Source organism: Panthera tigris, chromosome D2, assembly GCF_018350195.1.
Source record: "Panthera tigris isolate Pti1 chromosome D2, P.tigris_Pti1_mat1.1, whole genome shotgun sequence".
In the NCBI taxonomy this organism is placed as follows: domain Eukaryota; kingdom Metazoa; phylum Chordata; class Mammalia; order Carnivora; family Felidae; genus Panthera; species Panthera tigris.
In genome coordinates this window covers 70,819,985-70,880,932 of record NC_056670.1, presented here as the reverse complement: position 1 = coordinate 70,880,932, position 60,948 = coordinate 70,819,985, and the positions used below count along the sequence as shown (strand labels likewise).

The 60,948-nt window shown below is 41.0% G+C and overlaps 1 protein-coding gene and 1 long non-coding RNA gene across 7 annotated transcripts; one reads left to right on the top strand and one right to left on the bottom strand.

Annotated features, from left to right (window-relative positions):
* Positions 1–4,606: 4,606 nt before the first annotated feature.
* Positions 4,607–41,614, bottom strand: FHIP2A (FHF complex subunit HOOK interacting protein 2A). 4 transcript variants are annotated; one of them, XM_042960149.1, is made up of 17 exons: positions 41,275–41,613; positions 34,598–34,676; positions 29,669–29,838; positions 27,872–27,976; positions 27,307–27,429; positions 21,405–21,704; positions 20,993–21,189; positions 19,595–19,709; positions 19,019–19,095; positions 18,740–18,932; positions 18,093–18,262; positions 17,559–17,702; positions 16,599–16,689; positions 13,399–13,542; positions 8,777–8,917; positions 8,039–8,163; positions 4,607–7,941 (listed from the first exon to the last, which is right to left on the bottom strand). In XM_042960149.1, the coding sequence occupies exons 1-17, from the start codon at positions 41,317–41,319 to the stop codon at positions 7,836–7,838; spliced, it is 2,325 nt and encodes a 774-aa protein (XP_042816083.1). In that variant the 5' UTR covers positions 41,320–41,613; the 3' UTR covers positions 4,607–7,835. The 4 variants fall into 4 exon arrangements, with proteins under 4 accessions (XP_042816083.1, XP_042816084.1, XP_042816085.1 ...); XM_042960150.1 differs by having other exon boundaries at positions 8,039–8,142; XM_042960151.1 differs by lacking the exon at positions 27,872–27,976 and having other exon boundaries at positions 41,275–41,614.
* A 137-nt stretch (positions 41,615–41,751) lies between these two features.
* LOC102956955 lies at positions 41,752–46,541 on the top strand. 3 transcript variants are annotated; one of them, XR_006209080.1, is made up of 5 exons: positions 41,752–42,279; positions 43,213–43,298; positions 44,178–44,317; positions 45,513–45,747; positions 46,171–46,541. It is a non-coding gene; the product is annotated as an uncharacterized LOC102956955 (long non-coding RNA). The 3 variants fall into 3 exon arrangements; XR_006209081.1 differs by lacking the exon at positions 44,178–44,317 and having other exon boundaries at positions 41,752–41,967; XR_006209079.1 differs by lacking the exon at positions 44,178–44,317.
* Positions 46,542–60,948: the final 14,407 nt, after the last annotated feature.

Here is a 60,948-nt window from a genome sequence, read left to right as displayed (position 1 = left end):
GAATAGTGAGGATCTCTGTTCTAAGGAGTTAATGGCTTTAACCGAATGCGTGATCACATAGTTCACTGGAAGAAAGACCAAAATACAATGTTCTTGTATCAGAAAGCATAGCAGTGGCACACTGTATGAGGACAAAGAATGGCCTCACAATGGTGTTGATAGTGAAATGCTCAGCCCAGAATTATCTGCGTCAAATTAATTACATTTCCTTCATCTTTTTCTTTCTATTGAAATAAAAAATGATAATAAATGAGCAACACTACTTGGCAAGATATATATCAGCTTTTTCTTCGAAATACTCAACTCAATGAATATCAATTATGTTATACGCTATGCATGAAAAGACTCCAACCATTAAGAACTGCAAAATTATTTTTATTTCAATGTCAAGTTCCCAAGAAAAACATCCCGAAATTGCTACGCACATTTGCATTTACAGCTCTTATTATTTTTAGGATGTGGTTTTGAACCCAAGTTCCAATGAGTCATGTGCTTTTGTGAACAGTATTCTCAGGGAAAGATATACTTATAGCTGCACCACATTGGATCATTTTAGGGAAAATGCAAGTCTTTATAAAATGGAAGCTCTTTGTTGTCAAGGAGCCCAAAGGTACCTGGACTATTGGGTTAATATTTATATCCTAAAAGTAGATGTTCTCTCCTCCACTGCCATTTCTGTGGGAGCCCACTACCGATTCAACTGAAATAAAAGATGATCTATTGTCTGATAGTTTCTAAAACAGAACGGAAATAAAGATTGTAGGGCACTCAAATAATTGAAGCAGGCAACAGAGATTTCAGAGCCATAAAATGCTCTGTGACTTGCTACCTTGTTGATAGGAGGAACGGGGAAAAATAGATTTAAGAAGGAAAGCGTATTTTAAACATGGAAGAATAATGTTTAAGGAATGGCTAATTTGTTTCCCTCTAGAAATCTTCAGTACATGGTTCTCTGGGGAAGTCTAATCAATTAAAACCCAACATGCTATTCCATTTGTGAGGGGCATGAGAAATACATTTCTCGTGTTATTACATAAATGAATCTCATCTTCAGGGCTTTGAAATACAACTTCATCCAGACCGTAGTGAATTTGTATGCCGTCTCATCTGTCTGCATTACAGTGAAATTGATTTTATGATTCCTTACTCATAAATTACGGCCTAAGGCAGTCACAGACTTGGAAATGCCTTTGCTTTGTCTTTCCTAGTCTCACAGGCTGGGCGTGTCACTTGCTTTTTTTCGGAACTACACCTAACTCTTCCAGCTTGCAATTCAGGTTAGAGTTCTCAACCTTAAAAATGTGTTTCGAGAAACAGTGGTCTGCTATACCCAGAATGTGTTCTTGCCTTGTTTGGATCCTCTAACCTAAATGTTATCCCTGAAGGCTTTGGCACCTTATTGGAATTAAACGTTTTCTTTTTCTTTTTTTTTTTATTTTTTTTTTCAACGTTTTTTATTTATTTTTGGGACAGAGAGAGACAGAGCATGAACGGGGGAGGGTCAGAGAGAGAGGGAGACACAGAATCGGAAACAGGCTCCAGGCTCCGAGCCATCAGCCCAGAACCTGACGCGGGGCTCGAACTCACCGACCGCGAGATCGTGACCTGGCTGAAGTCGGACGCTTAACCGACTGCGCCACCCAGGCGCCCCGGAATTAAACGTTTTCTTAAGAATTCATGGAATGACCACCCTGCCATGCGAATGCACGCACCTAACAACATGGGTACCATTATGAAACTAGCAGCTACAGATGTCAAAGGATGTCTTCCTTCTTTCCTTGCCTTCATCTCCTCAGCTGAGAGCAAAGTACCCCATGGTGGTGCTTGAGTTTCTGGCAGTCCCCCTGGATCCTACTTTCATGTCAGGATCTTCTTAGTCATCAAGAGTCAAGAGAATTATTACCTAATGCCCCCTCCCCTACCTTTTTTAAAAGAGAATTTCTGTGGGTTCCTTGATATACTGACTAGCCTAGCGAGAGTGAAGAATAAGATCATACTATAAAACTATGAAGCGTGCTGTATTTCCTTCAGTTCCTCAGATTCACCCTTGGGAGATTAGGCTACCTCATGAAGACTGACATGGGAACGGCAACAGGTCAGGGCTCTTCATGTTGCTCCCTGGCAGGTACGACCCCTGGGTTGTCCTGCCTTGCAGCCTGACCTCGGGCTTGAATGTCAGGATTGGAAGGGAGTATTGAACTGAGAACCAGTGAGGGTTTACACATTCTGTCTCTTCACACATATCCAGCATGTGGCTTCTGAATTCACCTCTCCTGTGTCCATCAACCCCAACTGCTTCTCAGTGGGATATGTAGCCACCTTGTGCCCAGTAAAGAATGGGGATCAAGGGAGCAGTGTGTTCAAGCAAGAAGAGTGTGGTTTTTTTACTCAACCAAATCTTATGCCTCATGTTCGGGTCATTTTTTTAAGCCTACTTAAATCTTTTGGTTTTAATATTTCAATGGACTTTTTGCCTTCTCCGTCTAGAATAGTTCTGGAAAGAGATCATTTAAATCAGAACAGTTTATTACTGGTCATCACCTGAGAAATTATGGGCCCAAAAGCACAATTGTGTGGGCTGGTGCTGTATACCAATCTCAAAATAAGAAAGGTAAGGCGAAACAGCTAATGGCAGTAAACATCACAGGAAACAGACCCATGTTCCGTTTCTTGCTGACTTGACTTTATGGTCATGAGTTCTCAGAATATCCAGCACATCTCTAGGTCCAAGTAAGAATATGATTCGGTCAAGACTTTAGTTTTAGATTTTCCCTTTAGATGATCTGCAACACTACAGTCGACCCTTGAACAACACAGGCTTGAACAGCACAATGTTCACTTACATGCGGATTTTTTTTTTTTTTATATAGTGCAGTACTGAAAACGTACTCTCTCTTCTTTATGATTTTCTCAGTAATTTTCTTTTCTCTAGCCTACTTTATTGAGACAATACAGTATATCACACACATAACATACAAAATACATGTTATTGACAATTTTCGTTATTGGTAAGGCTTCCAGTCAACAATAGGCTATTAGTAGTTAAGTTTTGGGGGGTCAAACATTATATACAAAGTTTTGACTTTGTGTGTTGGGCGGGGGCGGGGCTGGTGGTTGGAGATCAGCATCCCTAACACTCTGGTGTTGTTCAAGAGTTAACACTACATCTTTCTCCCTGTGCTCTCACAACAGTTGGGTACTATTTCTCTGACGACCTTCACCGATGTGTGTTGGAATTTATTTGTTGAAGCACAATGAGCCCTCATCTGTGACTGTGACTTCCAAGGGCAGAAATTGCTTCTTCTTGTTTTCCTGGCACCTTACAATGTGGCTCATGACACGTTCTCAACAAATATGTATCGAATAAACCAATTTATCGTTTTGGTCTTGATGACATCACATTTCTGATACCTGTTTAGAAATGCTGTTATAAAAAACCTCTAATGCACACAACAGTCAAACCGTACGAGGAGTGAGTGTATGTGAAACAGACTTAGGTGAGTGTCCCTGATATGGATAGTGGGGTATAGATCAAGTAAAATCAAAAGCCAGCTTCCTAAGAGCGAGGGCCATGAGAAACAATGTCCCCGCAACTAAAAGTTCTTCCATTTCTTCCATCCATGGCTCCTTGGGCATCAAACTTTCATGCATTGGCTGCTTCTACCTGCTCACTTTTTTCCTGATAAAGAGTTTGAGTCACTCCTATAAAATTTCAACTTGAACAATTTTACATGAATTCTTTAAAGTTCCTTGAGATAAGTTTTCCAGATGAAACACTGCAAATTTCTTAATGAATGGCAGTCTGAACCAGGTTTTTGGTCTAGGGATTGGATTGTGCATTCCTCAAATGCGGTTTTCCTTTAAAGCAGCTCAAAGCAAGGAGGGTAGTTTCAAGTCTTCGATGCCTAAACTTACCTTACTACATCCACTCAACCTGCTATCCTCTCTGTGTCCTTCTAAAACTGTTTTCAGTAACATTGGCTACAAAGAATCCTGGGTAGGTGGGATTAATAATCCCATTTTTCTCTCGCTGGCTGTGCCGTGTAGTACACGTTTCTTTCAGTTTCCAACTGCAGCAATTTGGCAAAAATTCAAACGGATGGAACAAGCCTAGAGTCTAATGGTCTCAGATGTCAGGGAAAAAGTTTTTATATGTGTTACAAATATATTAAGATTACTTATAATGAATTGTTTCTCTAAGACTTGTATAAACATCCCTTCCTTTGCAGACGTGATTACCAAGGAGCTGGGTGGAGGATATACACTTGGGGGGGATTTTTCAAGCTATACATTCCCCCTCCTCAAACATTCTGATTCTATCCCTTCTTGTTCTCTCCTAGGAATCAATGCTATAGTGACCCATTAACTGGTGTGTGTGTGTGTGTGTGTGTGTGTGTGTGCGCGCGCGCGTGTAAGAGAGCTCTACGCCCAGTGTGGGGCTTGAACTCATCACCTTGAGACCGAGAGTCACATCCTCCACTGATTTAGCCAGCCAGGCGCCCCAACATGTGTCATATCCTTTTGTGTGTTACGAGTGATTGTTTCAGACTTATCAGTGAATAAAATGTTTTCAATTAGAATTCTATAAAAATATAAGACACTTTGCTTAAATTACATTATTTATTTTTAGATTATCCCTCTTAGTCCTGCATGCATCATCAGCACAAAAAGTTGAACTTGATCACAACCTCTTTTTGAAGAGATAGTAGGTACACGATCACCATCTGAAGACTTTTTCTTCATAGGTGGCCCAAGAATTCCAGGCCATGGTAACACTGTCAGTAACCTACACAATGTTTGATAGAAAAATTTACCAAATATCCTTTGTTTAATGTAAACAAGGCAGGAGGCCAAACAGAGCATTGCAGTAACACTATTTTTACAGGGCCCAGAAATATGATTATCTATCATGTTTTAACACATCGAATGTCTCAATGACATGCATATTTTGATTAATTGTAAAACCCAAAATATAACTACCATATAACTTGTTGTTTTTTCACTTCACTGCAACTTGTCAATGCCTGTGAACTTCATAATTAAATGGTAGTTATATATTAATGCAATGATTTATGGAAATATGTCACCCTGAATTACAAAGTAATTCCATAATTTGTGCCCTGTAAAATGAAGTGTAACAATCTTTACACTAGCAACAGTGTAAGCAAGCTAAGGATTTTGGTCCTTTTATATATATATATATATATATACATATATATATATACACACACACATATATATATATGTACACATGTACACACACATAATGTACAATTAAACCAAAGAGCTATGAACCCTCTCACAGCTTCCATATTGCACAGACAGATACATTATGAAAACGTTACAGTTACAGAGTTATAATGGGAGTACTACGTGATAACTGCCTAAGGACAAATCTGAGTTCTATCAAGTAAAGAACGTGGCTCATTACTAAAAGTGAAATCAAAGACTCTCCTGTTAGAAGGTTAAAAGAAAACGTGCACACCCATTCCTATTGATATGAAGCAAGACTAATGTTCGGCTTGGAACCTGCTACGGCGATCGGCTGTGAAGGCGGTACTTTCCGCCCAGCACAGTGCATTTGAGTCACTGGTTTGCAAGCACTGAGTAACAGAGATATTTGGCTTCCACAAGACAGTACGAAAAAGACTAGGAACGTAGCACATTGTTTCACTGACAAATCCAGCTCCCTGGGAGAACTGGCTGGCTCGAGGTCTGTCTGAACTAAATACCAAGAAGAAAGAAGGAAAAGAAACGTAGGAGAGAGACAACTTACACCTTAAGCTTTAGCTGACTACAGATCAAAATCATTACAATAACTTAGGAAAACAATTATGTTTTAAGAAGCAACACACACACACACACACACGAGTTAAAGCTTTTCTGAGCTTGGTGTCATATATTCGCTATAAGGTCCCATTGTGAAATCAAGAATAAAGTAGTATTTGGCTTTAGAGGTAATAGCCTCGCTATTACATCCACTGAACACTATGAAAACATCAAGAAATATCTAGTATCTCTTCATGCCTTATTTTCAATAAACCTACATCAAAGTAGACTACAACTATGTCTAAAAACAGAGATGCTGCAGTGTTCCTTCGCGTGGGCTGATCAATAAACACAGGGAACTGAACGCTTTCCCATCATTAAAAAATCATTTGAAGAAAATCATGCACAAAGTGACTATCTCCCACTTTTGCTCTTCCTTGTTTTGCTTAATAAATGTGCTTAGACTGAGCTAACAAAGATCTGCATTAAATTAGAAATGTCGTCTTCTCGGTTTAACAGGGGTAAGCATTCTAGAGCCAAGAATATTCGTAATCTTTTGATATTCTGCTCTTAATAAATAGCCAAAACTAACTAGAAAATAAATCAGAAACACAAATACAACAAAATTAGCAGTAGGGGTAAAACATGCTTGGATGCACATGCCACGTGATATTATGTATGCAAACGTGCTCCATGAAACAACTTGTTACAAGGAGCAGGGACAGCTCCTTCCAGGCTGGGAAGCCTGACAGTCCACTCCCTCAAAGTATCAGTAAATAGAAAGATAAAGAGCAAAGTGCTGCTGCTTAACATTTCAGGAAGAGGAGGAGGAGAGCAAGAAGAGGAAATTAAAAGCCGTATTTGAGTGATAAGCATCACTTAAAAGAACAGAAAGCGGATTAGCAAACACCATTTTGTAAATCAAGTATAAGCATGCTGTGCACAGCGCAGCCTTCCTGAACTGGTCCTTCATATATACCCAATTTACCCAAATTCTTTCACATGTAAACAGGACACGCTGGTTTTCTTTTGAAATCTCTTTAGAATCATTTAAAGCGAGAGACTGAACAAAATGAAAAAATAAATGTAAACACTGAGGAGGCCACTGGCATTTTGATTGCTGCCTAAGAGTTATCAGTCAGTTCCCACCTATGTAGTTCAATAAGAAATCAAATTACAAAGCAATTTTATAAAGCAACTTTCAGAGAGGGATAGATAGAAGGAAAAAAAAAAGTTCTCAGCCCAATGTATGTTAATTAGCCTAAAAAATACTATTTTAGCAAACATTACCAATGGTGAGCACAAATTCAACATTGTTGCAAACATGACACAGTTTAAATACACTGGGACCCATACGTGAAAATCAATCGCTAACATGGCTATGTGCACAAAAGAGTAAAAGAACGTTTCTTTAAAAAATATATATATTATATTAATCAAGAATTTCTTCATCATATTAAATTGTTATTCTTAGAAAAGCTGAGGAAAGTTAATGGTGCTCTACACATTTTTATCTCCTAATATTAACTCAACTCACTCGATGGTTCCTGAATTGTATTTTTTCTCATCTACAGTTTTTTTATTTTTCATATTTTGTTTGATAAGAATTCTGACCTTAAAAAGTTATAAAATTAGTTTTGTTTTGTTTTGTTGCTACTTATTAATCCAAAAGAATAGAAGCATTTGAGTCCCAGAGTCAAAATGCCTTGCTACCTAAAAGGATATTAAAATAACAGAAATATCTTCAAAGTCGTGACATCAGAAATTTTGCAGCTTTTCACACAGGCATTAGAGATGCTTATTTCCTGAAGTTCCTTTGATTGTATCCTGGATTCAAGGATGTGCCATCTTATATAGAGAACCATCACGGTAACGCCAATGAAAACAACATTATACAACATTTTACTAAGAATGTCCACTCCATGTGTTCTTAAAGGTTCTGTCCAACTTATAGCAGTGCTTCATTTAAAAAGGCTTTTTTATCCTCTCGGCTGGGTGCAGCTGAGTCTTTTTTTGATGAAACGTGTACTGCAGTTCTGCTCCCTCTGTTCTTTGGAGGATGCTATTTACGGGGTGGAGGAAGCGTGGTATTTCACAAATGCGATGGCCGCCAGCTCCTTACAGAACTCCTCTAGCACGATCACACCCTCCAGCAATGTGATGTGGTCAATACTGGGGAAAGGAAAGCAAGCAAGCAATCAAATCGTACCGGCAGATGATGAAGTTTTGGTGAAATTTTTAGATAAAAACATGTAAAACACTGGCTTACATAGGGCCTTCAGGTTCCAAACCAAGCAATCGCTTTCTGACTAACAGAAGCTTGGGAGTAAAGTCTTGAATACGCTGGATTCTAACCATGAGGTCTCCAACAACCTGCATCAGAGACAAAATGAACTGGGTTCTTGGGGTCAACTACCTAGGGTTTTTCAGGATTAAAAAACTGCCTATTACTCGATTTCCTATTACTAAATAAAAAACGTCACCTCTCACTATTCACATAACCGTCTTTGGCAAAGGAGTCCTATCTGTTCCCTAAAATATAAAAGTTACATATGGGGCCCCTGGGTGGCTCAGTCGGTTGAGCATCCGACTCTTGATTTTGGCTCAGGTCATGGTCTCTCAGTTCGTGAGACTGAGCCCTACGTCGTCGGGCTCTGCACTGAGAGCACAGAGTCCGCTAGGGATTCTCCCATTCTCTCTCTCTCTGCCCCTCCCTGGCTCATGCTCTCTCTCTCTCTCTCAAAATAAACAAACTTTAAAAGAAAAATTTAAAAATTTTAAAAAAGTTACATGTATTATTGAAAAGAATAAACTCTCTTTTTTCCTCCACACACCATCGTACAACGACTTCTAGACGGCAGATGTAAAATCTTTTCCATCATGTGACACTAATGACATACAATGATAAGTAATGTTAATGGACATGTTGACCACGTCTATTAATCATCCAGATGTTAACTGGACAGGTTTGCCAATCCTAGAGAATATAACAAAACTAAGAACTCACCCTGACGATTACGGAGAAGAGGGATCTACAGCCAGAAGCAAGGTTTACATAAGGATCCAAAAGGTACTCGTGTATGTGTGGATGAGGGAAGAGAGAAAGTCTAGATAACACGGAAGTGACTTGTAAATTTACATCATACGGCTGTGGAGAGGTAAAAAAAAAACAAAGACATTTGACATTGTTTATACATGTATATATACCTGAGCACTTCATTCACCATTTCAATTGGTCTTTTCAAGAAAGGAAAATATCCCATCTTATTCCTCCCTCCAATGAAAACAGTCATTAAGATCTTTTAAAATACGGTAGGCTCATTTTAGAAGTGATACTCTTCATCTTTTAGATTACTCAACTACCACCAATGATCAAGAGCCTGTACACAACAAAATAAAGTCCTATGCATCACCAGCCCAGAACCTTCTGGGCAGAAGGGAAGTATTTGGGGACAGAAATGACCACCAGAAGCCTCACAGCGAATGAGAAGGTTCAAAACGGTGATTACAGACAAGGATCATCTCCTTTATCACAAGAGCATTAACTCTCCCCAAATAATTATACATCTGTGTACAGTTCCTCATCCATTTTTTATACGTAGCATCACAATTTTACTTGAATTCGATTTAAAAAAATTTTTAATCTGTTTCCTCCTCATGGAAAATGGCTTGGAGGTGCTTTACAAAGTGCATCAAAATCAAAGAAAAGGGCACACTGTACAAAAATGGTTGCTGTTACCGTCTCTAGAACTTTCAACAGAAGTCTTGCTCCTTCCAGTTTCCTTCTAGGCAGCCAAAGGAAACTGAGTGGCTGAGACAAAACTGGCTTCCGTGGGAGGGCTGGGGGCGAGCGAGGGACACACGCCGAGCCCGGGGAAAGGAAAAGGGATTCAGGACGAGTGAATGTTAACCGTGGACTCTGCCTGTTTCGCTCCCATTCACTGAGCGGACGCTAAAGCGCCTGACACAAGGAACACCAACTAAGAAGGGAACATCTGGCATTCGGAGGACAACGAATGTGAGGGCACAGTGCCAGAAGACAGCAAAGGTGCCTTCGCGTGAAAAAAGACCTCAAGTCCTGTGTTGTGAGTCCAACTGTACCATTTTTGTTTTTAAACACGAGATCCACGAACATGGATTTTCTGAAAGGGCAGAAAACTATCCCTAAGTCTCTCTTATTCACAACTGGGCCTCGAGCAAGATAAATGAAGGGAGATACAATTCCTACGGAAGGGGAGTTTGGAAAGCATATTCTCCGACTTGGTAATATCTGCAACAGAACAGCCTCCAGGACTCAATTCATAAGGAACAATGAACTCCCATTAAATTGTGTTTGAGGCACAAAAGAAACATTTTTGCAAATCCTTAGAAGAATGCATTTGTAAAGCATGTGAACAAAATCCCTTAAAAGACAACTTAAGTACAGTTTGGGATGTGACTTGTTTCAGGTAGTTCAGGTTTTTAGGTCACAAATTCTTCCATTTATAGGAGCTTAAATAAAGAAGTCAAAATTTGGCTTTCGGCAAGGATAGAAATTGCCACTTAAACTTTGTATTTTCTTCATAAGGTGTTACTTTGGTTTTTAGCTTTGTTTGAACAAGAACCTATGTCCTACGTTAAGACATTTAAGGCTGAGATTATATTTTAACGTGAAAATGAAAACAAATCTCAGCTACATAGAAACTTACCTCTGAAATGGTCTCTACTTCACAATGGTAGTAACTTTAAAACAAGTTGGCCTTTTTTCTTTAATACAAATATCCCTTTTTTGGGTTAGTAGAAGTGTTTATACCTATTTTGGACCTCTTTTCTACTTTGTACAGCATTCACCTGAAATGAAAGCTGGCCAGATTTTTCTGACAGGTCAAATGGGCTTGGTGCATCTTTGCGCTCACGTTACATACAAAGCTGGAATTTTAGGACAATACACTTTGGACTTAAAAGCATACTGATGACAAAAAAAGAAAAAAGAAAGAAAGGCGGCATACTGAGGTTACCAGCAAACTCAGTCTCCACCCTTCTACTAAAAGGATAAACCGGGGCGCCTAGGTGGGTCAGTCGGTTAAGCATCCAATTCCTGATATTGGCTGAGGTCGGGAGATCAAGCCCCAAGTCGGGCCGTACGTGGGGCTCTGCGTGGAGTGTGGAGTCTGCTTGGGATTGTCTCTCTCCCTCTCTCTCTGCCCCACCTCTGCTCACACTCTCTCCTTCAAAATAAATAAATAAACTTTTAAAAATTAAAATTAAATAATTTTAAATTAAATAAAATTAAAAAAATAAAAGGCTAAATTTACCGACAACCAAAACAATACTGTTTAGTCAAGTTTAAAGTTTTCTTATTTAAATTTTTACTTCTCTTTATTTTTAAAGTTTACTTATTTATTTTGAGAGAGCGAGCATGAAGGAGCGGGCATGAGTGGGGCAGTGGCACAGAGAGAGGGAGAGAGAATTGCAAGCAGGTTCTGCCCTGAGCCTGAGCTTGGGTCCAATCTTTAGAACCGTGAGATCATGATCTGAGCTGAAATCAAGAGTCGGACACTCAGCCGACTGAGCCACCCAGGCAGCCTCTATCTCAATAATTTAATAGCCTCTGAAACTTCTAAAAACTCGTGTATTTAACAAGGCTTTGTATTTTTTAAAGGATTAAATTGTTTTTTTCATTCAGTTTTTACAAGCAAATCTAAGTAGGAGGTGATGGCAAATAATACCAGCTTCCCCTTAGAAGAAGGAAATGTGACACGTGGCTCAGTTACCCAAGACGAAACCCTTCCCTGTCAGGGCAGAGAGAAGCTGAGCCTCCCTACATTCGGGTGTTCTTTACGTTCCGCTCATGGACCTCGGCATTTTGCTATCTTTATAAAATCATCACAAACGGTACTAAATGTGTTATAGAGTACTTTATAAAAATTAACATTGTGACAACACAATAGTACCAACAATACTTGAGTGTAATTGAACATGCAGAAACTAGCTACTTTACGAATTAGCTGCAGTCAATGTTTAATCCCAGACTGGTAAGCCCCGCCCTAGCAGAAATGTACACTAAGAAAATTACAAGCAAACATCACCCTCAGCGAAAACACATTCAAAAAAGAAAGAAAATGAAACGAAACCAAGCGCGCTTGGCACGCCGGGGCTCATGATTATCTCTGAGATCTGACTGCATCATGTTCTTACCAAAAAAGGCTTGGAAAAACCACGCGTTTAAAGACAAAAGGCTTGAGGCCGTGCCCCGCAGCGTAGGAGCTTAAGTCACACGAACTGAAACTAGGGATTCCTCCCTGACAAAATTCCAGCAGAAGTCTGTCCTGCCTATCATTCAGGGTTACGGAAGAATGGTGGAGACAGGGTGGATGAACCGATTCTGCACCGTGACGTGCGACCCGCTGAAATAAGAAAAACTCTGCAGCATTTCAGGATATTTTGTCTCCGAATTCCCTTTTATATCGGCACTCTGCAAACTAAAGGGAAAAATACCCAAGATCCAGAGAAAGCCTAGCAAACCAGCTCAAACACCACAACGAACTGATAAACCCTGCTTGCTACCCAGGAGGCTTACGCAGCCATCATGCAAACAGCACACCCACCAGATCTGGACTGAACAACCGACCCACCAAACCCGAGAAATACAGCACTTGCTATCAAGAGGTTAAAAGAAAAAAGGACTTACTCTATCTCTTTACTGATTACTACCAGAAACAGTCCTGTCTGAAGCGGAACCCAGTGAAATACTTCTTAAATTATAATTTCTTTATTTGGCTTTCTGGTTATTGAGGACAGCCTGCCTATGGAGTAAATTTCTTTTATTAACTCCCTCTGCTCACATAAATATTTAACTAAAATGCTGAAAAAGAACAACTACTTTAATATACAATTTTAAATTAGTTCCAAATTGGTGAAGTCAATTTCTGTGTTAAGGCAAGTACCATGCCAGGTGGTTTCATTTCAAGCGTACATCCCAGAGTGTAAGGCATTTCAAAGCTGCATCCTCACTTTGTTCATTTTTCAAGGAGGGAGGGACGGAGGGAGGGAGGGAGGGAGGGGTTCCATAATCCCAAATTCATTTCTCCTGGCTGTCAGTGAGACACACAGAGCAACAGACCAGAGGATGGTAGTTTTTTTATCTACCTTGGAATAAGTAAATTTACCTTTTTTATTTCACCTCCCCCTTCTGAAAATGAGTCTTATTCCTAAGTCCTTTGTCTGAGGAAGCGGATTCATCTAATATTGTTCCGTAATGTTAATGAGACCAGAGTGCTGGAGATTCAATTTGAAATGACATTTAAGGTCTTCTGAATTGAAGGTTGACTCAATCTGTATCTGTACTAACTATACTAAAAGGCTTTCTAAGTTCATCGTAAAAGGAAAGCACTCTAATCACCTCCAAAATGTGTTAAGGATATTAAGACAACAGCCTATAATGAGAAGGGAAATATAGAATTTGACAACAGCCGTCAGGCCAAATGAAGGCTTTGAACATAACAAATGCATCAGAAACGCACTGGTTGTTGCCAGCTGAGCTTCACGAAAACAGAACTACTTTATTAAAGATCTAAACTAAGACTAGAGATGAATCCACGGTGAATAGTAACAAAACAATATGACAATTAATATTTTAAAGCTTATTACCTGATCGAGAATTCTTCCCATTCTGTCAAATAAAACTTTCAAAAAATGACCTTCAAAGAAAGTAGCTTCTAAATTGCACTTTTCCAATGCTTTTGGAGACCCAGGCCACTCCCATCTTAAGCAGATAGCACAGTAGTCCCGGAACTAGGGAAAAGCATTTGCATCATTAAAGAACAAACCGAAACAAATGGAGATTAAATAGAAAGTATTTCCTCACAGAGGCATGTAAATATCCACCTGCGTGCCCAGCGTTCCCTGTGAGGCGCCCATGGGAGAGGGAGGGAGAGATGACTTGGGTAACAACACCCTCACTAGAAGCACAGGTAAGACTCTAACACCTGTACCAACATATGCTGATGAATAAATAGCATGTGTTTTCCTTTAGAGGAACGTAACTCTTTACTTATTTTTAATCACAGATTTAGAGAATATTTAAAAAGCAAAGTAAGTCCTAGCCACATTTTCAAATTGATTTGGAAACGTTGCATGCAAACGGATGAACAGATGTACGTTGTCGGAGAAGGCAGGCTTGGCTTTCCCATGGCGCACCTACAGGGGGCGCGCTGTCACAGGACACATCAGTGCTGCGTGGAGCGTGCTCCGCAAATGGTTTGCTACCCTCGCAGTGAAAAGGAGCTCAAAACCCAGAGTAAGCGTTTAGACACCTTTATTGGGGGCGCCTGGGTGGCTCAGTCGGTTATGCATCTGACTTCTGCTAAGGTCATTATCTCCCAGCTCGTGGGTTAGAGCCCGGCGTCGGGCGGACAGCTCAGAGCCTGGAACCTGCTTCCGATTCTGTCTCCCTCTCTCTCTGCCCCTCCCCCCCTCACGTTCTGTGTCTGTCTGTCTCTCTCTCAAAAATAAATAAACATGAAGAAAAATTAAAAAAAAAAACAAAAACCTTTATTGCATTTAACTGAGTAACTGTTATGTCTGTTGAACATAAAATAATCAGGGCTGGTAGTTTATGTTTTTTCTTTTCACCTTTTTACCAAAGTGCTGGTAAATAGGCTGGAAATAATAAGGAACTGGCCCTTCACTCCTCAGTTTACCACTGGGATAAACAACATGGATTTTCATAAGCATAAGATCTCACATAATAAAAAAAAATTTGAAAAGTCTTCCCCAATATACAATTTACTTAAGTTTAAACAAAAGACATTTAGAGCATAGTTTTCTTCCCCATTCTTTCACTTTTCAGATTCTCCTTATTCAATAAAGCGACATTACTTTGACGTCTCTAGTTTGGAAATTACCTGAATTTGAAACAAAACATGTCCTCACCATGAAGCACTAACTTTGATCTTTAAAAGAAAAACATATTTAAAACCACCAAAAAGCCAGCTTCTTCAGTATATTGTGAGTTTTAACTGATTTGGCTTTCAACAGACCATTTTCTATCCTTAACCACTCACCAATATTTAATTAAGCATTTTTCCATTAACATATCTGAAATTCTGACCTAGACAGCAATAGTTTAAAAATTGTTTATCTCTCATCTGTTTTCTAGCACTTCTGAAATAATCCTAATAAGTGCATTTGTAGAAAATGGAAATGAAACTTCACAGAAAGAATAAAAGCAGTTTAAACTTCCAGGGGAGACTACTGAGGTTGGGACCACTATTGTATTGCCTTTACTTTCTCGTTCATGAAAGTGCTAGCTTGATGTGAAATACTGGGGTTCAGGAGCAAACAGTCAAGAAGAATTCTTGAGACATCTTTGGTACAAAGAGGTGGTTCTATTAACGCATGGGGACAGGACCTGTGGGCAGAAAGACTGCACTGGGGTTATGAGGAGTGACTGATTCTATACTTTCAAGTTGGGAGGGGGTCAGGGACAGCGTTAAGTCTCTAAGGAATTTGGAAGCAAGGTTTCCAGGACCTTGAGGGGGGCTAGCTGTTGTTAGGAAAAGGTCATTTACTACTGTCTAAGAGTAAAAGTTTAGTCATGAGACCCTTCAGATATATATTAGCGGGCCATATGTTTGGAGGATGATTGCTAACATATATTCTTGGGGGGCAGAGATAAAGGAAGTTTCTACAAGGATTTTTATAGAAGACTTACAGGATCCTAGAGGTTGGGATGATGTTAAGCTGAGACCGCCTTTTGCCCCTAGCAAAGGGTCAACATCGAGGCAGCTGGGTTCCTAGAGGAAGGTCACTCTGCCTGTCTCAAGGACTTGCCGATGGGCTAGTAAGGGAGTTTACTTTTTTTTCTGTGTTTCTTTTGCCTTTGTTCTCCACATCACTAGCTACAGAATTACTCTAGTTACTCAAGCAGTAATGTGGACTTGCATTCAGGCTTAAAGTACTGTGAATTAACTATAGGTGCATGCAAATTAATTATACATAACAGCACACTTCAATCTCAAGGATTTAAATGAAAATTAAATGTGTATTGTTCTGACTTGAGACTTTTCAAAACCGGGAATTCTGTGAAACGCCAGAGAGGGAAGAAGACTGACAGAAGGCTGTTTAGTTCACTTCTTCACAGATGACCTCTGAGAGAGTCCTTCCAGACAGGCAGAGAAATCCCGCACAGGGGCAGGGCATGAGGGGGCGGGCACTTGTAAATAAATAACGGTGTGGGTGAGAACAGAGGTGGAGAGGGGGTCAGGGCAGTGCCTGTGGATTGAGAGCAAGGGTGGGTGGTAGAAACATTTAGAAGTTATGTTTTGGATCAGCAGGGAAGAGTATTGGGGGGAGATACAATTTGAAGTATAGAAAGAAAAGAAAAGGAAGGAGGGGTGATAGATAGAGGGGAAGGGGAAAGTCGGGGGGAGAGGAAGACACAGGAGAAGGGGAAAGTTGGGGGAGGGAGACATAGGGGAAGGGGAGAGGGGGGAGAGAAAGAGAAGGGTGGGGACGGTGGGGGGGGGAGAAAGAGAAGGGTGGGGACGGGGGGGGAGAGAAAGAGAAGGGTGGGGACAGAGAGGGAGGGAGACACAGGAAAGGGAGAAATGGGGAAAAGGCAGAGGGATGGGGGGGGAGGGAAGCAAACATAAAGAAAGAAATCTTGGGACAGAGACACAGTGAGTAAAAGGCATAGTAAGGTCACCTGCCGGAAGTTAATGTCGCAGAGGGAGTTCAGGTCTTGCAGAGAAAGGGAAACCTCTGGAGAAATGACTGTGGGTAACAGGACAAGGTGTGTATGTACACTCTTACTAGATTTCATGTCCAAAAATAACTACCTCACTTACCTGCCTATGAGCATCTCGGAGGTAGGTGTCATATCCAGTGCCCTCGACATGGTAGGATGATTTTGCTTCATCGGGTACCAGACAGAGAAAACTTCAACGAAAAAAGCCACAAGCAGTTAACATAAATACTCTGACAATTCAGTATCTTTATGTCTTAAACTATCGAGTGATATCTTCAGTTTAGCCAAACACTGATGCAAATGGAAACCCGAAAAACAAAATGACATAGGCATAAGTACTTAATCTTGAATCGGTTTTACTGATTACGCTTTCATTATCTCAAAGGTTTTATTTAAAAATCACTCATTTCACTTAAAGTAGAAGGAAGCCTAAGACGACAACTTCTTTCTACATTACAGCACAATGAGAGACCGCCGTTATCTGCTCATCTCAGGAAACCGGCTTCGAAGTAATTGAACCGAAGATTTTTATGCACCCTAATTTTACATCTTGAGCCACAGGCAATCTCTCTAAAGTCACCTGCCAGAACCAGGCATAGCAGTGACAGCACTGCAAAGGCAGAAAGAGAACATCGCCACAGAAAGCGCACTTAAAAAAAAAAGTAAAAACCACAGTTACCAAAAAGGTAGAGTCCTAGGCTTAGTGTAGGTCAGTTCACGTGTACTAAGTACAATCTGTCAAACCGGAAATTCCCCCTGTTGTTCCAACTGGGAATTACTTACAATGATTGTTATTAAAACAAAGTAGGGTACTCTGAAGGTTTACCTAACCACTATTGTTTTTGTTTCTATATTCAGACAGCTCTTCTCTTCTGCTATTGACTGTTGCCCCTAGGCTGTCACTTGCTACATAAACATGACAAAAAGCTGATATAATCTTTAGATAAAAGAAGGGAAAATTGAATTCACAATATATCACTAGAACAACCTAAGAACAGAGCTATCATAGGTTATAAAACCAAGCAAAAGAAATGTAAGTCACATTTACATGGCAACTCACCTATTTACAATTTTATGGACTTCGGTTTTCCCATCATTTTTGGGGTGGTCTGGAGTAGCAGGAGGTGAAGAACTAAGCCACTCTTGATTTGAAAGAGTGTTATCTGGTGAAATGTCAGTAAATAACGGGTCTTCTTCGAGATCTCTATGTTTAATTTAATGATGTATTAAAAAAAAAAAAAGACGAAATTTTACTACATTTTCTAAACCAGAAGATGGTCTACCATTCTCTTTTCTAATGTCTTAGAAAACATTACATAACTTTACCAGTAAGACGATTACATTTTATAGGGATATTAGTATCTTACATGCACATCAAACTCAAGAACGCGTTGATTTTGTTAGGTTTAATGAATACCACTTGTGACTTAAAGGGATGGTGCTATCATGGCATCTAAACTTTATTTTTGAAAATCTTATAAACGGTAAGAGGTTTTTTTTTGTTTTTTTATGAATAAGGGAGAGAAGTAGGAGGAGAGAGAAAATTGGGATTCAATATAAGATGCTGAACTTGCAGAGTTAGATGGGAACTTACACGGCTCCTGCTATCAATCCGTTTTCCACCACATCTTTATCTTCTGGACACACAGGCTTATATTCAGTATAATTTCTTTCTTCTAGGTTTCTTAGGACCAAGTTGTAAAGAATGTGCTCATTGGGTTTTTGTAAGAGATGTTCGAACATTCTTAATGTCATTATGCTTATCTGAAACCAAAAATGATAATAAAGGCTGAGAAATATGTCTAAATACATTATTCTTCTTGCCATCCTGTGAGTCATGCTTTCAATTTTTATTTACTGGTGTATTTTTAAATCATTTTTTGAAGTTTATGTATTTATTTTGAGAGAGAGCGAGAGCACACGAGCCAGGGAAGGGCAGAGGGAAAGAGAGAGAGAGAGAGAGAGAGAGACAGAGAGAGAGAGAGAGAGAGAGAGAGAGAGAGAGAGAATCTAAAGCAGGCTCTGCACTGTTAGCACAGAGCCTGATGCAGAGCTCGAACTCACAAACCGTGAGATCGTGACCTGAGCCAAAACCAAGATTAACCCACTGAGCCACCCAGGCGCCCCGCATGCTTTCAATTTTTAAAGCCACGTGAAGAGGCTGCACTCAAAGCATCACAAGTACATTAAAGTCATATTTCCAAGAATGGAAGTCCAATTCTAAATCATTACATAGCATACCTCATCAGATATGTGATCACAATGTTCTATTAACCTATGTCTTAAAGGGTGTCTGCTAATTTCGGCCAGAGTTTCTGGTTCCCTCTGTTCTCCAAGGATGAAAAACACCATTTCTTGAAGCAGAACGTCAGAGGTTACTTGCCGAACAATGCGGTGGAGCAGGGCAGTTGATGTCAGAATACCCATCTCAGAACTGGGCATAACAAACAGGTAATTAGTGGGCAAAAATAACATGAACATAGCAACGTTTTCTTTTTTTAATGGAAAAGGGCCACTCACGTTTGCATCAACTGAGGTTCCATAACGCCAATAAAAAATCTTTCATGAACAGCTTTGGCAAGAGCAACAGCAGCAGTCTAGAATATAGGAGGAGCATCATTATCTTCCTTTGTTTTCATGGGAAAGAGAGATTAATCTGTAACATCGACAAGCCAGTCTGCACCCTCCATCTGAATTAATGTGGAAAAACAAACTTGCCTATTGACCGTCTTGTTGATGGCACATAAACCTGGCTTAGATGTTAGCTACTTGGTCCTTTACATTTCATCTAAATTTCCAAGAACAAGACAGATAGGACAAAAATATTATCCCAATCACATCACAGTATTAGCATCTCCCCAAGGAGTTGAAATGGTGGGAGGTTGATGTCACCTTATGAAGCTTTCCACTGTAATACTTAAAGACATATAAGGTCAGAGCTTGAGCTGTGATTTATTCCAGAGTGGCAACACACACGCACACACACACGCACACACGCACGCACATGTTTTTTTGTTTGTATTTATTTTACTGTGCTATCCTAAAATAGACATTTACATTTAAAAATTATCAATAAATAACAAAAAAAATTCACACCTTTTGTGCTTCCTTTATGAGTTGATCACAATAATCAAACCAGGAAAGAAATGAAATTAAGGCTCGTTTTCCTGGAAATGCTGAAGCATCTTCTTTATGACTGTATGAGTCCAAGCTGTAGGGAGACATGGGAGAGAAATGCTTAGTCCAAAGTTATCTGAAAGCATTCATCCAGTTCAGTACATATGGAAAGATAAAGGTATGTGAATGAACTTACACAGTAAGATATATTTACACAGGCGACGCCGGATGACTAAAGAAAGCCAAGGGGAAAAGAAAACCTTTTAAATCAAAAGTTGTAAATAATTTCACTCATTAAGTGGAAAGAGAGAGACTAACAAGAACGCAGCTGTGGAGGAAAAAAACACACAGACGGCTCCTCATGCTTCCGCCATAAATACGACCCAGTGGCAGGAATGAAGCGTCTGAGGTTCTCAGCCGCTGGGATGGAAGAAAAGGAAGGTAAAGGAAGGTGTGCAAAAAGAAACAAGCAGCCTGCTTCTCTTCCTGCCTTGCAACACAGTAGTAAAGTAAACCCATGGGTCTGCCCTACGGATGTTGGCAGAATATCAGGGGGAAAAGACAAGTAGGGGGGGTCTGGAGAGCTCAGTTTGTTGAGCGTCCCAATTCTTGATTTCGGCTTAGGTCATGGCCCCAGGGTCACAGGATGGAGGCCCACGTGGGGGTCAGCTGAGTACGGAGCCTGCTTGGGATTCTCTTGCCCTCTCCCTCTGCCCCTACCTTGCTCACACTTGCTCTCTCTCTCTCAAATAAATATTTTAAAAAGTGAAAAAAAAAAAAAAAAAAAGACAGGTAAAAACCAAGGAAGAGTTAAAAATACACAGAAAAATTATAACAGGTTATTATACTAAAATATTAGGCTGCTTATAGATGATGGGATTAGGGGCAATTTTCCTCATGCTGCTTTATAAACTTATAAATGTTCTGTGATGATCACATCTAACAATGAGAATCAGGGGGGGCCCCAAAAGACGGGTAAAGGGGGTAAAAAAATAAGGGAGGAGGGGAGAGTCCATATACACAGGCCACCAAACATGAGACTCCCCTAGAGGCTGCAGAAAGTATTTATAAAAGGATGTTCTGTCTTTCGGAGGGAAAAAAAAAATCAGATACAGTTATTGGTTTTAATGTAATTAAGGTCTTAATTGATCAGTATAATGGAAAAATAACTACGCAGCAGCTGTACTGTTCCCATACCAACTCGTTCCTGATTGGTAACAAATTTAAAATGGGTCTCCGAACATAATCCCATTTAATGATCGCAAGTAATGTCCCTCTTTCCAAAACTAAACGTTTATGTCACTGCCAACAGAAGTGAACTTGAAAGTGTAGGTGGAAGAAGCCACGTCTAGGGGAAAACACAATAACGGTGCTCACCCCCAGTTAATTGCCTCCACGGTCTCGATATCTAGCGGATCCACTGACTGAGGTAGGGCCTTGTACAGCGAGGCGAGTCTGTCGGTCAGCAGTTCGCACAAGCAAGTGCTCTGTGTGAGGCACCTGGCGGCCGCAGGCTCCGGCAGACTTACTAACAACATCAAGCCCTCGCAGGCTTTCACAGCTATTCGGCCATCCTGATGGGAAGAACACACACCCCTTCAATTTTTGAATTAGACGTATGTGAGGCAAGTTGCCTGGAAAAAATTCAACTTAAATAGATTTAATGTTTTACACGAAAATAAGGATCTCTATATATGTATATATATATATATTTTTTCTATTTCAAACGCATGTAACTGTGATCAGGATGTGGGGTGGGGGGTGGTGGGGAAGAGTAAAGGAGACTCACGGGACTTCTAGTAAGATTTAACAGGGAATTCACTAAGTTGTAATCCTGGTTGGGACGGATGACGGTGGCCTCCGGTAGTGAGGTGACGGTGAGATTATCCAGGCTCGTGGACAGGTCATCTAGCTGGTGAGGAGGCTCATCATCTAACTCTGTGTGCTCCAGCCCCGTGGCACCAGACAGTTCCTCTGGCTGACACGACTGTCCCGTGTCTGTTGACAAGGAATCCTGACCTTGACCTTTCGATGTGTCTTCTGAAATTACATCTGGTGTTCCTTTGGAAGCCAGTGATTTCAACTTATTCTGAAAAAGAATACATGTTCTGTAAGATTCCTTTCAAAACACTTATAAAACAGAAGTCACATTTTTATTGGTTTTTCTGTAATTAACATCCTATAATTCTACAGAATTACAATTCTATAATTAACATAAAGTCTAGCCAACGTAGCAACAGATAGAAGAAGTGTTAGAACAAATGAAAATACTCAGACTTCAACAAACTGTGTTTTAAATGTTTTATTTTACTTACTTATTTTAGATTTTTTTTAATGTTTATTTATTTATGAGAGAGAGAGACAGAGGGCGAGCTGGGCGGGGGCAGAGAGAAAGGGAGACACAGAATCTGAAGCAGGCTCCAGGCTCCGAGCTGTCAGCACAGAGCCGGACGTGAGGCTCGAACCCACCAGCTGTGAGATCATGACCTGAGCCGAAGTTGGACGCCCAACTGACTGCACCACCCAAACACCCCTAAATATTTTTAAATTGCAGAGGCATCTAGAACACTTGTCACACTAACTGCAGAATGTACCATGACCACAGCAATGAACAGTACTAGTGGTAACTATTTGACTACTGCTACAAACAACTCATGTTAGTGGGGGGAGAAAGAAGATTCAGGAGTTTTCAACTGCAATTAAATGTTTCCTCCTCACTGGGTTACTGAAAATACATAGCCTCCACATTGATTCTTTTAGGACTGGTTTTCTAAGATGATTTTTCTGTGTTTTCCTTTGCTTCCTATGTTTACTTTAGAAAAAGGACTCAATATTCTCAGGACTTTTTTTTTTTTAACATTTATTTGTTTTGAGAGAGAGAGAGAGAGAGAGAGAGAGAGAGAGAGACAGAGAGAATCTCAAGCAGGCTCTGTGCTGTCAGCATGGAGCCCGACACCAGAACTCGATCCCATGGGCTGTGAGATCCTGACCTGAGCTGAAGTCAAGAGTCAGGCGCTTAACTGACTGAGCCACCCAGGTGCCCCTCTTCAGAACCTTTTTCTTAGTGTTCTTGATGGAAACAGATTTACTGGACATGTCGGCCCCACCCCCCCGACACACACACCCAGACACAAAGAGAATCTCAACCGAAGCTAACCATTCGTTTCAAGGCAAAGAGTATTTTGTTTTCCATTTGAACACAAGAACAAAAATCAAATCACACACACAGGTTAGACGTCATCATAAACCAGCTTCTCCACAGGCCCGATCACCATATTTCACCTAGCACAGAGGTGCATTAAATGCTGAATGAATTCAAAGTTCTATTTCCAACGTTAGATGATAGCTATGATAAATCACCTTTATTACAGTTAAAAATATAGTTTGGACCAATCTTCTTGAGAAATCGAGCCCGCAGCACACGTTAAGAGAAAACGCTTCTGTAGAACGACAGAACCGTCCCGTTTCCTAGAAAACTGCGTATCACAATCTTTATGAATGTAAAACATTCGATTCCATCTAAAATTCTACTAATATTGTTGGAAGTGGTATCTCAGATAAGAATGGCAAAGGGCAGGATACTCTTAGGACTGCATTCAATCCTTAAACTAGCGTTTCTCAAAGTAGGACTCAAGACTGTCAGGGTCACGGTCTTCCGTGGGGCTACAGAAAATCGCAGACGCCTGCGTCAGACCCAGACCTGCCGAATGGGAATATTCGGAGGAGGAACCAACGAAGCTGCATTTTTATTTGTTTGCTCACATTCCTGAGTATGGTTGACAACGTTCGATTCCTGTCAGTGTCCAACAGCGTGGTGGAATCAGCGTCTCTTAAAAGTTCCGTAGGCGATGAGGAAATGCTGCCTTCTCTTGCACTTTGGTTCTTCCCGAAACTTTCTGCTCTAGGGATCTTAATGACAGCCAAAGCACATTTATACACACAACCGTCAGATCTCTTGAACACAGACTTCTCTCCCAAATCGCAGGTTTGCGAGACCAGATACCTGCCAATTCTCTCCAACAGGACACCAGGAGGACTCGGAACCTCCAGAACCGCAACCACCATCTTTCCCCTCAACATAAGCTCCCCCAGGGCTCCGTTCTTTCTGTCAGCGACAGCCTTGCTGGTTCAGGAGTTCACACATTCGTCGTCCTTTCTCTTCTTCCTGCACGAGACCCCACCGAATCTACCTCTGGCGTCTCCTCAACATATTCACTTCATTCCAACCCACTGCTTCCCGCTTACAGTCCATGTCGCTTTTCATTGGGGTTACTCCCCCAGCTGCCGAGTTAGTTCCTCTGCTTTTCCTTCTCCACTCAAAGGAATCCACTGTACAAGATGCTGCCGCCAATTGAACTTCAGGCACAGATACCACCGTGTAATAACATCCCTGCTCCAAAATCTTCAATGGCTCCCCAGTGACTGCAGGCATGTTCACATTCCTCGTCCTGCCATTCAAAGCCTTCGACCAACTCCTTGTCTGTCTCTTCAGGCCCTTCGCTTATCACAATATCCTAAGTGTACTGTTTCTTGACCACACCACACACTTCTGTACCTTCCTTCCCTTACTTATGTTCATCTATTCTTCTCTAAACATCTCTCAAGGCTCACATCAAAGGTAGTTTCTTCTACGAAGTCTTTCCTGACCACCGAGAGCAGATGTAATCCTTTCAGCCTATCGAGGCTTAAGGTACTTTTACTTTGTACCCTTAAGATACTCACTTTACCTCAGATTATAGTCTGAGTATGAGCCTTACCCTTGTCACCAGACTATACGCTCCTTTAGGACAAAGACGGTTTCTAATTCATTTACCATATGCATTTAAATCATAGGAGATGTAAACTGTGGCTGATATAAATGAAAAGAGAGATTAGACTTTAGGGGACACATGCATGAGAATTGCAAAGTACTTTTGTTATCCTCTACACTTACGAGTAATATAGCTGCATTGTTCTGAACATTCATTCATTCAATAGTGTTATTTAAGCAGTTATTATACATTATACCGGATATTAGAGAAGCTGTGGGAACCCAAAGATTAATGAGACAGGGTCCTCGTCCTCAAGGAACTTATTGGCCAGCAGGAGAAAAGAAAATGCACTTAAATAACTCTAATGCCAGGGAGACTGTAAAAATTACATTAAAAGCTTATGAACAGTCTTGAGAAAATGAAGATACCTACCACCTCAGGCTGTGGAGAGGTATGTGCTGTAAGACTGGCATATTACAGCAGACATGTCACTGATTCCGGGGGTTCTTTGGAGAGAGGTCTAAATATAAACATTTCTCAGGGCACCTGGGGGGCTCAGTCGGTTACGTGTCCGACTTGGCTCAGGTCATGATCTCACGGTCCGTGAGTTCGAGCCCCGCGTCGGGCTCTGTGCTGACAGCTCAGAGCCTGGAGCCTGCTTCAGATTCTGTGTCTCCCTCTCTCTGCCCCTCCCCTGCTCATACTCTGTCTCTCTCTGTCTCAAAAATAAATAAAAACATTAAAAAAATTTTTTATAAAAAAATATAAACATTTCTCTGAGGACAGGTAAACAAAGGGTATCTCGCCATCACCTTACATACGCCCACAAATTTTCCCTCCTTCTGATCTATGGCTGTGTACTTCTGAGTAAGTTGCAGAGATTCTGATAAAAAATCCTTTTAAAGCTTAAGCTCGGGCAAAAATCCATGCATTTAAGTAACTAGGGTATCTAAGAAAACTTAAGTAAAAGTGTACTTTGAGAAGAAACATCTGACTTGGCCAGACTGAGATACTTGATATATTTATATCGAAAACTAAAAGACTGTAATATCATTCTAATGAATAAGTCCTTGAAATCTGAACTCATAAATGTATTCCAGCCGTTTTGAAGCAAACTTTCAAAATATGAGGCGCATCACGAGAAACTGGCATTCACAATCCTCATCTTCAACCAGAAACTTAAATGCATGCAATGGTGCAGCTCGGCTGCCTGTCCGTCGTCATCAGGAGCGCAGAAGCGGATCTCGGGTGGCTTAACTCCGTAAAGTGAGATAGAAAACAAACCCACCCACTAGACTGGCTCAAGCTTTTAAAGACAAAACCAAACCCTGACAACACTCACTCTGACAAGGCTGTGGAAAACGGGAACTACTCTCATACGTTGTTGACGGGACGCAAAACGATAAGCCCAGGTAGTAAAACGGTGCGGCAGTTTCTTACGAAAATCAGAATACACTTGCCACACGATCCCGCAAGCCTACTCTCGGGTAGTGACCCAAGTGTGTGAAAACCTAAATCCACGCACCAAAAAAACTGGGTGTGAATGTTCAGAGGGGCTTTATTCATAACTGCCCCACACGGGAAACAACCCCAAGTCCCTCAACTGGTTAAATGCATGAACAACGGTGACGCATCCATACGATGGAATACTACTCAACAATATCAAGGACCAAACTCATCCACGAACCTCCAATGCATTCTGCCAAGGAGAAACAGCCAGACCCCAAAGGCTGATTACATTTCTGTGACTTTCTGTACAAGAGGAAACCTGGGACGGAGACACATCAGTGATTGCCGGGGACAGGGGTGGAGACAGGATGGCTACAAGGGACGTGCGAAGGGCGGCGCGACTGTTGTGTAGCTCGACTGTGGTGGTGGCCACGTGACTGTGTGTCAAACTCAGAGAACCGTAGACCCAAAGAGGGGAAACTGCACTATATGTAACTTATACCTAATCTAGGGCGAAAAAAAGAAAAGAAAAAAGAGAAAAAGATTTTTTAAAAAACTAAAAAATCGAAACTGTTTTTTCTACCATATTCCTAATAATTTCACTGCTGAAAACAAAACAAAAAGTTAATGAAAGAAGAAAGTACACAAAAATTGTCTGATTTAGGGGCACCTTAACTCGGTCGGTTAAGCATCTGACTCTTAACTTCAGCTCCCGTCATGCTATTACAGTTTGTGGGTTCAAGCCCCGCACTGGGCTCCGTGCTGACAGTGTGGAGCCTGCTTGGAATTCTCTCTCTCTCTCTCTCTCTCTCTCTCTCTCTCTCTCTCTCTCTCTCTCTCTTTCTCTCTCTTGCTCTCACTCTGCCCCACCCCTGCTCATGTGCACACGCGTGCTCGTTCTCTTTCTCTCTCTCAAAATAAATAAACTTAAAAAAAAATCGTCTAATTTAAAACTAGAAGTAAAACCCAAAATATTAGTTGATGTCATAAGTAAAGTATGATTCAATGACTATGGCTAAGAAAAGACAGTACAGAACATGAAAGCAATCCCAACTGTGATCCCAGGCTGGAGAGGTTAACTCGTGACTTTGCACATCTGTCCAAATCTGCACACACCATCCCTGCCCCAGTCCGGGTCACCCATGCTCCACACTAGAGCATGCTTGGCTGAAAACATGATAGCTTATAAACTTCTGTGACTTCTCTCTCCCTGACTTTCCCCTTCAAGCTGCATTCCTGCTAAGCCTTGATTCTATGTGTCGAGACCCCGTGCTGCCCTATATATCTGGCTCAACTATTTTCTCTGAAAATTGTTTTCCTCAGAAGATTCAAGTTAAAACAGTGATCTTAAGTGAAAAATAATTCTAGGAGGTAAAACAAGCCATATGACACCCACAAATGTAATTCCTTCTAATATTCCTTACAGAATTCAATTCTCAAAATAATTTTAATATAAGCATGCTTTGAAGGTTGACAAGAAGCGTACCGTACCTCCAGAAAAAAATTAACCAAGTAGGGATTTTGTTTCAGCTTTGCACACACGATACAGAGAAACTGGATTTCTTCATTTTCCGTTGGTGTTGCAAGGACTTCGCCGCACAGTCGAATTAATTTCTGTCAAAAAATTTAAAACAAATTTTGAAACTTAGGTTACTTTTTACAAGTATGTAAACAGTCGTCTGTTTGCCTTAAGTGTATTTAAATTTTTCAAATAATGCAAATACCTTGCATTTTTCAGATAGAACACTATTTAAAATCACCTACAACAAAACAGATCTACTAATTTTTCAATTGCCCTAAAAAAGTAGTAAGGTGCACAAGAAACTCTCCTTGAGGTGTCACAGAGGTAAGTTAAAGGAAAAACTGACATATAAATTTTTAAGAGAAAAACATCAAGAGCATATATAATACCATGTCAGGTAGACAAAAAGCTCAAGGATTTGCTCATTTACACGTTATTTTGAGAATAACTTCGTGATTTTTCCTCTCAGAAAAATTGTATTAAATAATGTATACGCTCAAAGAAATCCAATCAAATTTAAGGGGGACAAAATACCTGCACTGGCCTGTGTACATTAATGTGTGGAAGTAGTGGCTGCTGGATTCTTCCCAGAAGTTTAGTGTAGAACACCAACACCTGCTGTCTCATTCCGGGAGGACACTGGGTATGCGAAAAAAGAAACACGAACAAGAAGAAAACAGGCAATACAGACACACTCAAAAGCCTTTAAATTAAAGAAGAGGAGAAATGCATACGTGAATATATTTCACCCTCAAAAGCCAAGGCAATCGGCCAACTAATGAGTTCGTCAGAATCAAATTCTCAACCGAATATTAATGACTGGTATTCTGGAAATAAAATTACATCTGGGACTACAATATAGCTTATGGAACCACAGGCTAATGTAATTACAAGCAGCCTGATAGTAACACGTTGTTGAGATCAGAGCTGGTTCAGGCAACATCAACCTGTTTATGTTCTAAATACTACAGAAACATGAAACTACTATGGTTAAATCCACGGCTAAAGCAAAAGCAGAATCTTGTTACTTACACTAATGATGGGTGATCAATAACCCTCCATCGCAGAGATGCAGGAGTAAACGTATATGTATATACGTTTCCAACACGTATATGTAAATAAAAGGAACCCTCTGGTATAAAATGCTGTGATTCATTCTAACAGTGCTGCTTTACATTAGTTGCAAAATTATTTACATTATGATGATTATAAACAATGAAGAAGTGTTTATGACATGCCAGCTGTTTTTGATCTTTGCTGAAAAGGAGGTAAATGATTACTTACTTTGTGGGTTAAGAGAGCACGAACTAACAAGGTTCTATGTTCTATGATTGACCTGCTTATGCTGCCTCGCAATGAAAACAGTCACAAAATGAATATAGTTCCACAGCATCACCACAGACACGTTATCTGGAAACAGTATAAACTATAATCTTAAGCACAATATTTTTTTAGATAGCAAATACCTTGCATTATTCAGATAATACATTAATAATGTTTTAATCACCAATATAAAAATTAATTTGCCAGTGGTACAATTATTAACATTCACTCAAAAATCAATTAATCTATATTCAACTTAGTGTTGCAAAGCCCCTCTCTCCACATGACAGGAGAAAGGGAGGAAGGAAATGAATTGCAGGGCACTGGAAGCAGATGTCCAGTCTCTAAAATACAAATTACATGAATTTAACTTAAAATGAATTGCGAGTATTACAGACTCGGTTAAAAGCAAACTGTCCCTAACACCACTGTTCGTGACCCTGTCTGGTGTTTCAAGATGTCTATTAATTTTTTCGTCAGTTGGATTTTCACACATATTACAGAAATTCACAGAACAAAACCCACAGGCTTTGAAACGTGCCTTCATACACAATTTGAAAGCTTCTTGGTAAAGAATATTATTTATACCATAACATCAGTTTTGCAAAGATTTCTCAAGATTCACGAGGCCTAAAAAGTTAACCTGGCTCCACTCATCAGTAGAGGTAATGCTGGAACAATCAGTGACATTCTCTTTCAGGACTGTGAAAAAGAATTCCTATTTTCGTAACACAACGTTCACTGGGTTCCTTCTCATGTCCTATGGCTCTGAGTATGTGCACTTGACTCTATTTTCACAAATGTTTACACTGTAATTCTAAGCAGTAATTCTAAGCACTGTAATTCGTACAGCCTGCATGCTTTCTGTTTTTCACAATCCTGACTTGAATCCAGCCATGCTTAATAGGTACCTCTATAATTAAATTTCGTACTTGGCAGCTTCTCTGTCTCTAAGACATTAATGCATGTATTACATGCCCAAGAACACGATGTGGATTAGGAACTTACGTCAGCTTTCCCTAAGGTATATAACGTTTCCAAGATCTTGTGATGAAGCAAATATTCCATGCATGGCCCGGTCACTCCGAATTCTCGTTCACGTTCTTCTTGCAGCAAAATACCTAACATCTGGTCCAGATGAGAAGGGATATTTGTATCTGTCACTGGGGCTTTATCATCTAAATAAAAAAAAAAAAAATTCATCAAACATTCAAACATTTTAAAACTGCATATTTGTACCCAAATACTCTTGATATTTCCCCTATTCTAATTCAAACTGAGAAAAATCTCAACTACACACTTAAGTTTATATCCATGGTATAATTATCTTTGCCGGGATTCAGATGATTCTTTTTGCCATATTCTTATAAAAAAACTGAATCAATATTCTGAAATATATTCTATTAGCTAATGTCCATGCACGAGAATTCAAAATAAGAGCCATTTATATGGAAATGGGAACTTGACCAAGAAAAATACATGTAAATCAAAATTTTGTATGCACTTGCAATTAAAGTTGTTTTTTTTTTTTTTCAATCAGCCAGTTCAGAAGATCTGAATTTTAAGTCTATATAGAAACAGGTTGGCCTTTAAACATTGAGCCGAATCAGGCAGGATGTGTAGAAAGGGCAGGTTCTGTTTTGGACTGCTACTGAATCACACCGTAACACTGGCAAGTCAGACATTTATAGCCCCTAATTAATCTCCATTTGTGAACGCATGAGGAGCTCAAAGAAAAATTCTGGACATCTCTCATTAACAGACAACTATTCACAAAGCTAAAGCTTCTCCTCAGGAGAGTTCTTATAAATCCTATTGATTTTTTAAGATAAAATTTCATCGATACTTTTCAGAGTTCACAGTTCAACTTGAAAATCACATGGTTTTATCAACCTGTCCTTATTGTTAAAATTACTCTTAATAAAGGGGTTAAATTACTCTTAATGAAATGTGAAGTTTTCTAGAATATTTAAATGCAAAATATACTTGGAGGGGGGCATGGGTGGCTCAGTTAGTTAAGCGTCCAACTCTTGATTTCAGCTCAGGTCATCTCACAGTTTGTGAGATCGGGTTCTGTGGAGCCTGCTTGGGATTCTCTCTGCCCCTCCTCTGCTTGCATGCACTCTCTCTCTCTCTCTCTCTCTCTCTCAAAAATAAAATGTGAAAAAAAAATATTTAAACAAAACAAACAAAAAAAGCATGGGGCCTGGAATTAGACAACTTGCATTCAAATCTTGGCTCAGTCACTTGTAGTTGGATGACCTTGGCAAACTATTCAAGCCTCAGTCACCAACACCTGTAAAATGGGGCTAATCAACACCAGTAAGTGTTTTTGAATGATTTCAATGAAATGACGTGTATAAAGTTCCATGCCTTTGCACATAGTAAGAATTCAAGAAATGTTAACTTACGATGTCTCATTTTGTATTCTTCTAAAATGAGTAGTCTGGCACTAATAGAAGAGAAGTAATTTTATTTGAAATCTATTTTTTTAAATGATTTTTCTCCTTTAATTGCTGACTGATATAAACATTCCAGGGAAGAATGAATGTTCAAGCATGGTCTGTTTACAGTCATTAACGGAGAAAAATGACCAGAAAGACTGTTCAAATTGAGAAGCAAATAAATTGTAAATTTGACTTGACAAATTAAAATCTTGGCTCCCTAGAAGGCAACATGTAGTTTCTGCCGTCTACCCTCATCCCTCCGAACCTGTATGTAGGTCTCCGTGTGCCGCATTTTGCTATTCCTTCTACCTGAAATGCCTTTGTCCTCCTTATCTATCTTGGAACCTCCTACTCATCCTTTAAAATCCAGGTTAGAGGGGCGCCTGGCTGGCTCAGTCAGCTTGAGCGTCTGACTCTTGATTTCAGCTCAGGTCATGATCCCAGGATCGTGGGATGGAGCTCCACCCTGGGCTCTGCACTGACTGTGCAGAGCCTGTTTGAGATCCTCTCCCTCTCAAATAAATAAAAATTAAAAAATAAAATCCAGGTTCTAGACTCTGCCTCTTTCCATTTCTCCCTTCTTTGTTTTCTCTCTGTGCCTGATGCAGACGCGTTTGTCCCATACTTTATTATAAAGTACATACTTATTTCTGCTCCTGCAGTGTAAAAAAAATCATTTAAAGCAAGAACTTAAGGGGCGCCTGGGTGGCTCAGTCGGTTAAGTGGCCGACTTCGGCTCAGGTCATGATCTCGCGGTCCGTGAGTTCTAGCCCCGGGTCAGGCTCTGTGCTGACAGCTCAGAGCCTGGAGCCTGTTTCAGATTCTGTGTCTCCCTCTCTCTGACCCTCCCCTGTTCATGCTCTGTCTCTCCCTGTCTCAAAAATAAATTAAAAAAATAAATAAATAAAGCAAGAACTTAAGGCCCTTCCTTTAAAGTATTTCCCTTAAAGCTATGGAGGGGTGAAAACTTGGGCAAGAATAGTCATTTGAAAAGGCAGCTCCTCTCAAAAAAACTTTCCTATAGGTCTGCTGTCTAAATATCCAAATTAAGGTAGAAATCCCATTTTACATGGAAAGGTATACATATTTTTTGTCTAATTTTTCCTTATTACACACATGTAAAGGATTTTTTCCTTTAAAGAAGAATTACCTGTGACCCCATTGGCTTGCCTGAATACTCTATCGCAGGAGTTGCCAGACTTTGGCCTATGGGACAAATCCAGTCTTGCCATGTGTTTAAGGTGTATCGGAACAAAGGAAAGCTATTCTTTTATATATTGTTGATGGCGGCCTTTGCATTACAACAGAACTGAGTCGTTGCAACAGAGGCCATAGGGCCCACAAAGCCTAAAATATTTACCATCTGGCCCTTTACCGAAAAAATTTGCCCACCTTTGACCTAATTTATTTCATATTCCCCTTAATCTCCATCCTTCCTATTCACTGAGAAAGACAGAAGCAACCAGAAAATAACTTTTGAAGACTTCGTACATCAACCACATCCACCCTCTTTCTGAATCTATACCTATATGTTCTGCTTTCTACCTTATTTAATGGATGGCCTGTCCACATGCCTATTAAGGCTAAGCCTGCACGTGTGCCCTAGACCCCATCCCCTTGCCTAGTTAAGGGTATTGCTCAGAAATGATCGCATCTAACTCTTGTTGTCCACCTTTCCCTCCCTGCTACATCATTCCAACAATGTATAAATTGCACTATCTTCCATCTTTAAAAACATATTTTAAGCCCTCTCTTGAGGGGCATCTGGCTGGCTCTGTTGGAAGAGCATGTGACTCTTGATCTCTGGATTGCGGGTTCAAGCCCCACATTGGGTGTAGAGATTACATACATACACACATACATAAATCCGTCTCTTGATATCACATCTCCCTCCGGCTACTGCTCCGCTTCTCAGCCCCCCTTTCCACTGACGTAACAGAGCAGTCCACACACATTGTCTACACAGGTTCTCTGCCCATTTTCTTTTAAACCTACTGCAATCAGGTCTTCTCTCTCCTCCTTGCTATCAAAATGCCTCTTATCAAGTCCACTAATGAGCTCCTCGTGGCTGAGTCCAAAGATCCTTTCTTAGTCTTCATTACCCTGACATCACCGTCAATTGACATAATTAATCTCTCTCTTCTAAACCCCAGGACACCATTCTACCTTGGGTGTCTTCTGCCCCATGGGCAAACGCAGTACCTTTTGCTATTATTCTCATCATCCTCACCTCTGAACACTGAGCCCCAGGGCTCCATTTCTGAGCCCTTTCTCTCTTCCATCTATCCTTACTCCCTACAACATCTCATCCAATCCCAAGGCTTTAAACCCTACTTAAAGGTGATGATTTCAGTTTCACATCTCTGGTTTAGACCCCCACCTTAAATTCCAAATTCCTACTTCCAACTGTCTACCTGACACATCCAATTGGATCTGTAATTGGCATCTCAAATTTAACACGTCCAAAATATTCTTACAAACCTGCTCCTCCTACAGTCAGCCTGTTCTGCTAAGTGGTCTATTTTCCAACTGCCCGAGTCCAAAAATTTGGAGTTTCCTTCACTCAGTCTCTCATACCCAACATTCAATCCATCAACAAAGCTTTCTGCAAAATATATCCAGAATAACCATCACTTCTTACCAGTTCCGCCCTGGCTTCAGCCACCACCATTGCTTACAGCATTCCAAAAGTCCCCTAATGGTTCTACAGTTTCACCTCTGCATCCTTTCGATCTCATTTTTTTCACAGAAGCCAAAGTGGTCCCTTTACGATAGATTGTGTTACACCGCCACTCAAAACCCTCTAACCCAAGCTTCCCACCCTGGAGTACAAGCTAAAGCCCTTACAACAGCTTACAAGGCCCTTCGCGATGGCACGCGGCTCCCGTCTGATGTCATCTCCTCAGGCTTTTCTCCTTGTTCACGTTGCTCTAGCCACACTGGCTTCCTTGAGGTTCCTAGACTATGCCAAGCATGCTGCATGCTCCAGCCTCAGGGTTTTTGCATTAGGTCCTCCTCCTGAAACCAAGCCCCCAGATTTGCTCGCTCTCTCCTTCCGATTCCAACTGAGAGGTCGGCTTGGGCAATGAGGCTTTCTCTAACCTACAATAGCCAGCTGTACCCCTTCCTCCCATGTATACACTTCTATCCTCTCAGCCTGCTTCATTTTCCCCTTAGTACCTACCATCTGACACACTATGTGTATTGGTCTAGTTATTGTTCGCTTCTACGCAGTCAACATATAAGCTCTATTAGGAAAGGGATTTTGCCTGTTTGATCTACTGTTCATTCTATCACCCAGTGCCTAGAACAATGCCTATGCATAGCAGGTGCTCGATAGACACATTTTTTAAATGAATCTAAAAGAGGAATTAGAAGTACAATAACTTGGCTATAACTTTACATATAAAACAACTTTGAAAACTAATTTGAAACATATTTTAGTATTTCATAAATTTTCTGTTCAATTAACATTAGCTCTGTTTCTTACCCGAAGTCTCTATGTAGTAATGGGTAATTGCCTTCCAGTGATAAACAAAATCTTCTTGCAAAGGAAGAGAAGGTGCAAGCTGCACAAACACACACACACACACAAAAAGACCACAACGATTAAGAAAATGGCATGAAACGTTTCCTGTACAGTATAACTCTGTATTTGTCTACTAATAATACCAAAGCAGCATAAAAATAAAGGATGAGCTTTAATTCAATTCTATATGTCAGATATCAAAGAGAAACGCAGTCAAGAAAGTAACAATGCTTTATTAAGAAAGAGGAAAAACACATTTATCACATTTATCAATATTATTATTAAACTACAAGAACTGGGACTCTTTTTTTCCTCCCTGAAACTAGTAACTACGTACGGCTTCAAAAGTAACAGTGTGAAATGAAAAGATGCAATATCCTATTTAAATTATCAGTAAAATGAAATGATCAATAACCAGGGATCTTCGTACCCAGGACTTTGAAATGCAAAACTGTACAAGCTGCTGTGTAATTAGTTACACGTCACCATTACGAACACATATGCCAAAGTCAACCCTGTAATCAGATTAAAACTGTTCCCTACGTTCAGTGACACACAGATGTGAATCTTTTCAAGCCTGGATTAGGCAGCGCATATTTTTAGCAAAATACCTATGTGAACAAGACACTACCAATTTAAATTCCACAGAGCCATAAATGTTTTACATTTTGGCTTTAAAATTTACTTCAGGGGCACCTGGGTGGCTCAGTCAATTGAGCGTCCGACTTCGGCTCAGATCATGATCTCACAGTGCGTGGGTTCGAGGCCCGCGTCGGGCTCTGTGCTGACAGCTCAGAGCCTGGAGCCTGCTTCGGATTCTGTGTCTCCCTCTCTCTCTGCCCCTCCCCTGCTCATGCTCTAGCTCTCAAAACTAAATAAATGTTTGAAAAAAAAAATTTTTTTTTAAATAAAATTTACTTCAAATGTTTTTAAGACCAAAAGTATATCCCTCCGGCCGTTTCACTGCAAACCTGCCAAGTATTTCAAATGTGTGTTAAACGGATGGAAAAAGACCTGGATGCACCTTCCACAACACTGTCTTTTCCTAAAATAGAGAGAATGCTCCCCCACCCACCACCCCAGTCCTACTATCGCCCACAAATTTTGGTCAGAATGTTCACAGTTGCCCCGGCTTACTTAAAAACAAATGGGTTTCTATTCTGGGAACCTAAAACATGGCACAGTCGACTATCTTTCATTTCCATCTACTTCATCTAAACTGATGACCTAAGAGGTCATGTTACTCCCGTACTACCTGTTCCGTTTTGATTTCTTGGTGGCCTCAAGCAGAGAGACCTTAAATTCTCTTAAAGTTCGAAATCCTGTCAAAACAACCTCAGAACTACTGGGCAAGTTATAAACATTGGTCCTGGACACCTTCAGCGTGTCAACCCAGAAGATGAAATGTCTTTAGGAAAGAACATTTCTCGCCATCGCCAACATTTTCACGCTCTCGTGCTTGCCTGTGTGCACCATTCTGAATCGCACTGGGTTAAGAGATGCACCTCATTTCCAAATGGAGAGCTGTGAAATTCTTAAAAAGGCTTTCAGATCTTTAACAAAAGGAATTTAAACCTTTGGGATTATTATCCTTGAAGAAGAACATGGGGAGGGGCAGTATTTGGGAGACACTGAGAAAAAAATTAGAAAGAAAATTAGAAAGCGTGACCTTTGGAAAACAGAATAACGTTCTGAAACTTTTAGATTTAAAAAAAAAATCTGTTTTAATCAGCTACTTGTTTTTAGGATCGTCTTCAAAGATATCAACACTCTCTTGTTTTGAGGGACCTGGTTTTTTATTCACCACCTTTTATATAGTTAAATGTATTAACAATTGGTACAAACTCAAATGAAATCTGGTGTTTCAAAAAAAAAAAAAAAAAAGGAAAGAAAAAACGTACTTAATTTCCTAAATGTAAATATTGCGATCTGTTAAATTTTTCCAAGGGCATCTCCTTGGTATATAAGTAATTACAGCATCCTTGTTCCAGATTATTTTACCTGTGGGACTTAACTCCATTTCCAAGTCACTAAATCAGAGGATCTTACAGGATTGATGTTGCCACCTTTGTTGTTCTAGTCAAATTCAAAGCAGGCTGGTGTTGCTTACCTGTGACTCTCTCTCTCCCAGGAGTTTGATTTAAATAAGAAACCTATTTATGTTTAAGTAGACGGTGAGACAGTTCCAAATTGCTAATAACTTAGTTTAGTAACAATCTTGTTACAACATGAATAAATTTCCTTATATATGTAAAACTTCCCACTAAAATTGTCTTTCGTTACTAATTCTAACATGCAAATCACCTGTTTTACCACTATGTAAAATAAACATTTATGCAATGGGTAAACATTTTAAAATTTAGAATCAGCATGAGGGGATTCTAATTTGCATTAACTTTTTACAAAACAGAGATCAAATTGTTGAAAATTCATGCAGTAACACTCTCGACCAAAACTTGACACGAATGCCTACCTTGGACATGGCTTTCCCTGGGAAGCCTTGCCAGACTTCTGGCCAAGGATACAGTTCTCTGCACATGCTCTGTGGCACCCTCTCTGAGGCTCGCTCTCTCTTAGCCCTGATCCCACATCTGTCATTGCTGACCTCCACTGCATCGTCAACCCTACAAGGGCTGGGACTGCTTATGGCATCTTTTTCATCACTGAATTCCTGGATTCCGACTCGTGGCACAGAGTAGGCACTCCAGAGTATTTACAGAGTGAAGAAGCAAATGACACAGCAGTTGTTCCCATTTAATGAGCAGTTATGTGCCGGGCACAGTGCTGCAAAGTTTATACTTCCTAGATGGTCTTAAATTATCTTACAATAAACTCCGATTTTTCCCAAACCCCTATTAAGATCCAAAGCCAGTTAACTGCCTCACCCAAGGGAAACACTGCTTGTAACTAGACACTCAGACCATCTTTTTCCAAAAGCCGGAGCACATAGAAAGACCCACAGCGGTAACCCAGAGGAGAGCTCCCCATCTGCCACCAAAGCCCCATCTGCTCACTCTCCCACGTGCATCGTGAACACTCCACGCCCTAATCTTCTAAGTGCTCCTTCCTCCTAACCTCTTCCCTAAGGCCTCTCCTACCTTCCCTGCCTTTCCCAAGGCCAGCCCAAGCCTCCCTTCTTCCAGAGAGCCTTCTCCAAGCCCTGCGAGCCTGTGTGCCCCCAGAGAACTCATTGGCTGAACAATCATCCAAAAATTAATAATAATGGTTCACATTTATGAAGCACATACAATGTACCAGGTACTGCACTAGGCATTTCATATATATTGTCTCGTTTAAATTTTCACAATAATCCCATGAGATAGGTATCATTATTTCCATTTTACAATGAGGAAGTTGAAATGTACAAGGATTAAGTAACTTGTCCTCCTTGGGAGGAAAGGGTCGGCCGTAGAACTGAGACCCTGTTCTATACAGCTCTAGGGGCTAGGCCGCACTCTTGTGCACTGTTTAATCTTTAATTTGTGTATTTGTTGTCTCCTAAATTAGACTGTAAGCATTGTGAGCAAGGACGCAGGTATACCTTGTTTCCTCTGCGCTGTGCCACGCTTTCACGGTAGGCTCATAAAACGTTTGCTGAACAACTAAAGTTAGAGATCCTGTCAGAAAAGAATACGCCTAAGAAAACACTACAGATGTTCGATTTGAAGTTTTAATTGCCAGGGCAGAATAGTTTTTCAAAAATTACTGGTTTCAACAATCATCAACTCTTAACTGTAATTTGAAAAGATTCACATCCTGAAAAATGACTTCCATTGAATTAATTAGCTAAAGTGGATAAAACTTCCTTCCCTTACCCTCTTGGAATAAATCTGCCCCCGAAAGGGTGAAACTGGCTGAAATTTAAAAAGAACCAGCCCCTGGCAGATTACCTAGGACAGACTAGGCCCTCAACAAACATTGAATTGTACTAAATGGAAAGTGTTTTACTTGTACTTTGGAGAAATTGGACTAGCATGATCCTGTCCAACCTCGGAATTAACTACCAGAGAGGCCTGATTTCACCCTTGTGACATGTGGCAACAGGCTAAACAAAATGGATTCACTGCAAAACGTACTGGCCAATCATTTTTACTCTGAGGGAAGATTCATTTCTGAAAAGGGAAGCAAGAGGTATGTTACAGTTCTTGGTTTTGATCAAGGTATGAATTTGTCTCCTAAACTCAAAATGCAGTCTATCCACTTAACAACTCATTTTCAAATATTAATCTTGAAAATACCTCATATATTTTTTCCTTATAATGTTAACAGGAAGCGAGGAGAAACCACTAAGTAAACAAAAAGGAAAACTCTGCCTGTAAACCTCATTTAAATGTTAATCTGGTCAACCCTAAAAAACCATTTGAAGGCTGATCCAATTGAACAAAGAAACCTATAAAGTAATAATATCAAAATGGTTGAAAACAGCAACACAATTGAAAAAAACGTCATGTCAGCATCTGCACATAGGATAATGTCCCACCTCTGAAAAACAGGGATAATTATGTTAATTGCAAAACTGTTATCAGAAAATACTAATCGGACAGAAAAGAAAATGCTAATTGGGCGTACAAATTAAAAGGAGTACAGAGAAAAGCCAGTGAGATGAACTGATGTGTGGTAAAAGTAGTTTATAGAAGAAAACGCCCGGCAAATAAAATAGAACTGAAAAAATGGAAACCAATCTTCGGCTAGGAAAAAACATTCTTCAAATACCACAAAGATGGCTTACTTATCATTATGTATGAGTTCATTCCCAAGAGGGAATGTAAAAAGGAAAAATAAAAGTTAGTACGGCCAAAATGTTTTCAGATTTAACCTCCTATCAAGGTAAATTGGAAGGTATCACAGCTAAAAACATTAACTCTAAGAAAATAAAAACATTAGTTTTCTAAATGCAATGTATCAGTTACTAGAACTAGATGATTATAATCTAAACTCTAAACTTTTTCTCACTTCAGCAAAGTAGGGGAGCTGGATATTACAGAGCCAGTCAGACAATTGACATGCATAATTTGGTAGATGCTAGCATATACAGTTACAAAAGAAAACAAGGACAGAAAACACAGGCCTCGGGATAAAAATGACTCTTCACTGGGAGAACATGAAAACCATCTTTCTTTTTCTAAGTACTTATTTCTGTAATAAGGCAGGATCAGCCTGATAGGTAAAGGATGTAAATAATGAAATACATTTTTTAATTCCAATTCCCATTTTTTAATTCAATATTAACCTGTATTCAATGTTAAAATTAAAGGATTCTTGGCATTTTAAGTTAAAAAATAATATAAAATGTAAATGTCACTGTTTTCATAAATTTCAGTTACATTCTTCTAACATAAAGGTGCTGCAGACTGTGTATAAGAAAGGAAAATTAAAAGCTGTCCTCAAGTCTAAAACCGTCATCTCCCTCAGTGTAATGACTGCTCTTCATTCAAGAAAACGCTTTCTTGATTTGATACATGTTTTCCCAAGAGCTTGTAGTAGAGCTTAAATGATTTTTAAACATTTCCCACATATCACTTAAAATAACAACTGTACTAAATTTGTTTTCGTTCTCATACTTAATTTTAAAAACCCATTTGATTTTCATCTGACCATAAAAACTATTCTATTGCAGTTGGTTTATTGTTTTTGTTTTTTAAGTTGGGTGAATTTTACTGTGCTATATCACACACTCTAAACATAGAAAGAGAATGACATTTTTTTAAATTAGCAAAGTACTGGTTTCTCCCACAGGATGCATTTTTCAGTTTGGGCAACTCTCCCTGAGGAAGGAGAAACAACCAAAGTAGAGCAAACTGGACCTCTTATTATTAAAAAGGCAGCAAGACATTTCCTCTTTAGTTACTACTCTTGTGTTAGGCTGTTAGGGTATCTGAATGTCTGTCTATGCTGGTGCCTAAAATCCTCCAAGGAGAGCGTCCAGGAAGAGAGAACAAGAAAGGAAACAGATGGCCTCGCTGCTCTGCGAAGGCTTGGAAGCGGTCTAGACCACGTACTCGACCAGACCCTCCAAACTCCCATTTCACAACAATCAATACGATGCAGCTGAGTTGGGCCGCGAGGCCAACGAAGGCAAGACCGGCAGGATTAGGAAACCGGGTCCGCGGGCGGCCTCCTCCCAGAGTCGCCCCCCGCTCCCTCCCCCACGCCCCCGGCAGGGGCACACCTTCCTCCCCACCCCACCTTCCAAAGTCAACACGACAGCAAGCCAAACCCAAGCCCGAGCCGTGTCTGGCCGTTTCTTTTGTCCTGCTCCACGGTGATCACTTTTTTCCAGAGCAGGTTAACGGTCCGGGAGTCCCGGGGTGCGCCCTACGGCCCCGCCAGGTGCTCCCGATCCCCCGGCCCATCAAGGAATCAGGCGACCCGGCGCCGGCCGGGGCACCCGCCCACCCCCTCCCCCGTGGACGCACAGGGACCCGCGCCGGCCCGGGGCAGGACGGCGAGGAGGGGGCCTGCTCCGAGCCAGGCCGCTCGGCCCGGGCGCCCCGACGGCCCCGCCGTGCCCCGGAGCGCCAGCCCCGGCCTCGCCCCTCCGCGGAAACCGGGCCGCCGAGGCCCCGGGCCGAGGCCGCAGGGAGCGTAGGCCGCCGCCATCCCCGGCCTGTCGTGCGCCCGCTGCCCCGCGGCCTTACCGCCTCCACGGCGTGCTGCAGGATGGAGGTGAACTTGGAGAACATCTTGTCCCGGGACTGCAGCAGCCTCTCCCGGGACGACCTGGAGAGCTCCTCGATCCGCCGCCGCCGCCCCTGCTGCGGCTGCCGGGGCCGCTCCAGAGTGAAGGCCGGTGCGGGCGGAGAGGACGAGCAGAGGGCCGAGGCGGGCCCGGGCCCGGCCGCTTCCGGGGTGTGCGGGCGGCGCGGCGGCTCCGGCGGGCGCTGGGACGCGGCGGGCGGCGAGGAGGGCGTTCGGCACGGACTCGGGGGTCCCGCGACGCTCCGGCGGCGGTTGCGGCTCCGGCTCGGACACGGTGGCAGCCCGGCTCGGGTTCCTTCCGCCCGCTCTGCCCGCCGCGGCCTGCAGGGGGCGCCGCCGCGGCCCGGGGAGGCCCGGACCGGGCCTTACCAGCGGCGGGGCGGCCGGACACCGCGGGGGCGGGGGGGAGGCGCGGGAGGCCGCGGCCGGCTGGGGGCGGGAGCCGGGCGAGCGGACACGGTCGTCCTCACGTTTGAAAAATTCAGCCAGCCTCGTCCTCACGTTTGAAAAATTCAGCCAGCCTCCGTTTTGTTTCTCCAGGGGAAGTGGCAGGTGTATTTTGTAGGGAAACGTAGCCATACCCGTACATAATATTCCGAGGCTCGTCTTTTAAGGGCAGATTTGGAAGACTGGTAAGAAACAGCAAAGTATTCCTAAGGCAAAAATGGACCGTGCATTTAAATGCTAAGAAGGAGAACAAATCAACTCATGTTGGTGAAATGGCTTTGCTGACTGGAAATTACATTATTGTTAATTGTTGATTATTCAACATTAAGACAGGAAGCCCCAAATGGACCGATGGTGAGGTGGTTCAGTTAATAGTTGGTAACATGTTTGCTCGGTGCAGGGCATTCGGTATTGCATTTTCTATTCTGTTTATCAGATGAAACTGGAAAACAGGGAAAGAATCTGAAGGGCTTCTGTCTGCTAAATGCCTAGAACAGGTAAGAGGGGCTACGATGTAAGCACTAGGCTGGAGGTTTCTTAAAAAAATACCATGTGACAGGATATTAGTCAAGCTTTGAAAAACACAATTCGGGCTGGTAAATTTTAGGTTGGGTTGATTCAAGTTATGAAAATGTTCAGATCCTGGAGAACTTCGTGTTTGTTTTTGCTAGTATTGGTATTTTATCAAAAGGACCGTTAAGTTCTCGATAAGGTGAGGGTGGAGTAAGTTTTGCATAACCGGTGATGAAACCGTGTATTTGTAATTGAATTAGTTGAATAGGAAACACAAGCAGAAAAGTGGCAGCAGCGTGGAGTGGTGTTAAGAGGCAGTCTCTGGAGGTGGAGGTGGGTAGCCTAAATTTAAATCCCGGCTCTGCCACTCACCATGGCAAATTACTTGATCTCTATGCGCTTTAGTTTCTTCACCTGCAGAATTGGGGAGAAGAGCACCTGTCACAGGAGGTTGTGTGGGATTTGTTAACATATGTAGGATGCTTTACGTAGACGTGTCCAGTAAATAGCAAAGCAATACATTGGCATTTGCTATTACCATTATTATTAGTAGTAATAGTAGTATTTAACAAAATAAGATGACCAGAAATCAAGGTTAAGGAGGAGGTTTAACTGCAGATCTCCCCTGACCTTCGGTGGGGTTATGTCCCCATAATTACATCCTAAGTTGAAAAGGTCTGAAGTCAAAATGCATTTAATACACTTAACCTACTGAACATCAGTCTGCCTACCTACCTGCCTACCTAAATGCGCTCAGAACACCCACGCCTACATTAACTACCGTTGGTCAAAATCATCTAACGCAAAGCCTGTTTCATAATAGTGTTTGGATACCTCATATGATTTATTGAAAACTGTACCGAAAGGGAAAAGCAGAATGATTTTAAGTGCATCCTTTGTTTACTCTTGTGATCTAGTGGCTGACTGGGAGCTGCTGCCCAGCGTCCCGAGAATACCCTACGGCACGTCACTAGCCTGGGAACAGATCCACATAAGATTCGAAGTATGGTTTCTACTGAATGCGTATCACTCTCACACCATCAAAAAGTCAAAAGATCTTAAGTCTAACTGTTGTAAACAAGGGACTACCTGTAGTTTTGTCTTCTTTTCTCCTCTGTTTCTGTTGCTTGTATCCTTGCAGATAAATCTGACTTTAATTTTCTGTGTACAGGTCTCCAGAGCGCTGGAGGCATCCTTCTGTTGTTTGCTAAAAATGAAAATGTGCTCCCTACCAAATTTTGGCTAATTGTGCCTGCTTCAACCAAGAGCACATATCTTTTTTTATTATGCATACAGCTTAAGGTGGTTAGTCATATTATTAGCCATAATTATTTTCCTGACCTAATTGTCGTACAGTTATGTGGTGTCTTGTATTTTCATAATGCCTCACAACCACTAATTGTATAAAGGGGTCTGTTTAACACAGGCTTACTTAGAGTTGTTTGGATTTGATGATGCCTGTCTTTGTATACTTATTATAAACGTAATAAAAAATGTTTTGTTCCAGATTAATATCAGTATTTGGGATGATGATGTCTCTACCCGATTATCTCAGTTCCAAGACATACAGGTTGGGACTAGAATTGTCATTGAGCAGCTCCCCTTACTTCTCATCCTCGGAAGCCTATAGTGATGCCACCATTACCACCTGCCTTATGCATGGGCACAGCTGGACCTCCTTCAACAAAGTGTGATTTCAGGGAAGCATACAGGCTTCCCTGGCTTCCAAAACACTTAGAAATGGGAACTTAACGTTTCTTAATTAGAACTGTATTTCTTTATTCCTTTGGTTTAAGCCAGATAAGAAATTTAGTCCATGCTAAAAATTAAAGTACTCTTGGGAGAGAGAACACATCAAATCCTATCATTCCTTACACTTCAGGATGAATGAACTTGTGAAGTTTTTTTCTGAATGATCAGTGAGGACACAGAAAAATCCACAAAATTGAAATGCAGGCTGAAGTTGAAAAAAGAGGAAGGAGAGTCAGATGATACCTACTTCCAAAGTGTGGCAGACTTCCGGTTAAGTTGAATTTAACAACATTTCTTTCCAAAGTGCCACTACAGCTACAATAAAGGGACTTCTCAGAGTATAAGCCAGACGAAGAACACACAAATTAAGAGAGGAAATGGTAACAAAAATTTGAAAATTGGAAATTTATGGTAAAGGGAATAATTGACAGGGTACCCTAAGAAAGCTGAATCCTACGGCAACAATTAAGAAAACTAAGACCCAAAATGATATATTAACATATTCACAGAACCTCCCAATAGCTCTGAAATTCATAGCAGTAAGAACCTCTGGAAATAGAGGTAAAAGTGGGACTGAATATAGCAGGATGGACTGAAAGTTTGTTTGGAAGTAGATAGATCCATTACCACTGCACAAGATTGCCCCCTTTTTACCCTAGTTTTAGATTTGAGACCAATTCCAGGAAAGATCGGAGGCTCCATATTGACCAGGTGGGAGGGAAGAAGAGGGTAAAGTGAAGGTAGATATTATATATATTGAGCACACATCCCCAACCCTCATCCTCTTTTTGGCCCCCAGAATAAAGGCATCAGGCTGATCCCCCCCGGAAGAAGATAGGGAGAGTCTTCTCTGGAGAATCTGATTTGTCTAAGGGAAAAGACCTAGAGTCTGAAGAGAACCCAGATAATTCTACAGTACAGTTTCCAGTTGACAAGCTCTGTATGCATGCTTGGAGCTCACACTGAGTTTTTTCATGCACTTCTCTTAAATGCAATCAGAGAGTCTGGGGTCCTCAACAGTTTGAGGAAAGTTAATGATAGAGAACAAAGAAAAGGTAGGACAAGGAAAAAAACTCGGAAGAAACAGAATTGATTACACTCAATAGATAGGGAGAGATGGAAAAGAAAACTTAAAAAAAATACATAAGATCATTAATATTCTCAGATAAAAGATACAGCATCTGTAAAACAAGAATGGCATTGCTATTTTTTAAAAGCAGCATTTAGAATACAAAAAAAGGAAATCTTAGAGATCAAGAATATGATAACAGAAATGAAAAATAACGTTAAAAGGATAGAAAATAAACTTGAAAATTTTTCTCCAAGACTAGAGCAAAAATGATATGGAGATGAAAAATGGGAAATTTTTTCAAAAGTCAGACTGCTAGTTTAAAGAATCCAACATCTGAATAATTGTAGTCAAGAGAGAAAATCACTGAACTAATAATTCAATACAATTTTACAGATCTGAAAGACATGAATTTTCAATTAAATACCGAACGATGAATGAAAATGGACTCACTCCAGTGGTGGTTGTTGTGAAATTCAGAACACTGAGTTCAAAGAAACATCCTACACGATTTCCAATGACAGAAAAAAAGAAGTCCCTACAAAGAGTTAAGAATTACAATGGCATGACACTTTTCAACAACATCATGAGAAATGGGAAGGCATTGGGGCAATGCCTTTAAAATTCTGAGGTAGGGGCACCTGGGTGGCTCAGTCAGTTAAGCGTCCAACTTTTGGTTTCGGGTCAAGTCTTGATCACATGGTTCAGAGTTTGAACCCCACATTGGACTCGGTGCTGGTAGTGAGGAGTCTGCTTTGGATTCTCTTTCTCTCCCTCTCTCTTTCTCCCCCTCCTGCTCTCTTTCTCTCTCTAAATAAATTATATATATATATATTTATATATTTATATGTATATTAAATATATATTTATATATTTATATGTATATATAAATGTATATATATATACACACACACATACATACATATATATGTATATTTCGGAGGTAAAATAATTTCAGTCCAGAATTCTATACCAAGAAACGGTCAGTGAAGTATGAGGATAAAAAATACCTTTTCGGACATACAAGTTATTGAAAATTTCTTCTACCTTGCAGTTTTTCTCAGGAAGCTATCAGAAGATGTGTTCCATCAAAACTCAGGGAGCAAACCTAAGGGAAAAAAGGTAAAGAAATCAGATAACAGAGCCCATCATAAAAGGGAGGCGAAGGAAATTCCTAGGATGATGGTGAAGCAGAACTCCAGCATGACAACTATGCATCAGACTGGGACAGCTAACCAACCAGTCCAGATTGGAGCAGGTCTGAAGGTGAAACTGATAGATGAATTGTCTACGTGTTTGAGAAAATTTACAAAATAGGAGAGTCTGATGTTGAATTAGTGATAAATACAACGAGAACCAAGCAGAGAAAAAAACTAGATCATTATGAACACCAAGAAAAATAAAATACTCTATTGGAATAAGTAATCATAGTCTATACATGGCTCAACTGTAAATACATCTGTATAAACATAGTAATGTAAACACTAACTAAATTTATGGTGTTGCTGCTATATTTGGAAGATGAAAGAATGGATATGTGTTGAAGTGGGGGGGGGGTGGGTAATGTGTGTGAGAAAGAGGTGGGGAGGGGAGAGAGAGAGGGAAGCTAAATCCTCATCATCTGTAGGGAGGAAACATTAGATATTGCTTAAAACTGAAATATCATGAAGTGAAATTACAGGCATATTATTTAAAGAAAGTAAGTAAATAATAAGAGTCTACTCAAGGTGTTGAAATAGATTGCCTCTCTGGAGCAGGAAATTGGGAATTTTGGAGGAAGGATAGGGGCTTTCAAAACAAACCATGTGAAGTTTCTTGACTAAACTATATCCTGGTGTGACTGATCTCCTCTTTGTTTGGCAAGGGGAGAAAGGAGAGGCAAGAGACCATTTTTGGTCCTTTAAAAAAAGCTCGTACAAAATTATAAAGGTTAATTACTATAGGGCTAAAGAAGAGGGTACACTTGAAAGATGTAAGAGGAACCAAATTTTTGCAAGTGATTAAATAGGAGTGAAGGAAGAAAAAAGCAGAGATGTTGCTAGCTTGGAGTTTCTAGCTTGGATGAGTTAGGTGAAGATGCCATTAATTGAGATATAGAAAGATAATGAGTTTTGTTTTGTTTTTTTTTTTAGACATGTTAGATTTGCTTACCTATATGGTGAATCTAGGTGACCACATCTAGTACAGGATGATGAATTTGGATTAGGAAGTCAGGAGCTCTGGACTGGAAATAAAGACTGGTTAAGTTCTCTTTATAGGTGGTAAATGAGATAGAGAAATAAGTGAGATATTTCAGGGAGATGGTACAGTGAAAGAAAAAAAGAATCAATACAAACTTGAGGACTCCCTGCAATTTAAGGGTTGCAATATAGAGGAGGAATTCATTGGAAAAGAGCAAAGAGATGGGGAAACATGTCGTGAAAAAGTTCAGGGAGAAGTGATCTTCTAAAACTGGGAATTTGGTTCAAGATAAAATGGTGAATTGGCATAGGCTATAGGTTTCATTTCCTGAACTCAACCCTATAGCTGCCATAGAAACAAAAGGGAAGCCAATAGAGCTCAGAAAATCACATAGCAGCTGTGAAAACTCCTTGGTCAATAGAGCAGACAGCTCTGGTATCTGGTGCCACATTCCCTTCGCCCATTTCTGATTGTAGTTGTAGCTGCAGTGGGCAGTTCTGTGCAACAAGCTCAGACTCACCTCACGGTGACAGCATCTCATCTCGGTCTCATGACACCCTCTTTAGAATTTCTGCCACCGAAAATTCTGTATGGGGAGCTTGCTCCTTCCAAATGCATGATGGAGAACCCATGAGGTTCTAAGCCGACAACGCTTAGCCGACAGGGGATGGGATCTAGTAGATAAATACTCCAGTGCCCTGTCTATCTGGTGAGAAGCAATTTTAAGAGGTGTTCTGAGCACTTTTCAGGAGGTCCCAGTGAAATCAAGTACCCCACAGTAGTGATCTCAGTAGACTTCTTATGCCTTTCTTCCTTCCTTCTTATTCTGTCTGCACCCTCATTTCCCAAGATCTGAAGTCAACTACTTAGAGTCGGGTCTTCGTCTCGGGCTCTGCTTTTGAGGAAACCCACCGTGTGTGGGAATTCGAGTAGCAGAAGTCCAGAGGAGAAGGCCAAGTGCCATAAATTGGGTAAGGACCAAGGAAGATACACCTTCATCCCATAGGCCAGAAAATTAATTACAGTAAAGGCAACAATTCCTGGAATTGAGCAGTGCCCTATTAGGTCCAGTGGCATGTGATTAAGAAAAAAATCCCAAATAATAGCGACTTAAAGAAGTTTCTTTCTCGTTCAGGTGAAAGAATTTTGCCTGGTAGGTAGCCAGGACTAGCATCAGCACATTATCATGGAGAGACACACTCAACTGTCTGCGTACCATTCAGCACTGCCACACTCATGACCACTTCAGGGTCCCATGTAGGTGTTCCAGTTTCCAGTTTGGGGGAAAGTAGCAGGAGGAAGCAAGGGGGAAAGGGGAACCTCTTCCCTTTTAACAAATTCTTTCTGGAAGTTCCACACTTCTGCTTATATTTCATCAGCCAGAATTTATGTAACCACACCTGGTAGTTGGGAAATGTAGTGTTTAATTCTGAGTAACCACCAGAAAAATAAAGATGCAAAGCATAACTTTTGGATTCAGTACAAAACATTTTGCTCAATCCAGTGCTTAATATGGGAAAAAAGAAAAAAATCTATATAAAAGCATGAAAAATAGAAAACATAAAATGGGCTTTTGTATTAATTATAATAAACATAAATGGACTAAACTCACCAGTTGAAAGCCAGAGACATATAGATTGGATTTTTGAAAATATCTAGTACTATGTTTTCTAGAAGAGGTATGTTTAAAAAAATTTTGTTTAATGTTTACTTATTTTTGAGACAGAGAGAGACAGAACATGAACGGGGGAGGGTCAGAGAGAGGGAGACACAGAATCTGAAACAGGCTCCAGGCTCTGAGCGGTCAGCACCGAGCCCGACACGGGGCTCGAACTCACGGACCGCAAGATCATGACCTGGGCCGAAGTCGGCCGCTTGACCGACTGAGCCACCCAGGCGCCCAGAAGAGATATGTTTAAAAAGGGAAGAGAAAGCCTGCAATAAAGGAATAGAAAAAGATATACCATAGAAATACGAATCAAAGAAAAACTAGGGTAACAACTATAGACAGAATTGAAGATGAAAATCATCACAAAGGTAAAAACAGATATAACGTATTGATAAAATAATAATGGATCAAGAAGACACAATGCTTATGTTCGTAAGTACACTTGATATAGACACAAAATATATAAAGCAGTAACTGAAAGAACTACAAAGAGAATAAGCTAGAGTAAGGGGAGAGATGATTTGGGGAAGTCTTTTATTTTTTAAATGTGTATTTATTTTTGAGAGAGAGAGAGAGAGAGCCCTATGAGTGGGGGAGGGGCAGAGACAGAGGGAGACAGAAGATCCAAAGTGACCTCTGCACGAACAGCAGAGAACCAGATGCGGGCTCAGTCAAACTCACAAACCATGAGATCATGACCTGAGCCAAAAAGTTGGACGCATAACCAACTGAGTCACCCAGGTGCCTCAGGGGAAGTCTTACCTTACATAAAGTGGCCAAAGAAGTCTTCTCTGAGGAGGTGCCATATGAATGAATGAATTAGCTTTGTGAATAGGAGAGAGAACATTTCTGGCGGAGAGAACAGCAAAGTGCAAACGCCTTATGATGGGAAAGACTTTGTGGCATATGTGAGGAAGGCAGGGAGGCTGGAGTCGGTAGGTGATTGAGGAGAGGAAAATAGTTGAATATGCAATTAGGGAGGTGGCAGGGAGTCAGAACAGTAGAGTAGAGCAGTGATTCTCAATGCTGTCAAATCCAAAGGTTCCCCCCTTTCTTCATGTAAAAATGTTAATAAAAGTATAACAAACACAGAAAACTCAGATGTGTAAAACACAATGAATAATCACAAAGTGAACATCCAGGACTGTCGGCACCCACATCGAGAGAGCGCACTGCCTGCACTTCAGAAGCCTCTTTTTTTTTTCTTTTAATGTTTATTTTTGAGAGAGAGTGTGAGCAGAGCGGTGCAGAGAGAGAGGGAGACGCGGAATCCGAAGCAGGCTTCAGGCTCTAAGCTGTCAGCACAGAGCCCGACGAAGGACTCGACCTCACGGACCACGAGATCATGACCTGAGCTGAAGTTAGCCACTTAACCGAGCCTCCCGGGGGCCCCTTGCTTCAGAAGCCTCTTAATGCCCATTTCCAACCATTAACCCTTGCCATGAGCTATCACTATTGTGACTTCTAACACCATACGTTAGTTTTGCCTCAGTTTGAACTTTACATACACGAAATAATGTAAGATATATTCTGTCATTGTTGGGTGCAGTGTTCTAAAAGTCAAGTTTATGGTTCTGATCGTCTATATCCTTAGTGATTGCTTGTTGTGTCAGCTTTTGAAAGATGTGATGAAGTCATCCACTATGATTGTAGCTTTTTTTTTTTTAACTGTCATGACAATTTTTGTTCTATATATTTTAAAGCTATGTTATATGTATATTCAGATTTTGACTTTTGGTAACTTATTGATGGATTGACTCCTTTATCCTTATGCATGTCCCTTTTATGAGAATAATGCTTCTTGCCTTAAACTCTGTGTTTCAATGTAAGTATAGTTGGTTACTGTTTGCATTGTGTGTTTCCCCATTTTATTACTTTCAAACTTTGTGTGTGCTTAAAAAATAAGATGGGTCTGTTAACAACATATTACGTTTTTTTTTTTCACCCAGAACAGTCTTAGTTCTTTACTTGGAATATTTAATCCTTTTAATGTGATTGCTGATCTATTTGGGATTTTTGTCTATCATCTGTTTGTTTTCTCTGTTATCTGTTTTTTGTTTCCTTTTCATTCATGTCTTACCTTCCTTGGATTAATCAAGACTTTTTTTATTTCCATTTTTTCTTTTTGTTTGTTAATCTGTTAGTTATAATTATTTAATATTAATATTTTAATATTGTGATGTTTATGTAACAAATTAACAAAATTTGTTACTTATACTTTTTTCTTTTTCTTTTATTTTTTTTGTTCTTTTTTTAAAATGTTTATTTTTGAAAGAGAGTGAGAGACAAGTGTGAGCAGGGGAGGGGCAGAGAGAGGGGAGACAAAGAATCCAAAGCAGTCACTAGGTTCTGAGCTGTCAGCACAGAGCCCAACATGGGGCTCAAACCCATGAACCATGAGATTGTGACCTGAGCTGAAGTCGGACGCTCAACTGACTGAGCCACCCAGGTGCCCCGAACTTTATGTATTTTTTTTAATGTTTATTTATTTTTGAGAGAGAGAGACAGGGAGACAGAGCACAAGCAGGGGAGGAGCAGAGAGAGAGGGAAACACAGAATCTGAAGCAGGCGCCAGGCTCTGAGCTGTCAGCACAGAGCTCGACGCAGGGCTCAAACTCATGATCCTTGAGATCTTGATCTGAGCCAAGTTGGTTGCTTAACCGACTGAGCCACCCAAGCGCTTACTCTTTTTCTTTTAATAGTTAGCTTAGAGATTATAAGATATATCTTTGACATATTTTAATATAAATTATTACCTTTGTCACTTCTATGATAATGCTAGGACCTTAGAATACTGTAATTTCACCAATTAGCTTTTGGAATTGTCTGTGGATCATTGTCAGACATTGTATACAAATATATATAGTTTAAACCATAAGACATTACTATCATTATTATGAGCAGTGAACATCCACTTATATTTACTATGTATTTATTTGCTCCTCATTCTTCCCTTCAATTCCTGATTTCTCTCTAGGTTATTTTCTTTCTAGCCTAAAGAAATTCCTTGAGTTTTGTTTTTTGGGTTTTTTTTTTCTTTTTTTGCTTGAAAACATCCTTATTTCACCTTTATTTTGAAGGATATTGTTACCGTTAGGTATTATTTTGTCTTTATCCGTTTATTCACTTATTTCACTTTCAATGCTGAATAATATTTTGCTGCGATTTTTGATTGGTACATAGTTTTTTATTTTAGCATCCTAAAGATGTTATTCCATTTTTCTGACTTCCATTCCTTTTTTTGAGAAGTCAGATGTCAGTTTTACTATTGCTTTATTGAAGGTAATGTATCCTGCAGCATGATTTTGCCAATTTATAAGAAACCTAGAGAATATGGGAATATTTTTATTTTTATTTATTTTTGTTTTAAATATAATGTATTGTCAAGTTGGTTTACATACAACACCCAGTGTTCATCCCAACAGGTGCCCTCCTCAATGCCCAACACCTGTTTCCCCCTTTCCTCCACCCCTCCATCTACCCTCAGTTTGTTCTCTGTATTTAAGAGTCTCTTATGGTTTGCCTCCCTCCCTCTCTGTTTGTAACTATTTGTTCCCCTTCCCTCCCCCCATGGTCTTCTGTTAAGTTTCTCAAGATGAGAAACTTTCACTCGTATGAGTGAAAACATATGATATCTGTCCTTCTCTGACTGACTTATTTCACTCAACGTAATACCTTCCAGTTCCAACCACATTGCTGCAAAAGGCATGATTTTATTCTTTCTCATTGCCAAGTAGTATCCCATTGTTATGTATGGAAATAGATCTTAAGACTGCAAGGTCAGGATGGAAGGAATATAAAGTTGGATGAAGCCAAATATTGGGCCATTAATGAGAGATTCCGGATTCAGTGTGTTGGATAAGCATGGAATAGATCTGATTATTTGGTTGGTTGGTTGGTTGACTCAAAATCTGGACCCAAAGGTACCTTCCATTAAATGAAATAGAAATGTCAAATTTCTTTCATATATTGTAGAGGAAGCTATTCAGGAAATTGGAAGGTTGAAGGAAACTGGAATACTAGTGGATTAATCATGTCAAACCTGCTCACCCACCCTCCCATTATATCCCAGAGGACCCACAGGACACAATCTTTACCAAAGCAGTGAGAAATAGAGTCATGAGGGGAGACCCACATCCTTGAAGGGTTCTGTGGTGGTTCTTCTCGAGGCCAGTAACTGCAGTTGGGAACTACTAGCATCCCCTGAATGAAATGGGGATGATGGGATCTAGGTTGGCAGGGACCAAGTGCAGCATTTAATTACCAAAGTCAGGGTAGATGTAGCTACCATAATGGGCAACAGAGGGAAAGGAGTAATTACAGTAGCCTAATCTGAAGAGATGTTTGGCATTAGCTAGTTAATTATGGTGTCCCTACAGTTAAGGTAGATGGGTATCCCTACTAAGTCTTACTTGATCTCTTACTCAAAGTCTAATGAACAGAAGTCTGACTTGAATCATCAAGACAGAGAGCCTCATCTCCTCAGTTGTTTCACAGATCTGAGTCATTTCCCAGACTTGAGTCATTTTACTGATCTGAAGTCACTTAAATGAAGGTGGCAGGGGGGAAGCCAGGCAGTCTTGAGAAAGGACCATGCCATGCTGCCAAATATTTATATTGTTGGTATTCTTTCTAACCTTCCTCCAAGGGATGTGTTTTCTTTTTAGCAGGGTGACTATGTGCTGGGGAAAGAGAAAAAGTAAGACTTAAAAGGGAATACTAGATCCTAGCTCTGAACTAACACTAATTCTTAGACACCCAAGAGACTGTAGCCCAACAGTCAGACTAGGGCCTTAAAAAAAATCATTGTCATGTGATCAATGGATTTTTGGCTCAGGTTCTTTTCATAGTGCTCCCAGTGGGTGTCTGGATCTACCCTGTGGGTATTTGCTCAGTTTTACAATGCATAACTGGAGTAGACACACTCAGCAACTGGCAGAATCCACACTGATTCCCTGACTCATGGAGTGAGTGCTATTATGGCAGAAGAGACCAGGTAGAAGCTACCAGAACTGCCTCTAGAGTGCCGGAGACTAGTGCCACTATTAAGGATCGAAAGGATGCGGTGATGGTGATTCCAACCATGTCTCCATTCAACTTGCCTATTTACCTTACAGAAAGCAGATGAAACTTATACAACCACAGTGGATTTTTGTAAACTTAATCAGGTGGTAACTCTGATTGCAGCTGTTGTTCCAGATGTGCTTTCATCGCTAAAGCAAATCAGTAGATCCTCTTGCACCTGGCTCACAGCTATTAATAAGGCAAATGTATTTTCCTCTATGGCAGAGATCAGCAACTTTTCTGTAAATGGTCAGATGGAAAATATTTTAGGATTTATGGGCCATAGATCTGTGTCACAGATACTCAAATCTGCATTGTAGTGCAAAAGCATCTATAGACGATATGTAAATAAATGGGCATGGTTGTGTTCCAATAAAACTTTATTGGGGCGCCTGGGTGGCTCAGTCGGTTAAGCGTCCGACTTCATCTCAGGTCACGATCTCGCGGTCCGTGAGTTCGAGCCCCGCGTCGGGCTCTGGGCTGATGGCTCAGAGCCTGGAGCCTGCTTCCGATTCTGTGTCTCCCTCTCTCTCTGCCCCTCCCCCGTTCATGCTCTGCCTCTCTCTGTCTCATAAATAAATAAATGTTAAAAAATTAAAAAAAAAAACTTTATTAACAAAAACAGGTGGTGGGCCAGATTTTGTCTTTGGGCCATGGTTTGCTGACCTTTTGTAAAGATCAAAGTACGATCTGTTTTCAGCAGATAGAGCCAACAATACACCTTCACTGTTCTAGCTGAAAGATATATAAACTCTCTACCTCTCTGTCATAATCTGGTGTGCAGAGACTTTGATTACCCCTCCATTCCATAGCACATCATGCTACTTTAATACATTGATGATATTCTGCTGACCGCCAAACAGCCAGTAATAACAACTTCGTGCATGTTGTTAGGATACGTGGGAAATAAAGCCCCCCCAAAATGTAGAGGTTTGCCACCTTGGTGACATTACTAAGGAATCAGAGGTCTGGGGCACATCACGATATCTTTCCATGTGAAGAACAAGTTGCGACATCTGGCCCCATGCTACCAGCGATAAAGATGTAGAATGCCTAGTAGGCGCCTTTGGAGTCTGGAAACGATATACACCTCATTTTTGCCCACTACTCTGACCCATTTACTAAATGACCCAAAGAGCTGCCAATTTTGAGTTGGTCCTCAAACAATAGAAGGTTTTGCAACTGGTTCAGGCTGCGGTATAAGCTGCTTTGCCACATGGGCCATAAGACCCAACAGATTCAATGATGTATGAAATGTCAGCAGAAGATTTTTGACTGTATGGAGCATTTGGCAGGCTCTTCTACATGAGCTGCAGTACAGACTCTCAGGATTTTGGAGCAAAGCCATACAACATTCTATATATAACTATGCTTTTTTTTTTCTTTTTAAGCAACTTCTTGCTTACTATGAGGCCTTAGTATAGACTGAATGCTTGGCAGTGGACCACTAAATTACCATGAGATCTGAGCTTTGCTTTATGCCCTGCGTGTCGTGTGATGCATGAAGTCAGCCATTAATTGGGGCATGCATAGCACCATTCCGTATATACAAGACAGGGCTCAAGAAGATTCTGAAGATGCAAGTTAAGTTGCATGAGGGAGTGGCCCAGATGACCACGGACTGACTTCAACGACAACGTTTTTTCCCATTTATTACTTATGGCCTCATGAAGAATTCTCTGACCAGTTTGCCAAGGAAGAAGAAATTCTGGTTTGGTTTACAGATGGTTTTACATGATACCACCTGACAGCGGACGGCTATAGCACTAGCCCCACTCCAAGATGAGCCTGCAAAACAGTGAAGGGAAGCCTCCCGGAGAGCAGAACCTAGAACAGGACACCAGGTCGTTTGCTTTTCCTGAAAGTAGAGGTGGCCAGAGATATGGGTGGGTCTCCACTGGTTCCTGGGTTTGGCTGCATGGTCAGAAAGTTGGAAAGAACACGACTGAAAGACTGGTGACAAGGAGGACTAGACAAGAAGTATGCAGAGAGAGCTCTCAAAAGGGGAGCAGAGTATAAATATATTTGCATCCCATGTAAATGCTCTTCAGAGGTAGCTGTACAGAGTTTTAATCAGCTGGAGAAGGCGATCCATTTTGTGGACATCAGTGAGCCTATGTCTCCAACCACTCCTCTTATTTCCCAGCGGGCTTACAAGGTGGCCACCTCAGCAAGGAGGGGAGGTTAACATAGGATAAGAAACGTGGACTTCCATTCACCAAGACCAATATAGCAAAGCCACTGCAGCGTGTCCAACCTGCCAATAGCAGAGACCAACACTGAGCCCCTGATATAAACCCATTCCCTGTGGGCATAAGTCAATTTCCTGTGGCAGCTTGATTCAACTGCGCTATTTTCATCAAGGAAGGGGCAGCATTTTGTGCCCACTGGAATGGACACTTGCTCTGGATATGGATTTGCTTTTCATCCCTCAGTGCTTTGGCAAGAACCATAATTTATGGACTTAAAAATCTATTTACTGTTATTGTGTTGCATACAGCATTGCTTCTGATCAAATAACTTATTTTACAGCAAATGAAATGTGGCAATTGGTCCATACTGCTCATGCAATTCCCGGAGCTTACCATATTTCTTATAATCCTGAGGCAGCTGGCTTGCTAAACAGTGGTATCACATTTTAAAAGCTCGGTGACAGTGAAGTGACGGTGTCATGCAGTGTTGGGGCAGCATGTCCTAGGATGCAGTGTATGCGCCAATAAATCAGCAATATTTGGAGCTGTTTCTCCTGGAACACGATTTATGGGTCTGGAAATTAAGGGTGGAAATGGGTGTGTAAAATTTGTTTTTCATCTGCATAACTTCAGACTCTGCTGGCTTAAAAGTCTTAGCTGTAAAGAGAGGAATGTTTCCAAAAAGGAGACACAATAGCAATTCCATTGACCTGGAAGTTAGGATTGAGACCTGCCCACTCTGGGTTTCTTGCCAACGAGTTAACAAGCAAACAAGGAGGGGATTGCACTGGCTGGGGTCATTTATCCTGACTCTAAAAGGAGAGTTGGGTTGCTACTACTCAGTAGGAGCAAGGAGAAATATGTCTAGAACGCAGGATATCCCCTGGGCTGCTTCCATGTCCTATGATAACAGTCAGTGGAAAATTACAACAATCAATTCAGGCTGTATTGCCAATGGCCCAGTCTCTTCTGGAACAAAGGTTTGAGTCAAAAGAAACCACAGCCAGCCTGAGGCACTTGCTGAGGGTAAGGGAAATACGAAATTAGGAGTAGAAGGTGGTATACACAAGTTACAACCATACGACCAGTTGCAGAAATAAGGGCTAAAGCAGTGGTGAGTAATTCTTCCTTATTTTTATATATGTTGCTGTATGTGTGTGGGTACCAAGAAGTTGTTTTCTCCCCCCCCCTTATTCCCCTATCATCTCAGTATTTAAATTATAGCATATATATAATAGAGAGAGCATAAATTAGCTCAAAGAAGAATGAACATCACCCGTAGCCTCTCTGGGAAATATGGTTAATGTGGTTTTAGTTATATACGGGATAACTGTACATGTTAGGTAGAAACTTGATGTTTTAATTGTCTTCATTTGGAAATTGTAATTTAAAGAGATGTGTATGTGTGCTAAGGTGACAAGGAATCCATTGACTGCTGGAGGCTTTGTAGTGTGGGGAATCGGTGGCTGAACTACATCTCCCACAATTCCCTCCCTTCTACGTTTCCAGCTAGGGTGTGCCACGAGAGACATTTTTGTGTGAGATTTGCAGGGCAAACGCACGGCGGCAGCCATGTAGTTGTTTATGCTCAGAGGGTTGGGGAAGGGTCTCTGGGGGTGCTTCTGCAGCTCATGCACATTGTTGTTTACCTGCTGACTCACCTCCAGGGTGTGGGCAGCCAGGCCACGGCTGTGTCACCTCACCTGGATCTCCCCTCAGCTGCTCCTCCTCCAGGTGTGCTTTTTATCTCTTTGACACAGGGCGACAGCAGGGTACCCCCACCATTGGAATTGGAGACAGTGACTGACACAGGTCCCCGTCAGTCCTCATGAGTTCCCATTCATGTTCATGGGTTTCAGCTGGTCCCTGCTGCTCTCCACCGCTTGACGACTTGAGGAAATGAAACCGAGTTAGCGGTGATGAGGCTGTTTGGGGTCCCCGTATTTGTGGATTAATCAGACCTGTAGTTGTTGCAAGAACTGACTTGACAGCTGTGAACCGAGAAAGCGGGAGCTACACTGTGCACCTTGACACTGACACTGTTTAAGGAGCCATGGTAGGGATAACAGAAGCAGTGGGTCCGCTACTAACAACACTGACCCTTAGCAGAAACTAGCCTTCCTAAGAAAAGTCCCTTTTAAGGTAAGGACCTCAGGGTGCCCGGGTGGCTCAGTCAGTTAAGCATCCAACTTTGGCTCAGGTCGTGCTCTCGCAGTTTGTGAGTTCACGCCCCGCGTCGGGCTCCCTGCTGTCAGTGCAAAGCCCCCTTCAGATCCTCTGTCTCCCCTCCCCCGCGCACGCACCTCCTCTCTCTCTCAAGAATAAATAAACATTAAACAATAAATAAGATAAGGACCTCATCCTGAAGTTTGTCACTATTGAGCGGTATCTGTCAGGTAACAAACTTAGTCCTGCATTTGGCTTAATCTGTGATTAGGGGTTTGAGTTTTCTGCCTTGTAATCATCAAGCAGTCAAGCAGTTCCAGCAGTGTGGTGGGAAGCTGATAGGTTTGCTAGTTTATACATTATCTCCAGAATCTCTTGCAAGGGCATTTGTATCAGTACATTGCCCTAATCTTATTTTGTATTCTTTCCTCTTTGGAGTAACACTCTTCAAATCCATTTCCAATACATATTAGTTTTAGTCTTTACATGCATTACTTTTTATCTCTCTATATGTTTGAAAAATCTGGAAATTCTTGGAGAATATAAGCTATGTCATCCTAGGCCAAGCTTTGTATTCATGTCCTTGGAGTATGCTGAGATCTGACTCTACTTTGGAGTCTAGAGCCATTCAGGGCTGGTCAGGGTGTCTTGAGAATGATAGGCATGTCTCTGCGAGGCAACTTCCCTAAGGTGAGGTTGCACAAGATCTTTGAGCAAATCACCTCTCCTCAGACACAGGAGAGCAGGCAAGAGGGACTGCTGTGCTGGCAAGAGGGACTCAGAGGGACTTGGAAGTTCAAATTCTCATCTTTGTTCGGTTCCATCCGAGGTACCCATCTCAAGCCTCAGGTCTGCTCCTTCTTAATGCCATCAGTTTAACATAAGAGGCATGCATAGTCTGTGAATTCAACTTAAATTATTGTTTTACAACCCAGACAACTAAATTTTGGATATGATTTTTGACCCTGCAGCTATAAGAAATAGATTATCTTAGGGCCACCGTAGATACTCTAGTTCCTTGGCTGTGACCTGAGATGAAAATTTAAAACCCTGATCTTGTTATTTCCTTTCCATAAGCTCTCCAGCATGGTTAGAAGCAGCCATTGAGCCCACAGTTCTTGTAGTCATCATTATTACCGTAGCAGTCACGTGCAGCCATCACTTGGTCCTCCAGGCCACTTGTTTCAGTGGGCACTTTTTCACAGTCAACGATAGGTGACACGTTAGGTAATCATGACGCCTTGTATGACCACAGATAACCAGATCCCCACTTTTTATCAGCAAAGAGCTCAGCACTGATTGCAAAGTTATGAACATAACCAAACAATCCCAAATGCCATCTTTGAGGGTCTGGTTCCTGGAACCACTCTGGCACCAAGTATTCATGAGAATGCAGTTAGGAAAACAGAGACTACACCAGTCAGTTCAGCAGAGAGAATTTGATATAAGAAATGTGTTGCAATGGAGCTTAGAGGACTAAAAAAAAACCAAGCATTGAGACCCAGATATAATAACCTGTCAGAGGAACAAAGAGAAGACACTGGTGTTTTCAGAGACTAGAGGCTTGGAAGAGAAGCCCCCCATACAGCTAGGGCTTAGATCCCTGAGAAAGAGGTGCTTTTCTGCTCATAACCAGTTCAGGGGAACACCTTAAGGTTCACTTTGGAAGTGCCAAGGAAGCGAAAGACTGTAGCCGAGGGCTGCCACCAGAGGGAAGCAGTGTTGTTGAAGTCGCAATGGCAGGAACTGCTCAGGACAGGAAGAGGCAGTCTCTTTTCTTCTCCTGCCTCTAGCGTCCCCTGCTGGCAGAAGTGAACACAGCGTTACCTGGAAAAGGGAAATGCAGTTTGCAAAGACCTACACCTATACCAGAAAGTGGAATTGAGGAGAGTGGATTTGGACCAAACTTAAGAGGATTATGTGGGTCTTAACACATAAATGCAGACACTGAATTACAATAGAGAACATGATAAAAGGTGTTTATGTCTACATGTGAAATCAGCGTGAAGATTGTAGCTATAAATTTGTTCGGGTATGTTATGCAAAGGATGCAAATAGCACACGGTGTCGCCAAGAATAATGTGATTCTGCAAAGCGGTGAGCAAAATTGTTGGTAATGTTCCAAACAAAATAATGTGCCACTTCCCCTTAACTTACAGAGCAGTGCATGCCTGGACATTTTATTACATATTAAGTACTCAAGTAATAGTAAATAGGTTTTTCACCTGCATGAATATCCAGCCAGAAATTCAAGAATTCTATAGGACAAGAGACAATTCTTTCTTTTATGGGAATATCCTGTATATTGCAGGATGTCTAATACTGTTCCCTGCCATAGTCCTCCATGAATTTCCAAAACACCTGCTCAGTTATGGTAACACCTCTCAATTAGACCAACTGCCAGAGGATCTTAGCACAGGGCAAAGGCATAGGGATTTGGAATTTTATTTTGAGTGAAACTGGAAACTATTGAAGGGTTTTGAACAGAAATGTTTAACTTGTGTTTTTAAAAAGATCTCTCGGATTGCTGCTATGTGGAAAATAGACTGTGGGGAAAGCA

Coding starts and splice junctions, on each gene's coding strand:
- FHIP2A (XM_042960149.1), bottom strand. CDS start 41,319: ATGTTCTCCAAGTTCACCTCCATCCTGCAGCACGCCGTGGAGGCG. Junction 34,677..41,274: donor TGCAGCACGCCGTGGAGGCG/GTAAGGCCGCGG, acceptor GTGTTTGTGCAG/CTTGCACCTTCTCTTCCTTT. Junction 27,977..29,668: donor ATACCTTAGGGAAAGCTGAC/GTAAGTTCCTAA, acceptor TCGCATACCCAG/TGTCCTCCCGGAATGAGACA.